This window comes from Mesocricetus auratus, unplaced genomic scaffold, assembly GCF_017639785.1.
Source record: "Mesocricetus auratus isolate SY011 unplaced genomic scaffold, BCM_Maur_2.0 Super-Scaffold_100676, whole genome shotgun sequence".
NCBI lineage: Eukaryota > Metazoa > Chordata > Mammalia > Rodentia > Cricetidae > Mesocricetus > Mesocricetus auratus.
This window is the reverse complement of record NW_024429266.1, coordinates 13,429,099-13,495,233: the sequence shown is the minus strand read 5'-3', so window position 1 is coordinate 13,495,233 and position 66,135 is coordinate 13,429,099. Positions and strand designations below refer to the sequence as shown.

The 66,135-nt window shown below is 50.3% G+C and overlaps 1 protein-coding gene across 2 annotated transcripts; it reads right to left on the bottom strand.

Annotated features, from left to right (window-relative positions):
* Window positions 1-5,660: 5,660 nt before the first annotated feature.
* Stum (stum, mechanosensory transduction mediator homolog) lies at window positions 5,661-46,768 on the bottom strand. 2 transcript variants are annotated; one of them, XM_005078139.4, is made up of 4 exons: window positions 46,409-46,762; window positions 11,177-11,356; window positions 7,967-7,975; window positions 5,661-6,932 (listed from the first exon to the last, which is right to left on the bottom strand). In XM_005078139.4, exons 1-4 carry the CDS (start codon window positions 46,608-46,610, stop codon window positions 6,898-6,900), a joined length of 426 nt encoding a protein of 141 aa, XP_005078196.1. In that variant the 5' UTR covers window positions 46,611-46,762; the 3' UTR covers window positions 5,661-6,897. The 2 variants fall into 2 exon arrangements, with proteins under 2 accessions (XP_005078196.1, XP_021087582.1); XM_021231923.2 differs by lacking the exon at window positions 7,967-7,975 and having other exon boundaries at window positions 46,409-46,768.
* Window positions 46,769-66,135: the final 19,367 nt, after the last annotated feature.

Below are 66,135 nucleotides of genomic sequence, written 5' to 3'. Positions count from 1 at the left end.
TGTCAGATTCTAGAACACCTTTTACATTCTCCTATGTTCATCTGTAATGTATGTATCCCCTTCATCAGTAAGTGTAATACGTTCCCTAGGTTTTCACGCGTCAGCCAATGAAGATACTGGCCAGGCTGTAGACGGCACTCTGCCATCCTCTCCCTGTCTCAGGTGGGGACAGCGGCTGGCAGCCAGCATTAAGTTCAGACTGTGCACACCCAGATGCTCGTGTACAGAAGACATCGTCTCAACGTGTATCTCACACTTCCCTCGCCAGCCAATCCAGCCATCAAGAATGGAAATGGGCTCCCACCGCGCACCACTGGGTCCCAGTGCTTTGTGGAGAGGACACATCCCTGGCTCCAAGGGACTTTGGATCAGTCCCCCGGGAGAGGGAAAGGTGGCCTTCAGAATGTAAAGATCGGCAGCTGAGGTTGTAGGGAGAGGGATGGAAGCGTGGAGAGCAGCTGGAGGTCTGTCTGGTTACAGACATGGAAGACATGGGAACTCAGAAGCCACCAGAAAGGTCGCATGAGTGTTTATTATACAGAAAAGAGGAAAAGGAAGAGGAAGAAAAGGGTCCCAAAACCGCATTTCCAAGCATTAAAAAAGCACACACAGATTAGATTGGCAAAGAAACGCCATGCTTTGTGCATTTATAACAGGATCTCGCGTATATGTACACATATGTATATGTACACATATGTATATGTACACATATGTATATGGAGATATGTACACGGGCTTTGTTGCTGTGGATGGTTCTCTGTCACATGTGCAGCAGCACTGCTGGAAGGAACCGTTCAAAGCTGGCGGGAGACTGGAGAAGAAGGAGCCCCACTCTGCTCCTGTGGGGCCCTGCCGACCCTGGGCCAAGGCTGGCGGGGCAGGGGGGGGGCAAGTCTAGAATCTTCCCTAGGGCTGAGATATTCCAAGCAGTCTCCAATCTTTGGAATGGGCTGGCAATGCCCCCTGGCTGGACTGGGGTATGTGGGCTCCTTGTGAGTAGGAGTGAGAAGAGAAAGCCCTGGGCATCATCAGGGAACATGAAAGTTATACAGCACTAGTGTCACAGAGAAAGAGACCCAAATGAAGCCAACAGCAATTCGCCACACAGCCCATGATTCAGCGACACGGCAGGCTCTTCCTTCTATGTGTTGCTGAGAACTGGAGCAGACGGTGTCGACAGTGTCCGACTGCGCCTGAGGAAGGCCAGGCACGGCTGCACAGAAGCCCCCAGAAGTTTGTCACAGAACCCACCATCCCTTCTCTCTGCTCAAAACCACCCCCTCTTCTGCTGCTTGCTGGCTGCTGGGCTGGGGCAGGCAGTGGTGAGAAGTCCTGTGTGAGGTCCCAGGAAGAGGTCACCGCTGGTCCCTGCTCCTCCCACATCTGACCACTCTGGGGGGCTTCAGTGCAGGGTGGATACTGAACCCACAGACCCCGAAGAGAGGGGAACTGGTGCGCATAGGGGATGAGTTGGGGAAGGGTGACTTACTGGGGTGAGGACAGCAGCCATACAGCTTTTTGAGTTGTCACCCATGCTGGGGTGGGGCTTTACTGGGACATAGCTTACCAAGAGTCACCGTGCTCCAGGAAGTAACCCCATATACTCACTGGGTCCCTTTGGTGGAGTCATTTAGACCTATGATGACCTATCTGGGGCAAAGCGGCACTTCTCTGTGTCTCCCCAGGAAAGGTCACTCCCCCTGGAGGGGTTGTGACATGCTAGACCAGTGTTTGTTTTGCTGGGAAGAATCTGGACTCTCCCAGCTCTGGGGCCGACAGCTTTTGTGAGTAGTGAGGTCAAACATGTCTCCCCGCTGTGTGGCCTGGGTTCTCTAAACCCTTGGCTCTGGCAGGATTGGGGGAAACGAAGGACTGACTTTATTCCTATGCTGTAGATGACAAGGCAGCTGGAGGGACATGGGTGAGGTTAGACCATAGTCACCCCAGGACGCACGTGGAGGGTACTCGGGGGTCATGCTCTGAGTGGAATCACACCCGGCTTTTGTGAACCCAGTCACATTCAGGAGATCTCAAAAGCTAACAGGAAGAGGAAGACTGTAGGCTCCGAGCCTCTCCCACTCAGACGGCCTCTTCACCACACTGTCACTGCCCAAGATGACCTCCATGCCCCCTACAACCTAGGCACAGAACTCTCCGGAAGGATATAGAGCATCTGGTCTTTGACCTTGCTGTCACTGATGGAAGCTGGATCTGTGGGGGTGTGGGGTGAAGGGTATCTTCCATCTGAGCTCTGAAGGAACGATTACTAACTGTAGAACCCATAACTGAGCCAGTGGGCCCCACCCCCAGGCCCACAGATGGTGTCCTGGCTCCCTGCTTCCACTAGGGGGAGACCTTGATCTGTAACTGGGTGCACTTCTGCCCTGGAGCAAGTGATGGAGTGAGTGGCTATAGTTTATTCTCTAAACCCAGAGCCTCCCAAACTACAGAGGAGACCAGTCAGTCTCTGGGAAGCCATGACTAGTGAGATTGGGGATTTCCCAAAGCTCCCCTCTGATCCCTACAACAGAGCTAGAATATGACCCAGAAAGCATGAGAAAGACCTTACCACTACCATTTCCACTAACAGAGCACTGTCTTTCTGGGTCTCCAGCAGGCTATACATGACCCCAGCTTTCCTCATGCAGGTCTTCAACAATGATGCACACCGCTCAGGACTGGATGGCCTACTCCCACTGCTCACAAGCTGGAGGTGTATGTTAAGTTTGCCCCCACCACGCCCTCCCCCCACACCCTCCCTCCCCACCCAGCCAGGAAGAGAGCAGCTGCAGAGGACTTAGAGAAAGATGGCTGTGTTTTGCATCTTAAGGTAAAAGGGCCACTGCCATTGAGCTCCACTTTCCCCCTTTAGGAACCTTAGACCTCTGGGGGGATTTTTCTGGTCTCCAGGTTTCAGCCACAGTGTGCTGGCCTTAGACCCAGCGTTTGAGATGTATAGATGCCCTCCTCTTTTACACATCTTGATCCTTTTCTGTCTGGGGGACATGCTGACCATGTGGCCCATTTTCTGTGGGTCCTTTAACTTATTTGTCATCTCTGCTCCCCAGCCCTCAGCATTCTACACCCCACAATTTTATCATTCATCAACGCAGCCTTGGTCCTGTGAGGGAATGCGGGACCTGGATCCCATGAGCCAGGCACCAACTGTCCCCAGCTGCCATCTGCTCCCTCCCTCCACACGGGACCTGCAGAAGCCAGGGGCATGGCTTTGACAGCAGATGAGGTCAAGGATCCAGGGATGCAGTGGGGGAAACACTTCCTTCAGAAGACATTCGTTATCCCTCTCTGGGACTCCTGAGGGGTGTGTGTCTGGGGGAGATGCCTCTGCTTTCCCTCGCTGTGAGAAAGCTTAGCTGAGCCTCTGCCCACACGTGGCTCACCGAGCAGTGGGATAAGAAGTGCTCTGGGGCCGGGCGTTGGTGGTGCACGCCTTTAATCCCAGCACTGGGGAGGCAGAGGCAGGCGGATCTCTGTGAGTTCGAGGCCAGCCTGGTCTACAAAGTGAGTTCCAGGACAGCTTCCAAAGCTACAGAGAAACCCTGTCTCAAAAAACAAAAAAACAAAAACAAAAACAAAAACAAAACAAACAAAAAAAAAAGAAGTGCTCTGGGCAGCACCTGGGTCAAATTGCTGTGGAGGCTGATTGCTGGGGCAGGTCTAGGCACTGGAGGCAGAGAGCCGACCACGCCCTTGTCATTTCCTTCTCTCCATAGCAGCTGAAGACTTGAACCAGGCAAGGACAGCAGATTGGCCGGTCTGAGGCTGGGGGTAGGTAACGCCACAGTGGTCACAGTCCAGGGGTCCCAGTGTTCTCCACAGCACACTACACACTACTGCTTAGTTTTACTTGACAAAACCTAGAATCACCTGGGAAATGTCTTAATGAGGAATTATTTAGATCAGAATGGCCTGTGGGCATGTCTGTGGAGGATTATCTTAATTGTTAATTGTTAATTGAACAATCCACCCTGAATGTGGGTGGCACCATTTCATGGATCCGGACTTTGTAAGCTTACATAAAACTAGCTAAAGTGCAAAAAGAGCAGCCGGCATGGGCACATCCTCTTCTCTCTGCTGCTGCCTGTGGGTGAGTGACTAGCTGCTTCAAGTTCCTGCATCATGACTCCTTGGCTATGATAAACTATGTCACCTGGATTAGAAGCAAAAAAAGAAAACAAAAACAGCAATAACTAGAACCCCTTTCCTCTTGCATGTTGCTTTTTTGTCAGCATATTTTGTCACGGTGACGGAAATGAGACTAGGACACTCAGCCCACCTGGTGCCTCATTCTTGCTCCAGGGTCCCACTGTGGTGGGAAAAAATGACCACTCTGACCATGATGCCACATTGGCTCCTGGCAGTGTCTCATTCACCAGGACGCTGTCTGTGTGCCTGTGACTTCTGCCCCTGGCACTCATAGCAGAGAATACTCTTCCAAATTCTTCCCCAGGGTTGGGACAGCGCCCCTGAGCTATGCCATCTAGGCAGCTTTGTCACTAGAGGACCCCGTAGCCACTAAGCACTTTATGGTTCCATGGCCCTGACTTCTAGATAGCTGGTGTCCAGTAAATGAACTCTGGTCACCCAAATCCAATGGCCAGCTTGGAGTGTGTGGAGTGAATTAGTCACTGTCCACTGTCCGAGAATGGTCATGCTAAAGTTATGCCTCACCCAGGGGCTGCTGTTTGCAGCTAATGGTAACCCTCAGACTCACTATTCTGGGAGCTCCTAAGTCTACCCACATCAGCCACCTGGAGTTTGGGGGGAGGTGGCAGGGAGACAACTTTCCAAGGCTGCGAACCCCTGTATTAAACCATCCCACACTCATGGTGACACTTGTCACTCAGAAAAGTCCCACTCGAGTCTGGCTCACGTCACTAAACAAGCAATACAAATTGCTATCTCCGTTCAACTCCCCCAGTAGCCACCCCCAGTCCAAACCAGGCAAGTAGACTTCTCTGTCACTCTGGGGGCTGCTCTTGCCAACGCCTGTCATCACTGGCTCTGTGGGGTAACGGGCTGTGGGTTGGCAGCAGGAGAGGTCACATTGACCTGTCGTTCCCCTGCGCCGTGGCTATCCGGTACAGTTTTTGGGGCCTGATGTAGCTTCCTTGAGAGCAGTGATCTGCCAGAGTGGTGGCCTAAGACAGGGGCTGTGACCACAGAAGCAACAGAAAGAGACACAGGGAGATACAGGACCCTGGCCGGCATTCAAAGGTGCAACTCGATCTACACAGCCCTGAAAGAAACTAATGGGTAGACACAGGGTAGGATGGGAAAACTAGTCTAGAATCAGAGCCAAGGGTGAGTAGTCACAGGTCTACATCTCTTCATGATGTCAGGGGCTGTCCAGTCTTGGGAGGGGTCTGCTCCCAAAGACTGCAATTAAGAAGCCTGATAGGGGCTAGAACCCCAGAGAAATGGGAGCTGCTTCCCAGGAGCCTCCATCCACCAAGGCAGAAAGTGGACAGCTCCTTTCTATGACCTGGCCACGCTGTGACAGAGCCTCTGCTACAGAAGAGAGTCTCCAAGTGGGACCCGCTGATGGCTCCAGGCCAGTGCGGCTGGGAACTGAGCTCTGGGCCTGTCCCACACGTTAGCGCCTCCTACGTTAGAAGGAGAATGAGGAGAGATGCAAATAGCCACACCATCACTGTAATTTTGGATCGCCTTTCTCTTCATTTCAGACTGGTGCCCGCAAACCTTCTGTTGGTTTCTCCCTCTAGTAAGGATCTAGCTCTGGACTGGTGCATCACTCCTAGGTTTGCTTCTGGAAGAGGCACAAAGGTCCACACGTCATGCCAACAGCTTCAGCCTCACAACACATCTTCTTGCAGCATGTATGAATTCCAGGTTGGATACAGTCCCCCTCACGATGTTACTCTTTCCACACTTCAAATACAGATGAGTCTCCGATGTCCCCTGGGACTTGCTCAGGAGACCTGAACAGGCCAGGGTATTTACCTTTCATGGGTCCCAAGGCATCTGCCTATTCGCAGGACTCTCTAGAGATATCCACATGCTTGGTGGTGGGTGGGAAGCCCAGACTCAGCTCTGGTGTTAGGAAATAGCAATGAATGGATGCCATCACCTTCCTCAAACCAAACCATCTGGATTCAGAAACATGTGGACGTCAGAAGGAGAGGGGACCAGAAACAGTAGTAAATGCATCCAAGAAGGCTGCTGGTCTGCAGTCACTCACAACTCAGTCTGGCCATTTTGCATACAGGCATCTGAAATTCTAGCAATATCATCCCAGCGCAGGAGCTGGTGCTACCCCAGCCTCTGGGAAGCAGAGATCACACACAGCCATTAACTGAAAGGCTGGGGTGTCATCAGACACCTGTGGGGACCCAAGGACCTTCCCACGCTAGGCTACCACCTGGCCACCTTGTAACCTCTGCCCTAATACTGCCCCCTGGGAGACCACAGAGCAGATGCAGGGGACCACATGGCTGAGCAAAGGGATGAGGACCCAGCGGAAGTGTTCCATGAAGTCCTAATGCCTGGGAGAGTGCCCAATCATCTGCACAGTGCCCACTGCAGCCCATCCTGACAGGCCTGGGTGCCTGTGCAGTGTGCAGTTGGATTAGCATTGCCCAGCACTCTGGTGCTTGGTCAATATCCGGCCTCTAGCCCAGTCCTCAAGTTTTGGCCCTGTTCCTCCCATGCACTTCTGGGGCAGGGAGAGAAGTTGGCCTCAGACCCTGCTGAGAAAAGCAGGTGTGTTCTTCAAAGTAAATAATATTTTTGAAATACTCCCTTTCCACCCCAATCTGAGAAATGGCAGAAGGGAACACGTGAAGGTCTTTGTGCCCAAAGCCACCTGGTGCAACCCTCACAGGACCTTGAACTTCTCCGGGAGGTCCTGGAGGCTCACAGCTGCTGTGGGATACCTTGATCCTTGTACCCTGTAAGGAAGGAGGAGAGGTGGTTAGGGGACCCTCCCCTTAGGGGTGTCCAACATGGCCCCAGACCAGGATATGCAGGACCTTGTTTACGCTATGAAGACCTTATTTTTACAGTGAACAGTAAAGATCTATTTACAGGCAAGGCTGGGAGGAAAGAGGGAGGGATGGATGAAGGAAGGAAGGAAGGAAGGTAGGAAGGAAGAGAGGTAGGAAGGGAGGGGGAGGGAAGGGAGGGAGGGAGGGAGGGGAGGGAAGGAAGGGAGGGAGGGAGGGAGGGAGGGGAGGGAAGGAAGGATGAGGTTGGGAGGGAGGGAGGGAGGGAGGAAGGGAGGGGGAGGGAAGGAAGGATGAGGTTGGGAGGGAGGGAAGGAGGTAGGAAGGGAGGGGGAGGGAAGGAAGGGAGGGAGGGAGGGAGGGAGGGAGGGAGGGAGGAAGGGAGGGGGAGGGAAGGAAGGATGAGGTTGGCCGCCCGAGAACGGAACAGCTGTGTGACATGTGTTCCACCAGCTGGGTAGCTGGGACAGGAGCGGGGCTGGAGCACACCAACTCTTCAGAGCATCATTGCTGATACTGCAGTTTTTGTTTTCCAGTGTCAGAGATGAAGCCCAGGCCCTCATATGCACTGACGAGTGCTTCATGCCCCCCCATTGGACCATTGACGGGGTGAGGGAATTGTTGCTAATCTGATTGGGTGAGATTACAGAGCTGAGATGGCAGGGAAGGGTGGACTAAACTGGGCCTCTGCCAGTTATCTTGGTCTATGGAGGAAGGACAGGAGCCCCAGCCGGGTCCCTTGCTATGTAGGGGGTCACCTGCCAATCTTGGGTGCCAACAAACCAGTGATGGTCAGGGGCCTAGGAGCAACGGAAGTAATGAGAGTGGCATGAGTAGCCAAAGATGGCAGAGACATTAGGGACCTGCTATGCTAGGCACTCTCCTTTCCAGAGGAAAGCTCAAAACGCAGTCACCCACTAGCCAATCGAGGGTGGAGTACCTGTGCAGGAGACAGGGCATACATCTACTAACAGACTCACCTTGGGAGACTGCAGCAGCAGAGATGCAAGGCGGCAGAAGGAAGAGGAGAGAGAAAGAGAAACGGTCTCAACACAGAAGCCGAAGAGCTGGGAACCTCAGGTGGGGGGGGGCTGCTACCAAAGGTCCTGCAGAGGCAGGGCTTCAGCCAAGGTGGGCCTAGTCCTCCCGGTGAGCAGTCCCTGTGGCCGGCAGCCAGTCCCACTGTCCTGGCCCCGTCTGCCCAGTGCCCCCCTCAACCACGCCCACACCCCTGCTCACCTCCTGTCTTCACTCCCGCTCCCAGCCCATGCTCTCAGGGTGTGTCCTGGATGATTTAGAGGGTACAGAGGGGACAGGTATGACTGAGGAACTAAAGACACTGCAGTGACCGGCCCTGGTTCCAGCCCAGCTCTGTCCGAGCTACATGATTAGTAGTTTCTATGGACTGGACCCACATTTATAAAGCCTGCTGCTTTGGGAAAGACCTGAGGATGGAAAACGTCCCGCAGACATCTTAGGTCAATCGGCAATGGCTGCCCGGAGCCTTGTGCTGAGACAAATGTCAAAAATGATTATCAGTGTCTGCTGCTGGTGTAGCAATAGAAAGAACAGTCAGGAGAGCCACCAGGCAAGTACTGACCAGTGATCAAGACAAGCTGCTATGTGCTGCTCATTATCATTACATAGATGGAGCGTCTATGTTCAGACAACTCTTGGATCCTTCTCAGAAGTTTTTATTTGATGCTGTGTTTGCTGGTGGCCACGGTGCCATGTGCAACCCAACCTGTGCTTTGTTTTGTTTTTTTCTTTATGTGAGTGATGTCAGAGGAACAACCCTCTACCCAACTGTTCCTGGGACAAAGTCAGTTGCAGCTGTTCCCTTCTAAAGGGCCACCCAGAGACACCTCCGCAAACATGGCTGCTCAGTGCAGCCCTAGCCCATCTCATGAGAAGAGGGCATCCGTCTTTTGGGGGTCAGCGCAACTTTTAGAATAAGTGAAAAGGCAACAGCTGTTGAGATGGATGGGTGTGTATCTGGCAGTCCGGGAAGAGGAGGCAGGGACTGCTTTTCTTCTGCAGCCCCCTCAAAAATCATGGCAAAAATTTGGTACCAAGCCAGAACCCCTGGATACAGGGGCTGACAAACACACAAGGGAGCCTAGAGGGCGAGAGGGAAGAGCTGGGCTGGAGACCCTGACATCAGTATATCCTACATCAGATTATAGCTCCTACACCAGCCCACGGAGTTCCGGTCAAGTCAGTAGCCTGGAAGACAGGCAGGGAGGGACGGCATGGGCCCCCGTCTGCACGTCTTGGGATCTGTGTTGTCTCATCTAGGGCTAGCAGGAATGTTCTTAAACTTATGACTTTGGTCTAGACCCCTGTTCCTGGGGATTAAGGAGGACCAAAGACAAGCACAGATTGATGGCTTACAGTGCTTCAACTCACGACATTGCAAGTTTAAGACGTGTTACGTGGGGTCCTGAGCTCATTTTTGACACGGTAGTCCTGGCATGTTATGAGTTCAGTGAGCCAAAGAGCACCTAGATTCAGGAAGCTGTGGGAATCAGATCTGGCATCAACACACATTTATTGAGGCCTTAGTTTGGCACATTCTTTGCTGTCCGGAATGTTCCCTGAAGGCCCATGTGTAAGGGTTGACCCCCTAATGGGAAGTCTTTTGGCTTAGTTGTTGCATTTGGTACGTTGGTCCCATTAGTCCCGGGTGTTAGTTACAATAACAGAGAGATGACTAACTCTCTTGTTAGAGTCCCAACACCGCTGACTCCCAATGCTTGCTTACAGAGCCAAGAAATCAGGAGTGTGAGGCTGGTATAGCCTTCCCGGGCCTTCTAAAGAGGCCGCACCTCCTAGGATCTAACTGGGAATGGGACCTGGGGCCCCGCATATGACCCATACATCCCTGGGGAAGTGGCTTAGTGGTTCCTGGGAATCCAACAGTGGGAGTGAGGTCCAGTGAAGGGGTCATCAGATGTGGGGTGAGCTGTACGGTTCACCTTGACCTGAGGCTCTTCCCAGCAGAAAGGGGTATTCCCCAACTGCCACCTGGTGCTCCCTCCCACCCTGTCTACCTATGGGACATCCTGAAAGTCCAGCCCACTGACTTCCTGTCTGAATTCTGTGAAGACCTGCTGTCAAGTCTGGCACCCTGGCCATCCACACCGAGTCCCACCAGCTCTAGCACTTTAACTTTCTCTGTGGGGGTGATTTGTTTAGTCACTGACTCTGGTCCTAGCATTGTGTGTGCCTGAGTTTCCTGCATCTTCCAAGGAACCCCAGTTGAGGCTGAGTAAGTTCTAGATCATTCTAAACTGTTATAGGTCATCCTGTGGCCTCTGTATCTTGGCTTCTCCTGCCTCTCGGGTTCTCACCTGGCACAGCCTCCCTATACACTGGCAATTCAGCCTGAGAACCCAGTGAGGGGCAGCATGTTGGGACGGGCACAAACAACAAAGTGACTGAGAAGATGTGGCCCCAGTTACTGAGGCCACCCCCCAGTGCGGGAGGAACAGGAAAGGGGGTACAGGGAAACAGCTGTTCCAGACAGGTGCTGTCTGATTGACGATTCTGCCAGGTTATTTTTAAATGATCATCCGTCTTTGGTAAATTTGATTTTGTCACTTTAGATACTTCCACAAAACACTTTTGTGCCTAAGCTGATTCTGCATTAACATTAGATGATTCATTGACACCTTCAAAGACAGTGAGAGCTTGTAAGACTTCGGCACCAACCAACCAAAGAGTGTGGTTTAACCCAGTGAGGAGTCGTTCAGGTCTAAAACCACAACTACATGGTTTCCTGCAGGTGAAGACAGTGTGTGGCCTTGCTCTTCCTCTAGAAACTGTGATGCTGACACACAACCATGGGCCAAGAAAGAGGTCGACCTCATTCTGAGTACACCAGCTCACCCAGGTTCAGTGGGAGAGCCGCTTCCTCCACAAGTGTGGAAAGTGGTGTCTTTGCTGGGGAGGGCCCTCCTTTGGAGACCCACGCTGCAGGCCTGGCATGGCAGAGAGAGGGCTCTGCGACAGGTGGCCGTGGCAACAGGGACAGGCATGCCCTTGGAGGCTGTGTCCAAGGACACGGGTGTCTTTGGGGTGAGAGGTCCTACAAGTGCAGGCCTCCTGTTCCTAGGCTCCTCCACAGCTCTGGCACCCTGACCAGACCCCACCCCTCTCTGCCCTCAGCCACACCAGCCATTACTCACTGGCAAGGATGACCATGTCCATGCCCCAAAAGATGCTCATGATCCAGCCCACCATGACGATGGCCGTGAGCACCTGAATTAGGGCCGCAGCGATATTCAGCCAGAAGACGCAGCACACGTGCCTGTCTGGGAGGTCAGTGCGGGCCCCACACAGCACAGTGAAGGCGGAGACGAACGTACCTGTGGGAGGCCAGAGGGGACAGCTTCAGGGGAGGCTACAAGGCTGCAGTCCACCACTGCTCGGCCTCCAGTGCTCAGAGAGAAGCGGGGAGGTCCTGCACCCTGTCCTCGGGGCTCTGTCCTGCTCAGGTCCTAACCTCAGTGTGTCTCCAAACTGAAGAGATTAGGACACCACCTGGAGGAGGTTTGACACGGGGCCCGATAGGACCCAAGCCTGTGGCTTCTGGAAAACAGGAGTCATTGGGTGACCCAAAAGTCAGCCTCAGAGGTTGAATTCCAGAGATGGGGGAAGAGAGCCAGGAGGTAATCTCAGCTCATGTGCTGATGGCTAGAAGACAGGACTGGGACCTGGGGCCCGTGGACCGAGTGCCGGATGGCAGCCAGACAGTCTTAGAGCATCCCTGATGTTCCCACAACCGTTCCAACCCCAGGGGAGGGGTGTAGGAAGGAGAGCTACCTGGGGGGTTTTCCCTTCCTTTCCCTCTTCCCAGTCCCTTCCCTTTCCTCCCTCTCCTCGCCCCTCCCCTCCCTCCCTTCCACCTCTGTCTTACCCCTGTTGAAGATGCTGTTGTTTACTGAACCATGCTTGGCTATAGCTCTTCTCTGATGTGAGCTTTGAGGTTCCCACCCCAAGAATGGCTCTGCCTGTTCTCCCTGTGACTGCTCCCTGGGGGCTCTCACAGCAGTTACCATAAGCTTAGTGGCTTCCACCACGCAAATGCACCCTTCCTCTGCTTTGGAGGTCAGGGAAGTCTGAATGAGGTTCCTGGGCTAGTGTGGGGGTACCACTTCCTGTCGCCCCAGCTTCCGGTAGTTGCCTGTGGTCTTAATTCATGGCTCTTTGCTCAGTGGCCGAGTCAGCAGCATAGCACCCTGTCCTTGCTGTCCTCTCCTCCCTGAACCCGGTCCTCCGGCCTGCCTTATGGGAGGACACGCTCGGGTAAGCCCATCCCTGAACGTTGGGGCTCCTGCCTGTCTCATCTCTCAAGATCCCCTGATTCATCATGTCTCAGGGTCCCTTGCATCACGTAAGTTCACGTAGCACAGGTGTAGGGGTTAGGACACAACCACTTTGGGGGCAGGTGTTCGGCCTTCCACTTTATCGTACATATAGAGACTTGGGAATTAAGTATGTTGCTCAAGGTCACAATAATGGGCTGACCCTACTCTGACCCCAAGGGTCGAGGACCTGTCAAAAGCAGGCCGGGATCTAAATTGAGACATTTGGGAAGTTGGCCCATGGACTGTGACCATTCTCATGACCCCAGTTCTCTCTGTTCCCGCCGTCGAGGACACTGAGGCTGTCCATTCACTTCCCACTGAACTTAGTTTCTCGCCTACCCCACCCCTTTCCCTTGCTAGCTCCTACTCGATTCAGAACACAGGTTCTACTCCGGCCTGCCCTAACGCCTAAGCTCAAGGCTGAGGGAAACTGAGTCCTGCTGCTGATTTCTCACCCTGACCCTCATGCTCCTCCCCACGCTCCTCCCCATCTGAACGGCTGCCCCCAATGAAGGCCCTCCCCCATCTCCCCATCTCCTTTCCTTTTAGGTCTCCAATAAGGACACAGTTCCTCTCCCACAGCCAGTGGGCTGTGGAGGACACAGAAGAAATCTTGCACTGCGTATTGTCAGATGCCATAGCACCTCCTGTAGCATTGTCACAGACACAGTGCCCAGGCTCTCCAACACCCCAGCATGCCTCAAGTGCCCAGGAGTCTGCGCGTCTCCAAGCAGCCCTGTCATCCTGAGGAACGATGAAGCCCCTCCAGCCTGACAACCAGGAAGCTGCCCTGGCACCAACCACACAGACCTAGCACAGAGCATGGCCGTCCTGTGGGAGCTGTAAAGCCGCCACGCTCTTGTCTTCACAGAATGGACAGTCCAGCGGGGGCACACGGTGCCTGAGGGCTCTCCTTTCTGGGTGACGAGGCAAGGCCACCCTTTGCAAGTCTGTGTTAGCTGCGTCAGGCACTAGCACAGTCCTGTCCTTGCAGCCTGCAGTGCCACAGGCGCTCCCACTCCACTGGGAAGATTCGAGGCCTGTTCAGAGTTAGGGAAGGGGAGATGAGTGACCTGGGAGGAGAGACCCGCCGTATCCAGTGGGGAGAGGGAGGTGAGTTTAGGCAGCAGTGGTGGCATGAACGTGGCTGACGTGAGGACGAGGACCAGCTGGGTCACTGGAGGACTCTGGATGCTGGGATGTGGTTCCGCCTAAGCTGCAGAAAGCAGAGCCCTGGGGATGCGATGGGAAAGGAGCCTCTGGGAAGTGAGGCTGACAGCAGGTGTTAGCGGGGGGGGGGTCCTGCACATCACTAGAAGGAGACCACGACCTCTGAGAGGTGACAGGGACACTGGGGACTTAAGAAGCACATGGCACCATCCTCTGCTGCTGCTGGTGGTGCGTCATGTGTGGGGAACAGGCTGACAGCGTTGCACAAGAGAAGCCTGCAGATGTAAAAAGATGGTGGGAGAGGAAATGGAATGCGTGGGAGAAAATATTAAGTGAAAATAACACAGATGCGGTTACTGCAGAGCTAGTGCGCTCAGCGCACGCCACCCTCTCTACCTACGCTGCTTTTGTTTAAACATTTATTTAGTAGGAGACACACATGCCACTGCATTTGTATAGAGACCAGAGGACAACGTGCAAGAATCGATTCTCTCATTCCACCATGGAAATTCTGGGAATGAAACTCAGGCCTGCAGGCTTCATGGCTGGTGCCTCCACAAACATGGCAAACATGTATGTGTACACACGCAACTCCCTGACACAGACAAAGCGGGGATACTTTTCTTTAAGACAGAATCGCACGTAGCCAGGCTGCCCTTGAAACCCTGACCCCCCCGTCTCTACCCTGCAAGCGCTGGAACTACAGGTGTGTGTCACCACGTCCAGCTAGTCATCCATAATGATACTCATATATCCACGAGTCACCCCACCCATTGCTACTCACTGTGGCCTATGACCCTCTCTCTGCTCCTGGTGCTATGGCCTCCCTTCTCTCTTCCTGCCTAGAAAAACATCTCTAAAAGAGGGATTCTTCCCCCCACAGAGTATATTATATAGCCTATGCTACCAATTTGAAATCTCCACCTCTGTATCCCAAATGTTGGGATTACACGAAGTCCCATCATGCCCAGCTCAAGTTAGGCATCAATAGAGGCTAATCAAAGCTGCCAAGCTGACAGACACAGGTCTCTGGGTATGCCTGTAGGGTATTTTCATATTTTTGGTTTTTTTCTGAGACAGGGTTTCTCTATATTTCTGTGGAGGCTGTCCTGGAACTCGCTCTGTAGACCGGGCTGGCCTCGAACTCACAGAGATCTGCCTGCATCTGCCTCCCGAGTGCTGGGATAAAAGGTGTGCGCCACCAACACCCGGCCGGGGTATTTTCTTGATTGTGTTAGCTGATGTAGGAAGATTCTTTGTAATTGTGGGTGGGACCATTCTCCAAGCGTAAGGTCCTGGACTGATAAAATGGAGCCAGAGAGATGGGCAGTGGTCGAGTATCCATTCATCACTCTGCTTTTAGACTGCACATGCAAGGCTGACCCACTGCCTCAAGCTCCTGGAACCTGACTCCACCGCCACAATGAACAGTCCCGTGGAGTGTCAGCTAAAATAAGTCCTTTCTCCCTTGGGTTGCTCTGGTCAAGGTATTCTATCACAGTGACAGAAAAAGAAACGGAGGCAGAATCCAAAGTAGTTTTCACATGAAAATGTGGAGTCTAGAGTTCCAACGCCAGTCTTCAAAGGCACAAGGACGACTTTGGGAATTACTTATCTGAACCCACAGAACAGAGGCTGGGGTACAGCTCACTCTGGTGCCTGAAGCCCTGGGTCCCATCCGCAGCACCAAACATACACAGAAAACAATCATCCCCCAGCTGACAGGGATGGGCAGCTAGGCTTGAGAGTGCACACTCAGGAGTGCAGAGATTTGCCCCACAGATGCAGAGCACTGCCCCACCAGAGTGTGGAGATGGCTCAGTGGGTAAGAGCATTTGCTGTGCAAGCGAGAGGACCTCCGCTTGAATCCCCAGCATCCACAAGAGTTTGTGGGGGAAAAGGGACAGGAGGAGTGACCAGGATGAAGACAGGCAGATCCCAGGAGCTCTCCAGTCAGCCAGCCTAGACTCAATGAGTTTCAAGTTCAGTGAGAAGCCCAGTTTCAAAAACCAAGGTGGAGAACAACAGGGAATGCCTATCATCTTCTTCTGGCCTCCATACACACAAGCACCTGCACATATATCTGTGTATATACCCAAACACACACACACACACACACACACACACACACGCACACGCACACACACATACACACACATTTGCTGCTAAGTCTGCTGACGTGAGTCCGCAGGTCAGCACAGGGTGGAAGGAGAGAACAAGCTATGTACACACACACACACACACACACACACACACACACACACACACACACACACCAAAAAGGAAGAGAGACTCGACTGTATCAATAACTCATGTCCATGGTTTTGTCCTTGGGATCAGTGTAGTAGCTTCTCCATGGTGCAGGGCAGCGCGGCTCTGGGGCCTGGGGCCTGGGCATGCTATTCCTGGAGGCGACCACAGCACCAACCGGCACAGAGAAAGGATGATAGCACACTACCATCAAACACTGGACTCTGTGCTACATAGCACCGGGCATGCAGGCATGGGAGTGTGGAACACACATCTTACCATGGCTGTGACAGAGCTTGGCAGGCAGGAGCAGCCCGAGGAAGGCCTTTCCCACAGCGTCACAGAGAACACAATGCCAATTTGCCGCCACAGTCCCTCTGGCCATGACACGATTCTACCTGCTGAGGTGTCTGTGCGCAGCTTCCCCAAGGAACTCGGGATGAGGTCTGAGGTAGGCAGTGGGAGGAGAAAGAGCCCTGTACTCCCCTCTCCCACCCCAAGGAAGTCCCCAGAGGGCTTGCCTGGGGTGGAACACTGGGCAGAGTTCCCAGAACTTGCCTCCGTTCCCTCCCCCATTTCTGTCAGAAATAAAAAGTAAGCATAGCGTGACCCCTCGAGGAGGGGGGGCTCTGCTTACAAGAATAGAGCCCGGGAGCTGGAAAAGTCCACCTTTTGTACTCTCGTGGGGTTCAGCATCTCATGGCTGTTACATGGGAGCAGTAGAAGGTGATGGGTTTGGGTCAGGAAAGATCTTACAGACTCTTGGAGCTTGGAGAAGGGCAGGATTGCCCCTCTGCCCTCAGTGAAGCTGCTACAGTAAAACTGCCCCGGGCACTCGAGACGTGCCCACAGCTGACTCTGCAGTCGTTAAGTTGTATTGGTCATGATAAAGGACAGCTAAATATCTCCATCACTTGGTTGAATACAGCTATCCATCTTCAGGGCCTGGCTGGAAATAAGCTTTGGGGAACAGGAAGACAGTGGCAAGGGAGCCCCAATCCTATGGCACAGCCATTTGGAAGTTCAAGCCACACCCCTAGAAACAGGCCCCTTTGAGGACAGTCTGGTTCAGGGCAGAATGAAGCAAAGAGGGATTTCCTTAGGGACAAATTCAACCCTGGGAAGCTCCAGCCCTCAAGTGAAGCCACAAACACTTCTGGATGAAAAGCCTAGGGACAACGTTTAGTGCAGCAAATAGGTTCACTCTCTCTGGCCACAGCCTGTTAGCTTGTCAGCACCGTCACCCTTGAGCAAAGTCTGAGAGGAAGAAAACTACGCTAGAGACAGATCTGGAGAGCCCAGTGGAATGCCCTCTTAGCAAGGTCAAGACCCTGGCTTCCAAGACCAGCACCAGCCTGGAGGACAGCTGTGTCTTCCTGTGGAACTGTGCTGAGCCGTTCATCCAGGGAGCATCCAGGGTCCACAGTTTCACACCCTGGCTGGCAAGGGACTGGTAAGACCATGTCACAGTCAGTGTGTATGTCGTGAGGAAAGCCCGAGTGGGTCTCACGTTCCATCACCTTGACACCCTCAAAGTTCTTCAAAGCAGTTCACCTGAACATTTGATAGCTGCACTCTGGACCAGTGGTAGGAAGGGTCAATGAACAACTCTGCAAAAAGCTCAGATGTCTTCATAAAGACACCACACCATTTATGGGGACACCAGCATGCCACTGACACCATTCATCTCTGTACCTAACGGAGCTCTCCCTCAGTCAGCGGCTCCTACTGACCTTCCTCCTGAGGATGAGGACCGGGAAATGAGAGCAGCCCTACCCCCCGCCCTTCTCAATGCCTCACCTTGACTTGAGGTTGATTGTGCCGCTGGAGGCCGTCAGCTGGAACCGGCCATTCATTTTAATGGCACTGGGCATTGCATCAGCTGCCCTGGGCTTGTTAGCCGATCTCTGCTCTCTGCTACCCCTTCCTCCTCCATCTCTGGACCTGGAGGGACTGTGGAGACGTGGGGAGCTGCAGAGCAGAGACAGACACCTGAGGTGTCCCTGAGGGTCTCCCCGGGATGCTAGTCATGAGCAGAAGTTTAACCTCAAAGGATGCTCTGAGTCTCATTACAGAGCCTGGGCTTCAGTCCCACAGGACACACCTAGGACAGGGCATGGGGTGTGGGCAGGAGGCCCAGAGCAGTGTGAAGGCCCTAAAACCCTCTGCTTTGTTCTTTGTGCCTCACTGAGGACAGTCGGGTAGGTGACAGAGTGGGGGATGGGTCAGCAGTGACATTTGCTGAAGAGAACGAGGCAGCCTCCATTGCCTAAGGATTTACAACCTGGCCAGATGACATTTCCACGGATGGAGAGGCACTGAGATTAAAAGCAGAGAGAGGCCCTACCCAAGCTGGCAGCTGCCAGGAGCCTTTCTGTGATCAAGGACTCGGAGGATGCTGATAAAGCCCAGAGGCGTTCTCTCAGGGACACTATAGATGCTGAGAAAGGAGCCTAGGTCTGCACTTTTCCTTAACCATGTCACTGACACCAGGTTAGGCTGGGATACCTGGGCTCCTGGCCCAGCCCCATTCACTCATCTAGTGAGTAACTGATGAGATGCCTACTATGTGTCATCACCCTTTGCTTATCGAGTCTAGGGAGAGCAGGGGTCCTGGGTCCCCACCACCCAAGTGCAAGTGTGTGGGAGCCAAGGTTGTCAAACAGTCACCAGGAGTTCTAGAAGGAGCTGCCTTCAGGGTCCGAAATCATGGTCACACGCTACAAGAAGAAAGAAGACCAGTGTGCCCTGTAGCCTTCCCTTTGGTCACAGGGGAGGCCCCAGAGGACTGTTGATGCACATGATGTGTCACAGCAGAACATCTCAGACCTGCAAGCTGCACTCCCGGGTGTGAAGTTGCTTCCCATGGATGAGCCCTTGGCACGTGTCGCCAAGTTCACGTGCTGAGACCTTATCCCCAACAGGACGGTGCTATCAGCATACGGAGCCTTTAGGGGATGATTGGGCCGAGGTACTGGGTTTGGTGCCCATGAAGGAACCAGGCCCTCTCAGGGGGCAGAGAGACCCACACAAGCTCCCAGTGTCCTCTGTGAACAGAGGCAGGAAGGGTTCCCCATGAGCTCTGACCACTCCCGCTGGCTGCTCTCTGACTTCCAGCAACCAGAGCTGTGGGAGACAGTGTTGATAGTTTACAGCTGGCCAAAGTAGGACTGCCCCTTCCTAAAAGACATACTCAGTTCATCCAGCCCCCACATGGATCCAGCCAGTGTTTATACAGCACCTTCTGGGGGCCAAGAGAAGGGCAAAGCTATGGATGCCATCACAGAAGGCCAGCGTCCGCACTCCCAAGAGTCTCCCGGGTACCAAGAGAGGCAGCCCGCGGAATGCAAATGCTGCAGAGCCTGTCACTGGAGAGGAGGAGGCAGGGATAGCAGGACATCACTGTGAGCACAGCAGGACCCCATGCCAGGGTCCAAATCCCTCAGATGGGCTGTAAGACGTCGTTTCCTCATCTACAGGTAACGCTCAGGGTCTGCGGCACAGACAGTAAGGTAAGAGAATGTGTGACATGTTCAGAATGCAAACTAATAAGGACTGATGAGTGAGGGCCATTGAAAGGGACTGATGGGGGACAGTCCTCCTTAGTAGTCTGGACGAGAGCAGAATCTTGGCAAGTGAGCTTATTAACTCTGAATATGAAAGAGAAATCAGAGAAGCCTGGAGTTATAATCACAGTGGCCAATGACACTGTTATTCTTTTTTTTTTTTCTGAGACAGAATTTCTCTGTGTAGCTTTAGAGACTGTATTGGAACTTGCTCTGTAGACCGGGCTGGCCTCGAACTCACAGAGATCCTCCTGCCTCTGCCTTCCGAGTGCTGGGTTTAAAGGTGTGCACTACCACTGCCCAGCTCATTCTATTTTTAAAAAAGTACGTGTTGCATGGTGTGTGCCTGTGTAACACGATGGGGTGTACTCACGTGTTTGTGCATGTGTATGGCCGGAGGATGACTTTGAGTGTCTCCCTCTATCACTCAGCCTCTTATCTTTTGAGGCAGGGTCTCCAACTAAATCTGGATCTCAGCATCTCATCCAGACTGGTCAGCTAGTAACCCCCAGAATCTATCTGGCTCTGCCCAGCACTAGGGTGGAAGGCGTGGGCTGCTGCACTTGGCTTTCCTGTAGTGTGATATCGAGGAGACAAACACAGGTTCCCACGCTTGCACAACAAGCACTTTACCCAGGAGCCATCTTCCCAGACTTTTACCCCTTAAAAATGACACAGTAACTGCTAAGGTCACCATGTCAGCTTCATGTCCAAGTTTTATGCAGCCAGGAAACGTCTGGTAGTGGTTACACAAAGAGATGGGAAGGTTCTTTAATGCGAGATTACAAAAACAGTCTGCACGCTCTGTGGGGAGATTATTTAAAAATATTTACGAATGTGGACAAAGACAGGCACACATTGGACAAAATGAAAAATTGTCTTTGCCTTGGCTGAACTGCTGGTGGCTTCTTCTCTTTTTTCAAAAAACAAATACTCTTTTCAGTTAAAATAAATAAATAAAGCGTCACAAGCACCTGCTGAGATCCCATTTTACAAGGACGTCCCCTGGTGGCATCTCTGGCTACAGAAAAGGTGATGTAACAGTCAAGCATGTGAGGGGACAGATGACACACAGACATCAGACAGACAATGGCTGGTGCCGTGCAACTGGCCCAGAGTGGCCATTGAGAACTTTGAACTTCCAGGAGCATCCCTGGCCCGGGGGCACCCAGTGCTGGAAAAGAAAGACCTGGGGGTTCTGAGGAGTCCATTCCCGAGAGATCTTGAGGAGCCATCTTGGGTTATTCAGGTGGCCACTTAACAACGGAAGGCTGGCCCAACTGAGCCCGCTCCCCAGCCTCCCGAGGACCCAAGCGGTGCAGAATGTGGCCTGGGCTCAGGTGTTCTTTGTCTGGCTGATGGCTCCCCACAGGCCTATCATGCGCCTACCAGGCACCACACCCCACAGGGTAGCACATGAGCCTGTGTGTAAACGCCCAGTACCAAGGGTAGCTTCCTGCCAGACACAGGCCTCATAGGACAGCCTTGTGGATGGCTTCCTCCTCACCAGCCTGGCAATACTGCTCACAACACTGGAGCAGTCCACACTCAGGGAAGGCTTCCTTACTGGGACCCTGATTTTGAACATAACCAACTGAAATGGGCTTAATTTTCCAGTGAGTTGCAGGAAGAGCCCACAAAGGCAGAGCAGGGCGGTGGTCATGAGTGTTGGCTAACGGGTCAGCCTGCTGAGTTTTACTGCTGACTTCAGGGTTCACTGGGTGTGTGAGCCTAGGCAAGCCCTGCATTTGCTGGCCTCACTCTGTAAAATCTTAAAGGGCCAGTTTCCTCCCTGGAATTATGTGGGATGGAATAATATCCAAGTACACATAGCAAGGAACTTAATAGGGATTACACATGTAAAGTTCCTGGAGCAAGCTAAGGTCTTAGTAATGGTTTTATTGTTGTTGTTAATAGTCATTCAGGGTTGGTTTGATTTCTTGGCCCAATAATGCATTATAAACCCAGTGTTTTCTATCTCCCTGCTCTATGTCCCACAATAGGAGTTTTTCACAAGGCCAGCATCCCTCACGGTGACAAAACAACTGCAGCGTTCCAGTTTTCATACCCAAATACCTCAGTGCGGAGAAGAAAGAGCATTCTGCCCTACCATTCCAACCGGCATCCTGAGATTCACCCAGACTGGACTTCGTAAGTCACACATATGCTGAATCAACCATTAGCGCAGACAGAGTGTGAGTATTGTTTTAAGTAAAGAAGCCTGTCCTGGCTCAGCATTACCCACAAAGGAAGCCTGGGTCCCTGGGGAAAACATTTGTCGCCCTGGGATGTAGGAAGAGGTTAAATGATGCTGGCATTGTTATCTTAAGACATGGTCCCAGATTCGTTGACACTTCTTATCGATAGTCAGTCTCGGCCAGACAGGTTATTAGCCATGACCTGGGACACTCTTCTTAGACCTGCCCTCTGACTGACAGGAACAGAAAGGGACGGAGACGATGGGGCTGTTTCCTAGAGAGGGTTATTTTGGTTCATGGCTTCAGAGGTTTGAGTCCACGGTTGCATGGCCTCTGCCAAACACACACACACACACACACACACACACACACACACACACACACACACACACACACACACACACACACACCACACACACACCACACACACACACACACACCACACACACACACCACACACACACCACACACACATACACACACACACACATACACACACACACCACACACACACACACCACACACACCACACACACACACACCACACACACCACACACACACACATACACACACATACACACACACACACACACATTATCTATCCATGAACAATTCTTGGTATGTACCTGTCTGTATATGTGTGTGCCTATGTGTAAATGCATGTGTGTGTGTTAACACTGGTAATATGGAGCTGAAGGCTAGAGGAGAACATTCCTGACCATGAGATTTCTTTCATGCAACATTTACAGTCCATACAAGAGCCTCGATCAATTGAAATTCATGTCGGTGCAACCTTCAGCACACAGGAAGTCTTTTCCTGATGCGAATGACAAGCTGATTACGTAGGCCCAGCCCCTGAGAAGGGGTTACATGGACACCAAAACCAGGGCTGCCAGCCTGCTACACATCTCCAGAATTCTTGTGCCAGCTGTGTCCCACAAACTCCTGGGGTTTCTGGCCAGCACCTCCACGGACTGCCATCACCTCTCTTCTGAGACCCAGAGTTAAGACACCCATCAGTCCTGCTGAGAAATCCCCGGGAGAACAGTATGCCCCTGCCCACTGAGCTACTGAAAGTATCACCAGGCAGAGGGGGCAGCTCGGCCACTGACACTGTCCCAGAGCAGAACTTACTAGGAGGAGGCAACACAAAGGGACTCCATGAGCCAGGCCAGGGGTTCTCTTTCCAGCAGTCTAAACAAGCAGAGAGGGAATGGAGGAAGCAACCCAGATCGAGTCAGGACAGCCAGATGCCAAATCAGGCCCTGGGGGGAACTCGCTGCGATGTTTCCTATTAGGGCAAGAAGCCGCAGATGAGAGGGCGGGGCATGGACCCAGCACAGTTGCCCTCAACATTTCAGTCTAAGGAGCCACTAGGACTCCAGTGATGCTAAAAAGGTCTGGAACACAAGAGGCTGGCACGGCACGCAGTTGCCGTAGAAATGTCTGATGCCTTGTTTTGTGGCTTTAAAATTCTCTCTCTCCCCCCCTCTCTCTCTTTCTCTCTCTCTCTCTCACTCCCTCCCTCACACACTCTCTCTCTCCTCTCCCCCCTCTCTCTCTCTCTCTTTCTCTCCCTCCCTCTCTCCTCTCCCTCTCTCCCTCTCTCACTCCCTCTCTCCCTCTACTCTCTCTCTCTCTCTGTCTCTCCCTCTCTCCCCCTCTCTCTCTCTCTTCCTCTCTCTCTCTTTCTCTCCCTCCCTCTCTCTCTCTCCCTCCCTCTCTCTCTCCTTTCTCTCTCCTCTCTCTCTCTCACTCTCTCTCACTCTCTCTTTCTCTCCCTCCCTCCCTCTCTCCTCTCCCTCTCTTTCTCTCTCTCTCTCTCTCTTTCTCTCTCTCTCTCACACACTCTCTCCCTCTTCCCCCCTCTCTCCTGGAAACAGCACTATGGGGAATCTGGTCCTCTCACTGACACAAAAGGCTCTCATGTCCCCTGGCAGGCACTGTGGAAGGAAGCAAGGGCTGGCTGGCTGCCAGTTCTCTCACCCTCTCTGTCCAAACTCTTTATGGCCACTCAACCACCTCATCCTGCTGTCACCACCCAGCCATCAGCCGGGAGTTGTCCGCCTAGAGACTGGCGTGTGTCTCCTGCCTGCACTGTCTGCTTCAACCGCTCCGAGTGCTCCAATGGCGTGGGGGTGGACAGCCACCCGGTGCAACCTCCACTCAGGTCAACCTGTCTTTCTGGAACCCTTGCCTCCAGCTCCAGGTGGTCCCCAACTCTCCTGCACGACTGTGTCCCCGTCTCATCTGATGATGGAGTGACAGGGTACCACGGCAACACTCATCTTCACTAGGGGCCGTTCTGTGCTGGTCCGCTCCATGCAGGCCTGTGAGGTCCTGTGAGGTCCGTGCGATTCGCAAGGGAGGCGGGATTGGACAGAAATCAAGGGCCCGCTCCTAGTGCCAGGCTCCTGGGTTTCCCGTGGTCACGCCCTGGAATCCCCTCCTGCCAGGTAGGATAACAGTCCCCTCTGAGGTCTTTGCTCAGAGATTGGGATAGCTTCTCTGAGACCAAGCAGTTAGACGACCTGGGTCCCAGGAAGACAGTCCCTAGGCAGCTCAGATCTCTGGAAACCTGAGATTCCTCACCTCCTAAAAGGAGCCTGGACAAACCATGAGCATCCCCAGCCCAGATGGTGAAATGTAACAGCTGCACTCCCCCACCTTAGAGTCCCTGGGGTCCCGAAGTGCAGCTTCCTGAGGATATCCCTGTAGACCCCAGATGCAGTAGCGCACCTTCTGCATCTTAGGCACGTAATACCTGCCTATCAAAACTGTTAATAAATGAGGTAGATTTGAGGGGGAAACAGACTGGAAAATGTCCCAAGAATACCCAAGAGCTCTCTTTGCACGTTCAAATGACTTTCCAGTGGCCTTGACCCGAGAAGACCTGTGGTGTGAATTCTGCCTTCTGAGGAAAGGTAACGCCGCCGGCTGACAGAATGGCATAGCGACAAGTTCTTACCGCAGCTGAAATCGCTGTTTTCATTCTTGTGTCTGTCTTGCTGCTCCTGTCTGTCTGTACGCTCCGGTGCACACAGCCAGGATCTACACCACGACACTGAAAACAAAATCGCGTCTCAAGTTTCTCTGACCCTGCCTTGATTTAAGCATCTTTTCCTTGTGGTGCAGACACTGAACTGGGCTCTTTCCCGGACACACGTGGACACACGTTTACGCGCTGCTATGCGTCAGTGAAGCCACGCTCTCAAACCACCCTGCACGCCACCACTTCAAGGTTCCAGTTGTCAGTACTTGGGGGCTTTGTGTTTAACCTTATCACACATAACACTTCCGCAGATCCGCAGACAACGGTTTGCCGATACCACCGGGGCGTTTTGGGAAGTCAGCCTATTACATACATTTTTAAAATGTATTTTAAAACAACGGTGTTATTCTGAGGAGTCAAGACTGTAAAGGGGTCTGATGGCACAAAAACGGGGCTAAGAAACTCTGAGTCTCTGTTTCCCCTCTGTGTCACCCCATTTTTCAGGCTAGCAGGCTCGCCTTTTGACTGGATGTTGGGTCTCCAGGGCTGGGAAGGATGGAGACCAGAGGAGGGGCAGGCTTATGAAATTCACAGGGAAGGAAGTGCTTGTAGGAGAGAGGGAAGGAGGGAGAGAGGGAGGGAGGGAGGGAGGGAGAGAGGGAGGGAGGGAGGGAGGGAGGGAAAGAAATTCTTGTGAGAGGGAGGGAGGGAAGGAGGGAGGGAGGGGAAGGGAGGGAAGGAAGAAGGGAAGGAGGGAGAGAGGGAGGGAAGAAGGGAGGGAGGGAGGGAGAGAGGGAGGGAGGGAGGGAGGGAGGGAGGGAGGGAGGGAGGGAGGGAGGGAGGGAGGGAGGGAGGGAGAGCAAAGTGTGGTCTGGCCCTGGTACCCACCTTTGCTCTAGACTCACCCCAGAGCATCTCCATCTGTCTGTGGTTCTGACTTTTTCCACCTGTTGGAGGAGTTATGCTCAGCTCCTGGCTCCCACTTAGTACATTTTTATTTTATTTTACACGGTGCTTGCGGGCATCCAGCATTGTCGGGTGTTCTGACACTGCCAGCATGCTTTGGATGAGCCCTGTTGCTAAGAAACAAATCCCAGATGTATCTTTAAACACTGCTCTAGAAAAGCACATTACTCCTCACTCAACTCCACGGTGTCGTTTCTTGGACCCTGTTTAGTTTATGTGAACAGCTGCTCGCCAAAGGCCACATTTTGAACCTCAAGGAAAACCCGATGAATGCTCCCTTTACATGGAGGAGTCACTTCCAGAGTGTGGAGAAGAAGATTCACCACAGCCATGGTCACCTGCAAACACTAGGAAGGGCTCGGGAAGGCGGACCTTCAAGGAGGAGGCATGAGCAGGGCGGCCCAGCCCAGCCGGAAGCTCTAGTGCAGTCTTACTGGGCAGACTCTGAAGGACCAGGAAGCCACGGCTCTGTCTGCCAGTAGCTTCTTGCATTTCTAAGATGCCCAACCTTACCACTCTTTGCCAAGCAGTTGGACGTTCCCTTTGATTTAAACCACATGCACTTACGCCCCAAATCGTTGTCCCCCAGGCTCGGATCTTCCAGGTTGACTGTACCAGGCGCAAGGGCTCCCTCGTGAGTCCCCACTCACCCGTACTTTCCCGGATGCAGGCATAAATAGGCACTACAAAGAAAAGCTGCTCTCAGAAACAACCGCTGTGGGACTTCCTTTCCCCAAGCCCAGGGGTCACCTTCCACCGAGGCCTCCCACAGCCCACTCCACTCCTGCGCTGGCTACACCGGCCTCTTTGAAGGTGGAAACTTTGCCAGTCTTCCCAAGGGGTTCTGATGTCCCTCAGGCCACGGGCCAGCAGTATAGGATTACCCATCAGCTGTATCCCTCCAAATTAACTAAGCATGTGTCTCAAGCCAGGCAGGGGACCAAACTCAGAGACACGGTCTGAATGAGAACCTCTCCTCCGCTGGACCAGCCCATGGTCTAGTGGCCCTACTGAGTCACGCAGCATTGGGCCCCTGTGGAGCTAGACCAGAGAGGCTGAGGTGACTTTACCACAGTGACATTTAGTGGGCAATGACACTTAATTTCCACTGTGTGCAAAGTTCATTCTAGGGCTGTATATATTAGCTCTCTTTAAGAGAGTCAGAAGATATAGGAACTATTCTCCCGATCAAGAAACTGAGGCACACATAGAAACAAGTGTAAAGCCTAAAACTATTAAACTTCTAGAAGACTCAGGAGACAAACTTTGTAACCTGGAGGCAGGAAAGATTACTAAAGTAGAAAAAGTTTAAAAGGAAAAGAAACTGAAATGCAAAAGAGGTAGGTTACTTGACCACACACAGCTACCACGTGGAAGAGCGCAAGTCAGTGAGCACTCAGCTATAAACAAACAAACAAACAGGTAAATAAATAAATCCAGAAAAACGTCATCAGGATATGGGGAAGGACATACATAACTTTTTGCACACAACAGACACCCCCCCCACTACCTCAGTGAGCTGGGCTCCTGACTGATGACCGTCAGGTACGCCCTCCCTGGGGAGCTAGCTAAGGATGCCGCCCAGCAGACACTCCTCTGGGGAGCAGTTGGATGGGTTTGTCACTGCTTCTTGCCTGTCAGAGACTGAACCGGCTGGCTTTCTTCCCCAAGGACCTTGAAGTTCAGACTCCTGCTCACAGCTCAGCCCCAACAGTGGGCATCAGAGGGGACGCCGGCAGCAAGGCCCTGTGCAGGATGCTGCCTTCCCCACTCAGCAGGACCCTCTCCTCCCGGCCACCCACCAGTCCCTGCAAACTGCCAGCTATGGATGCTTTAAACATTTTCAATTGAATGTGTTGTGGGAAGAGCCTGGAGCTGTGTGGCAGGCGATGTACCGGTTCCCACTCCCACCCTGGACGGGGTGGTGAGCCACGTTCCTGCAGCTGTCCCTGCCAAATTACTCTGGGCTATTTTAGAGCACATCCAAAATGCCTGGGAAGTCCCCTTAAGCATCCCTGGCAGGCCCTGGACGGTCATGGCCAGAACTGACAGCTGGACAGGAGAGGAAGCCATCTCTCCCAGAGCTTAGTGTGACCCACAGTCCAGAGCACCCCAGACATAAGCCCTGTCCTGGTCTCACTCACTGTTACGGAAGCACAGGATCCTACCTGACACCGCTCATTCATCATTCTCGTTTTAAAAGAGGAAAAAAAACCTCAGCAGATCACATGTCACCAGCGGTCTGCACAGGGGACAGCTGCAGGCCTTTCCCACAGGTGTGAAGGGTGAGGTGATGCATCTTTCTAACAGGGAACAAACTTCCCAACACACACTTGTCCTAACCGCAATATGTGCTCACACCTGCACACATCTGGAACACACACCTTCTGTTGGGCCAGACACAATGCCGTGTGCCTTCTCTTCTGGGTGGCCCTCTTTGGTGCTTCTGCACTACATAAATAATAACAGTCAACACAATGGCTTTCTAGTAATTCATAATTCCTTATGAGTCATAGTTTTGGATGATTCAAACCCCTCAGCTATCCCAGGTGCTCAGTCTGGCGGTGCTGAGTCAAATCCTGACCCATCCTCTTGAGAGTCCCGATACCACACGGCCACTTTCAGTTCCTACGGTCTTTCAAACCCTTTCTCGTTTGTCCCACCCCTCCCTCCACCCGTCTGTATAGTCCACTCATGGGGACACAGTTCCTCCGTGAGTCAGCACTGATGGCTCACCTATTGATAAAAGATGATGCCCATTGGTATAGCTGGAGGAGTTTCTAGAGGAAAAAGACTCAACAGGCAGGCTGGGTTTCACCACCCATTCCAGTATGCCAATTAAAGACACAAACATGAAACAAGCAAACCAGAGAGAGGAGATTTAACTCAATGTGGCCACACTGAGAGTAGGGACAGCAAGAGTCACATAATGAAGCAGCCCTGGTCAAGGAGTGGTCCTGCCATCACTCCTTGGGCGCAAGTCCCCAAGGCAGTCTCAGGAGAAGATTGCCACTGCTCTGAAGTGCAGCCTCACCGCTGTAGATAACATCCTGGAATGAGGTGGGAGCCTTTGCTCCTCCTGGAATCCAAAGTAGAGACCAGGCACTCTTTGAGGGACCACCATGTCAAGCAGGGGTCTGGGCCATAATAATGAAGGCGGGGGAGTCAGGCTCCCACCCGGCTTCCAGTTACCCTGGGCCCAAAAGTGAGGGCTCGGTGCTTTTTAGCACGAGCAACTTTGGAGGCTGTCTCACTGAGGCCATCTAACTTAAACCTTGGCATTGCTGGGTGAGAAGCTGTTTCTTAGTCGATGTTGTTTTGGTTGTTTAACAGCTCAGCCTCCCCCCATCTTCATTTGTAAGTCTTTGCACTTTAGCAGTTTGGTGCATTCTATGGATGCTTGGGAAAACATGACTAAAGAGAAGAAGAGCCCTCACTCCTGCCGTGGCTCCAAGCCCAAAGGCTTTTTGATACCTAGTGGTTTGGGGAAAGGCCTTGGGTCATTCTGACCTGGACAGGTTAACTGGCCAGCAAAAAAGCCTGCGACCTTTCATCCTGTTTTTCTAAGCTTCCTAGGTCCTCGAGGTGTCTGTGTGTTTATGGAGACCCAGGGCCCTGCTGTGGCATGGATTCTTGGAATGTATTTGCTGCCAAATTCACCACCTACTTCCCCCCCCAACACTGCACATCAACCTCATCCTTCAATGTGCAAAACTCCCCACAAAAATCATGTTTATGGAAATTATATCACCATGGCAACAGTAAAGGTCTCACAAGTATTTTTAAAATAGCAAATTAACAAAAACCCACTTATAAAAAAAATCTAAAATCTGTTCCTTTATGGGCATTAACGAATGCAGGGCTTTGAACAAAACACACCATGTGTTTGATGGCAAAAGTCAGCCGAAGGGGCTCTTGACTCTGATTAATTGGGAGCAGAGGGCTGGCTCCATGAAAGCAAGTTTGGCTTCTCTAATCAGAGGTTGCTCTTCGGACTGATTCTGGAAAATGACACCAAACTCTTCTGGTGCGGAAGGAATGTGGCTAAGAGACTCAAATTGCTGAAATACTCATTTCTGACTTTCTATTTTCACGTCACTGATATTATTACCTTCCCCACTCTGCAAGACTATTCCATTTTTAACTCATAGGTTTTTAGCATAAGCCTCCGCCACTGTGATTTAGCCTGACTGACTCTGTTATAAAACCTGTTCACTCAGAGGTCTGCACACAGATCACACGGGAAGGTTGGAGGGAGCCAGATTCACAAGGACCTCTTTGCTTTTTAAGTATGCAACTGATGTGGCTGGGAAAGGGGGGTGCTTTTAAATAGAAGATGCACTAATTTTTGGCGTCTTTTGTAAGATTTAAAGCACAATAGGCGTGTTGTGATGACTTGGCTCATAACAAGGGATTCCTGCGAGCTAGAACAATGCAAACACTGGAGGCTTTTTTCTGTGAGCACAGAGAGGAAAATCAAACCTTGCAATGGTTTCTGTTCCTCACTGGATCTCCGGCTCCACAGGGGGAACTGGGAGCAGGGCAAGCAAGATGGTGAGTCCTCAGAGTGGAAGCACGCTGCTGGCAGTGAGGATTCGCTTCCCTCGGCTTCCCTTGCCGCTGGAAAAGGGAAGAGCAACAGCCTTGCAGCACCGCCACAGGCGGGGCAGATGCGGCACTTTCCAAAATGACGGCTCCAGGCAGAGGGTTGGCATGCCCCGGGAGATCCAACAGACCCCTGAATCCTGTCGCTGGGGGCGCTCAAGTCAAGAGCAGATGGCACAGAGCTCCGAAAGCTGAGCAACCAAGGCCCAGGACTGTCCGGGGACGAGACAGGCTGGGGAATCCTGTTCTGCACCCTCCAAAACTGCCTGCCACGCCCCTAAAGTCAGTCTCTTCCCAGCCCACCTGGGATCATGGTATCCCACCCCCCAGCACCGAGCACTGAGAGCCATCTGGAAGCCCACCACCCACGCTTTTCAGACAGCAGGATGCTCAGGCTCTAGAGCCGGCTGTTCCTGCAGCTTCCAGGAGGAAGAAAGTAGAAACCAACTTCTTCATGAAAAGCAGAGGGGGGAGGGGTGCCGTGTGAGCCAGGGCTGGCAGCCCAGGGTTCCATGGTCCAGTTGGGGCAGGTGAGACGCAAACTCTAAATTGGAGATGCTTGGAACAGAAAACAAAAGCTTGCATACCTCGGCCTGAAGGGGTGGCCAGAAGGCTGCCAAAGCCATAGCCCGAGCCAGAAGGAACAGAGGAGCCCCAGCCCCAACCTGTCCTCTCTTCTCCTCCACCTTGCCAGAACCTTCCTTGGAAGACACAGGACCAAGGAGTGGCAATGAAGCCCCAGAAGACAACCTCAGGTACAGAGCAGATCATAAAAGGGTAGAAATAGGTGAGGGACTGAGGGAGCCCGTTCCAGTCTGCTCCTCCCTGTGAGGGTAGAACTTCTTAAGCATTAAGAAGCTGAAAGCACGAGAGAGGTCATGATGGAGAGCCGGGCTCCCACAGGGCTGGCACAGAGCGAGCCACCCAGCACCTGCTTTTATTTCCGTAACTATCTCATCACAAGCAAGAAAGCAAGACTAACAGCCATCCCTACCCTCAAATGGGGACAAAGCGGGGCCAGGCAGGAGCAGTGGCTCCATCACGGCAAGAGTACAGTTATTGTAGAGTTCAAACAGGAAGCCAGGAATGCAGGCCTCAGTCCCAAAGGCGCATTGCCCAGCCCATCACGTCAACAGGAATGGCTGGAATTCTACTTGGGGCTCTGCCCTGGGCCACAGCTGGAGGAGACACACGGAAGGTGCAAAAAGACCAGACTACCCATATGACACATTAGAATACCCCGAGCTAGAGTGGCGAGCAGACCAGACAAGGGTGGATTCCTGGTTTCAATACAGACTGGGTTCTACCACCATCTTCAGTGAATTGCCCTTCACACTGGTGGCAGTCCCCAGAAGCCCCCTAGGAACCAAAATGAGGAACCAGAAACAATCCCAGGGAGATGGACCATTCACCCCTCCCTTCCCTGGGTCTACCTCCCCAGAAGACCTCCATCCTGAGTCTTTTCTCAGGCCTGAGCAGAACCCACCAAAGAGCTCTAGAACAGCCTGTCGTATGAACTACAGGGAAAATAAAGCACACAGTGGCCCAGCCCACCACAGGCCTAAGCAAGTCAGTATCAATACATGACAAACCCATGACTCTCCTGTGTCACCTTACCTGCTAGCCCATGCCAGTCTCCAAGCTCTAAAGCCCCTTAGGACCTTTAGGACTCAATCTAGCCATGGGCAGCAGACCGAAGACCACAGAGGCCAAACCTCTGAGCTCGGCATGAGGCCACCACCCTTTCTGTAGAAGAGTCCAGAAGCCTAGCAGTTTGGTCCTAAGATGGTCATGTTTACTCCTTCTCTTCTGAGTCAGGCCACAGGGTGATTCCCGGACTAATTCCTCTTGAGCGCTCAACCCACATCACCTCTCTAAGCAGCCAAGGCCCGTGATGCCTGAACTTGGCTGGCACAGGCATTGACTACTGGTTTGAGTTGGTTACTGTGAGGCTCATGAATGATTCCTGGACTCCAAATGAGATGGAGAATAACCAAGAAAAGAAAGACATCCCAACGATATTGTGCCTGGGACATCTGGTCCAGTTCTGGCTGAAGCATTCAGATTCCTGATTGGTCCCAAAGGGCCAAGGGGAATCTGGCCTTGTGCACTGCCTTTGAATGATGGGGAAACTTGCCAGACTGACAAGCCCTTGCTGATGGGCCAAGAGGCACCTCAAACTTCCAGTGTCAACCAACGTCTTGTGCCCTTAGAGTTTTAATGGTAGACACCCTAGTGAATCTCCTCAGGAACCTGGGTAAATGCTTCCTATGTCACACCACAAACATGCTAAGAAAAGAAGGTGTGACCTCCTTAGGCATGCTATTTGTAATTTAGGTGTAATTTCTTTGTTGGAACTACTTGGCTATATCTGGCCTTTAGCTATGTAACTTATTTTGTTTGTTGGTTGGTTTTTGTTGTTGGTTTTTTGTTTGTTTGTTTGTTTTTTGAGACAATGTTTCTCTGTATTGCTTTGGAGCCTGTCCTGGAACTCATTCTAGAGACCAGACTGGCTTCAAACTCACTCGCCTGCCTCTGCCTCCCAAGTGCTGGGATTAAAGGAGTGCTCCACCAATGCCTGGCTGCTATGTAACTTTTTTTAACTTTTTGCTTTAAAATACTTTCAAACAAGCAAAAAAATCAACGATTTTCCAGAGAACCTCAGTCTACTCTATCAGATTACCAGTATCCAGTACTTCTCTGTGTTTGCACAGTCTTTCTCCCTTCTTCCTCCTTCTTCCTTTGCCCTCCTCCTCCTCCTTTCTTCTTTTTTCTGGGAAGTCTTGAGAGCCGAGGATACACTTGAACCCCATTCCTCCTGTCTCCACCTTCTGAGTGTTGGCATTACAGGTATTTGCTACCACAATGGTTTTAGGTTTTAGGTTTTAGGTGGTGTTGGGGATCAAACCCAGGGACTGGAGCGGGTGAGGTGAGAACTCTACCAACTGAGTCACATTCCTAGCCCATTATTTTTTTTTAACCATTGTGAATAGGCTGCTAACTTTATGGTGTGCCTTCATATACTGGCATGAGTTTCCAGAGAACGGAGATAATCTTTTACATATTTATAGCACAGTTATCACACTTAGAATGCTTAATATTAATAGACTGTCTTGTCAAATCTACAGCCATGGCCCTGTTTTGTCAGCTGTCTCAGTGTCCATGCTGGTATCCTTTTCTTCTTTAGCACAGGATCTAGTCCAAGGCCATGCTTGCCTACCACTGTGTAGACCAGGCTAGCCTCAGCAAAGAATCTAGTTCAAGGCCATGTTTTCCTACCACTGTGTAGACCAGGCTAGCCTCAGCACAAGTCTAGTCCAAGGCCATGATTGCCTATCACTGTGGAGACAAGGCTAGCTTCAGCACAGGATCTAGTCCAAGGCCATGCTTGCAATCACTGTGTAGACCAGGATATCCTCAAACTTGCAGCAATCCTCCTGTCTGCCTCCTGAGTGCTAGGATTACACATATGTCCCATCTCACCTGGCTAATTGTCTGTCTTTAATTTCTTTAGTGGTGGTTTGAAAGAAAATGGCCACCAAAGGGAACAGAACTAAAGGGAGGTGTGGCCTTGTTGGAGGAAGTGTGTCACTGTGGGGGTGGGCTTTGAGGTCTCATTTATGCTCAAGCCACACTGTGTCTCAGACCACTTCCAAGATGTAGGACTCTCAGATACTTCTCTAACACCATGTCTTCCTGCAAGCTGCCATGTCCCACCATGATGATAATGGACCGAACCTGTGAACTGCAAGCGAGCCACCACAATTAAATTTTTTCCTTTTAAGAGTCACTATGTTCATGGTGTCTCTTCACAGCAATAGAAACCCTAACTAAGACAACTTTCATGACAATTTTCATGATTCAACTTGAGTTTTTCTGATGTTTTCTCATGAATTAATTTAGGTTACTCGAAACTTACATTCCTGAGAGGTCATTTCAAGAGGTAAAGGATCTCTACATGCCCTTACTTGGTGACATTAACCTTTAAGCAGCTTTAGTTATCTTTCATATACTATAAAACTGATCTGTTTAAAAATTCAGCAGTTTTTAGTATACCGTTACCACTATCATTTTCAGAATACTGAGGTCATTACATTACCGTTATGCTTGCTAGCTTTATTAAGACTGATCAGCTCAGGGCTGGAAAGATGATTCAGTGGTTAAGAACATTTGTTGTTCTTGTAGAGGACCCGGGTGTTATTCCCAGCACCCATGTGGCAGCTCACAATAACCGGTTAACTCCATTTCCAGGGGACTCAACACCCTCTTCTGACCTCTGCAAGCACCAGGAAAAATGACATGGTACACAGACATACATATATTCAGGTGGAATACCTATACACATAATCATAGTAGTAGTAATAGTAGTAAATTTTTAAAAGGATTGATCAACTCCTTCACTTCCTAAACACTTATCAGTAGTTAGAAATACAACTTCAAAGGGCAGGGTTGATGATGGGTAGTGAGTAGCATTCCAGTGAATACCCCACAGATCAAGTCACACGGACCTTAGTTCTGCATTCCTCTTTTGATACTTAGACTCCCGAGGCTCATTAGAGATGCACGTGCTGTCCCACGCCACTCCCCCTGTCACCCTTATCCTACTCAGAGCCTTGAGAATGCCAACATGCCTGCCGCTAGCTCAGGGAGACTGCGGAGTGGAAACTTGTGTCTCCTGGGTAAGGATGTCCTAGGATCAAAGAGCTAGGATCCTGTTTTTTGGCAGCTTCCCACTACTACAATGAAACACCTGTGAAATGGACTCAAAGGAAGGAGGGTTTTCTTGGCTCATGGTTTCAGAGGCTCCTGCTCATGGTTGTTTGGCTCTGCCTGTTGCTCTTAGGCCTGTGGCGTGGCACATAGCGCTGGGAGCCTGAGGTAACTGAAAGCTGCTTACCCCTTAGCAGCCAGAAAACAAAGAAACAGGAAGTGGTTGGGATCCCAGCGGCTCCTTCAAGGGCGTGCCCCCAATAGTTTAACTTCCTCCCACTAAGTCCCGCCTCTTAAAGATTCCATGACCTCCTGAAATTGTCACAGGTTGGGGACCAAGCCTCTGACCTTTGAGGGGGTACTTATCCCAAACTACAGCAGGCCATCTCCATCCACTGTACAGTCAGAATGTAAATGTTTCTCCACTCCAGCAGACACCCCTTGGACTAGCTCAGGAGGTAGAAGATGAGGAGAGTGTTCCTACCCTCAGGGATATGATTTCACAGGAGAGAGCCAGAGTTTGAGGCAGAGAATGGCTTGAGTGGATTGACCCATTGGAGGAAAACAGAGCCAACCTCACTGGAGTGGTGAAGTCATCTTTCAGAGGGGGCTGATTGAGGTGGGACTTGGAGGCAAGGACTAGACAGTGAGGCAGAGTCAGAAAACACAGCTGCAGCTCACTAGACCTTTGAGATCCAACACGGACTGTCAACTTAGTTCAGTGAATGACAGGACATTACTGAGGATTCAGAGAGGAAGACGCAATGACCAGAGCTGAGACATGGGCAGACGGGTGCTTAACCTGCAGCACCGGAAGTCTACTGGAATAGTAAGGTAATACCACAGACACACTCAGACCCAGACTGGGAAGTCCTAAGCTGCTGTTGGTTCTGCCTCCATCAGCTTGGCCTCATGGTGCCATTCTGTGTGACTATGCTATCCATCTGACTAGCGCCAAGGGCAGGGTCAGAGACAGCAGATCACTTGTCATGTTCATGCCTTGTGTTCAATGTGTGCCAATGCCCGTGTCATTCTGCTCCATTGAGAAAAGGTCCCGCTTGGAAACATGCTTCTTTTGCCAAAAAAACATGCCCAGACAATGGCCCTTAGCCTCTAAGGTGGTGCTAAGGTAACTTGGCTCTCTGACAAGTGTCCTTGCCTGTCTCTTAGACAAGGCATAGGACTCTTACGCGTTGCTCTGACACAAGGGCAACTGAACAAAACATTTCTTGGCACACACACAAAGCTTCCAGACTTTCAACAGCAGACTTGTATGGCATTGTGTAGTAACACACATGAGCATCTACGTTGATGCACTAAATACAGCAACTAAGTGAACTGAGTACAGCGATAGGGGGTGCTGGGAGCTCTGGCTTCACCATCCTCTGTTGGTCCAATGGCTGTGTGGCTGTCCACAGTAATTCTCATATATCCCCCTAATTTAACACATGTTTCGTGACCCAAGCAGGAAAAGCATGAGGCTGCTGTGGTGGATGGTAAAATGGGGTGAGTGTTGGTGAGCCCCTTTTCTCATCTGTAAATGGAAGAGGTTGGAAGGCCCTCTAGTCCCATCGTCCTAGAGAGGCTGGGCTGTTTTATCTGTGGGAGTTTCAGGGATGCTCTCCACTCAAACCAAACTCATCTTTGCTTCATGATCAAACTTCTTAGTCCACAAAGCTGATGGAATACTCAGCTCAAGAGAGGACTGTAGGGGTGAGCCCACAATACTGTCCATGCCCCAAAGGGGATCACCCTGGCCATGGCTCCCACCCATTCATGTTCAAGGATCATCCTGGTCTTGTGTATTTTGAGTCTTTTCAAGAGAAGTTGCTTCTTCTGTATAATTCATGATCTTTCATAAAACAAATGCATAATTAATCCATATGTTAAGCCTCTAATTAGGAAAACATTGTCCCCATCCCATTTGAGAAAAAGTCCTCCATCCAAGCCAGGTGACGCCAGCATTCCTTTCTCACAGGGTAGGGATTTTCCCATGCTGAAGATCCACCTACCACCCACCCAACCCCAACTGAAGCTTCAAGACACTAAGTCGCCAGCCACCATACGTGCCCCAGAGATGTATTAACAAACTGGTCTTAGAAGCCTGGAAGTTTTAAGCACAAGCAGGAACTTCCTGTTTCCATACCACTGCAGCCGACTATATCAGATAGGGTACAGCACCTCTGTACCTACTGGCCTTCCTACTGTACCTATCTGCTGTATCTTTGTATTCTAGTTCCAAAGCAGAGCTGTCCCACAGTAGGTATGCAGCACAGGTCTGTCAAAAGGCAGTTGAAAATCAACTGCTTTAGTCGGTGGGTTACCTGCTCATTACTGAAATGCCCCTAACACACACACACACACACACACACACACACACACACACACACACACACACAGTGTCTGCTCTTGGCTGCAGCTAGTTTCCAAGTCATACCTCAGAAGAAACGCTAGTGTAGCTCACACAATAATCACACTCAAAACATATGCTGGATTTTATCAGGTTTTGAAAGCTTGTTACACACCAAAAGAAACACCAAAGTCTAATTGATAATTTGTATTGGTTATACACTGAAACAATAATACCTTGGAGATACATACATACATACATATATATATATATAGTTAGATTAGTTTTCCCTGTATCTTTTTTTAACTTTGTAATTTAGGTTCCAGAAATTGTTGAAGTCCTATAAGATTCCTATATGACCTTTATAATGTCCCACTGAAAAAAATCTGACTAGCATTGTATAAACCATAACAAGACTCCAGATTTTCCTGAATGCTGTGGGAGCTATTTGAGAGGGGTTGGTTTGGTTTAGCTTTTTGTTGTTATTTTGTTTTGTTTTTGAGAGTTTAAAACAAGAGTGAAATGCCCTAACTTAGACACATTTTAAAAAGATTGATCTAGCTGACATGTTGAGAACAGACGATAAAAGACACCGGTAAAGGGCATACAGTGACGGCAGGGAGGCCATTTAAGAACCATCACAGAGCTGGAGAGATGACTCAGCAGCTAAGAGCACCGGTTGCTCTTCCAGAGGACCCAGGCTTGATTCTCAGCACCCACTTGGAGGCTCAAACCATCCGTAACTTCAGTCCCAGGTGCTCTAATGCGCTCTTCTGACTCTACAGGCACTGTATGCATGGTGCAGGCATGTACAGCATGCAGGCAAAACATCCATACACACAAAATGAAGGAAATTATTTAAAAAGAAGCTATCATAGCTGAGTGTTGTGACTCAGGAAGCCTGCCAGAGCTACAGAGTGAGACCCTATCTCAGAATCGAACATGTCAGAAAGATGGCTCAGTGGGTAAAAACACTTGCTGTACAAGAGTTTGAATACCCAGAACTCATGTAAAATCCAACAGCACAGTGGAGTTTGCATGAGACCTGCAACCCAGGACTCCCATGGGGAGGTGAGAGGTGGAGACAGGAGAATTCCTAGAAGCTTGGGATCCACTTTGCCTGGTGTCTGCAGCAGAAAAAAACAACAGAGACCTTGTTTCAAATAAGCTGGAGGTGAGGATGGATGCCTGTGTGGTTCTCTAACTTCCACGTGCCTGCTGTGGTGTGTGTACCCTCCATTATACACAAGTTTGTGCACCTGGACACAGACTGTATACACACACACACACACACACATGAGGCACCCCCCACATCATACACATATATGTGTGTGCACATGGACACAGACTGTATACACACACACACACACACTCACACACACGAGGCACCCCCACATCATACACATATATGTGTGTGCACATGGACACAGACTGTATACACACACACACACACTCACACACACGAGGCACCCCCACATCATACACATATATGTGTGTGCACATGGACACAGACTGTATACACACACACACACACACTCACACACACGAGGCACCCCCACATCATACACATATATGTGTGTGCACATGGACATAGACTCTATACACACACACACACACTCACACACACGAGGCACCCCCACATCATACACATATATGTGTGTGCACATGGACATAGACTCTATACACACACACACTCACACACACACGAGGCACCCCCACATCATACACATATATGTGTGTGCACATGGACATAGACTGTATACACACATACACATAAACATACACACAGCACCCCCACATCATGACACTAACATAGACTGTATACACACACGGGCACACACAGTCACACAGACTGTATACACACATACACATAGCACTCCCACATCATACACACATACGTATGTGTGCACACAAACAGATTGTATAGAGGACATACACAAACAGCATCCCCATATCATGCACACAGATGTGTGTGTACACAAACAGACTGTACACACACACACACACACACACACACAGCTATCGTAGTAATAATTTGAAGAAAGGTAGAGGTTTAAGCTAGAGAGTGGCAAGAAGCTGTCAGGTACTGGGTAGTTTGGCAGCAGAGGCAGGAGTATTTCTCAGGGATGTGTGTGAATGAAGATGAGTCAAGGGTGAGTCCCAGTCCAGCCAGGGACATTCACTGAGCTGGAGAAAGGTAAGAGAAAGGCAGGTCTGGGGGAAAGCAGGCATTTACTTCCAGAAAGGCCGAGTCCAGGATACCTTGTGGTTGGGGAGGGAGGTGCTGGGTTGAGGCTCTAGAGTTTGAGACAGGGACAGATCTAAGGATCTGACTTGGGAGTCATCCTCATGAAGCTGTGATTTAAAGCCTAGGCAGCAAGTGTAGGCAGAAGAGAAAAGATCAAAGTAAGATTGAGGCCCTGGGGAACTCCCACGTCTAGAGGCTACAGAGAGAAGCAAAGGAAATGAAGGCGCCATGGGGGACGAGGAACATGGAGCCAAATGAAGAAACATTTCAAGGAGAAGGGAATAAGCACCAGTCCAGGAAGGAGGAGGGGACTGCCCCTGGATCTAGCAACCCGGAGGAGGTGGTGACCCTGACAAGTGCAAGTTAGGTGAGTGACTAAGGGAAAACTTTAGAAAGGGAACGTGCTGGAGACCACAAATCCAGACAAGGACACTGCCAGAGGCAGTTTTATTATAAAAGGAGAGCACAAAACTGTAAAATGGCCAGAGGCAGACGAATGGTCAAGAGAGGCTGTCTTTAGGACCAGGTATGGTGTCGCACACCTTTAATCCCAGCACCCAAAGGCAGAGGCAGGCTGAACTCTGAACTTGAGGCCAGCCTGGTCTACAAAGTGCGTTCCAGGACAGCCAGGACTACACAGAGAAACCCTGTCTTAGAGAGAGAGAGAGAGAGAGAGAGAGAGAGAGAGAGAGAGAGAGAGAGAGAGAGAGAGAGAGAGAGAGAGAGAGAGAGAGAGTGTTTCTGCATGTAAATACGCTACGGGGATGAACCACCAGACAGGGGAAAAGATGCCAACTTTTCATTCTCCTAATCTTCAAAGAGCATGTGTGTATCACTGTCTCCTGATTTATCACCTTTTGATGCCATTTATAGACTTTCTGCTCTATGAAATATCAAAATCAGCTTAGTACACCAACCCTCATCTCCCTTTACTCTCGTTCTGACTTCTTCCCATCAGGCCACTGCTGTTCCATTGTCCCAATAACCATCAACCAGTTTATCTACTGGTCACCCTGGCACCCTCTATTCACCTATCAACTATAAAAAGCATCTCTTCACTCCCCATCTTGTGTAATCCGGATATTAACACCTCTACCTGCGAGTTAGCGTTGGAGCATACTCCAGGACAATAGTAATGAAAACTAACAAACTCTTAATTCCAACTTAGGTCTCACACGGCATGTCATACCCTGCTTCCAATATGCCAGGATCCAGGCTCTGCTACCGGGAGAGGGCAGAACCTCACAAGACCTCTTACAGGGTCTGTTCAGCATCAATCGTATGCCGGGCCTGAGGTCAGAGGGCAAAGGAGGAAGTTTCTCCTCCCTGAGCAGTGGATGAACCGCATGGCATCAGCGGGGGTGCGCTTCCTCCTTCACGAAGGATAAAGAAGAATTGGGACAACGGCTTAGTCCCTCGCCATTCCTCTATTTCCCCTTGTGTTGTCTGCCTTCGATAGGCTGCTTTTCGTTTTATGCTGTAAAGGTCTTTACACGTTCCTCAAGTGGTCTGCAGTGCTTTGTTGATTTTAGAAGGTGAAGCCCCCAAGACAGCATTTACGTCATTGTAACTAAGCAAATACTCCCAAGGCAGAGCCAAAGAGCCCATATCCTGTACCACTGCACCAAGGACACACACCACACAGACTTCAAAGATTCTTTCTCACATTCTGCCCCTTACATTACTCAGAATTGGGCCACACTTTAGATGGCCTCGTATTTGGGCTCCTGTATGCCACTCATGAAACTGTGTTTGCTTTGTTAACATGGAGTTTCTAACTGCCTGTATTTTTTTCTTGTTGATGTGCGAAACATACCTTATATGACACATCCCACAATAATGGCCTCAAAATTCTTTCCCAGCCATGGTTTGAAATCTCCCCCTTCTTCCTTTTGAAGTCTAATGACTTATTTTCTAATTGGGCCGCTTCGCACTTGGATCTTAATGCTCTTGCATGGCCTTTTTATCAACTACAGTCACTGATTTTTTTTCTCTTCCTTCCTTTTCTGTTTAATATAGTCTTATTTGCTAATATGGCTCAGTCTTAAATTTGGAATTCTCCTTCCCCAGCCTCCTGAGTGTAGGGATTGAAGGTATAAACCACCAAGGCAAGCACACTCATTACCTTCTGTTTTTCTTGTTTGCATTCTTTTTCCCATTAAAATCTTAATTTCTTGTGCTCTCCCAGTAACACTCTCCACTGTGTGGAATGTCCTGGTTTCATGACACCCTCAGAGACCTCTTTAACAGAGACCTCCACCCCGCCTACTCTAATGAAGACTGGCTGCCTTCTAGGCTGCTGAGTAAGTTCATCTCTCGGCTGCTTTCCCTGGCGGGACTAAGTAGCGCCGCCAGTCAGCTGGATGGCATTTTTACTCTACCCAGGTAGAAACTGTGAGTAGTCAGGAGAAATTCCTCAACCCTGGCCACTGGCGGCTTCTGTTTCCCGGCTCAGTGTCTGGCAGCAGGTAACCACAGATAGCATCTTTCCATTAGAGTTTTCCTTCAGGCCTCCAGTACCAGATCCTTAGCCCGCAAGTGCTACGGCCCTTGTGTAGGCCTAGGGGTTTAGGGTTCCTCAGGCCTTGGTAGTGTTACCGTTTTGTTGCTGTTGTTGCTTTAGACCTAGGAAGCCGGGATTTTTAGCCTTTAACAGCAGCCAGTACTGGTGCTCTTGGCTCAGGGCCTGAGACCTTTGTTCCTAAAGACTTCAGAACTCCCCGGAAGCCTTCTGCAGCAGCGTGCAATGCCCCTTCTCTGGCCCTTTGTAGCCCTCTACCCTTCTTTGGCCTCAGCTTGCTGCTGCCCCTCGCCTTCGCTGGCTGCCTTCTTTCGAGACTCTCTCCTCTTCAGCTGTCAAGCAGACAGCTTCCTTACCAGGAAAACCAATTGTGATCTTAACAGACTTACAGCTGTGCTTAACACCAGCCCAGCGGCCAAGGGAGAGACAGGCCCCTCCCTTCTCCTGTCTTAGTCAGGCCGTTATTGCCTGTAGCTAATGTAATGGTTTGTCAGATACTCCCTTACTCTGCCGAAGAGGCATTTTCAAGTAACTGCCTTAAGAGGTCTGAGTAGAAGTTAACCCCCCTGGTTCTCCCATCCTGGGGCCTATTTTGTGTATGTATTAAATAAAGGTGCCGGGCCAGGTGCTCTCTCATGTCTATTCCAAGAGTGTAATGTTGTCAATATGTGTCCTTTTATAGCTTCTGAGCGCTAGAAGAAAATTTTAAATAGTTACTACTCTCGAGGGATTTGCAGTTTCTTTGGCTGAACACATATAAGCTCTCAAACTAGTAACAGAAAGTCATCAATACAAAAGACACTGCAAGGTAGGGGCTGATTGGTTATCGATTTCAGCCTTGGGCTAAAGGAAAGAACTAGAAGCTGAGCCAGCCAGAGGTGTCCCTGCTGGAAGGAAGACCTCTGTCCTGTTAGAGGATAAGCAGTGAGTTAGGGGAGGGATAAATATTTATGTGACAGGCAGCAGTAGATTGGCCAACATTAGGCCTGATGGAATAGCTAATGGTCAGATGAGGCCTCCCTGTTACCTGCTCTGTCTTTCTGAGTCACTGACAGTTATATTTCACCAAATCACACCAGGTAATAATCTTTAAATATGGCAGTATAGCCATACCCTTCATTAACAGACACCTTTCAGACCATTATAGGGCACAACAGTTAACTATCATTACACACACACACACACACACACACATTTCTTGAAACATGAAGGACTTGGCAATCATTTTATCTGGATTGGGATAAAATGTCTCTCCTCACCACCATATCACCATTTAACAAGATTATTTTTCAGCCCAGATGTGTAGCTCAGTGGTAGAGTACTTGTCTAGCCTGTGCAGAGACCTGGATTTGATCCCAACACCACAAAAATAAATGGAATAAATATTAAATGGAATAAATATTTTAACTGTGGCAATAGGAAGTTGTTATAAATTACCTCTCCTTCCCATGCATGCCTCAGGCAGGGAGCATCACTCTTATTGCTAGACCTTATTATCCAAGGAACATCATTGCATGGATGGAGAAGAGCCTGGAATGTTTAAAGGATATGGCTCCTCCAGGGCAGGTCCCATAGACTGACGTGCCTGAGTAACCAGCAACATGGGATGGTTGGTAGTTTTCATTTAGCCAATGCCAGCTCCCCTCTTTGTTGCAAATAAAAGAAAGAAAGAAAGAACTTGTAAGAAAGGAAATTTCCAGAAGAAAGAATCTTTGTGTCAATGGTCTGAGCAGTTTCTAGAATGGAGTATGTGGGGCCACAGGATGAGTTTCCCTACAGCTGCCTCTTCTGGAAAGCATCCTCTAACAGCTCCCCCCACTCCTAGGAGGGAGCTGCTACCCTCCTAACATGGAGCCAATTCGAAGTTTATATTAATTCTCCTGCACAGGCTTTGGTCTTGGCTGTTTCATTCCTCCTCACATCCCAACCCCCAGGGCCTGACATATGGTGATGCTTGAGTTGGCCCAATGAAGGGATAGATGGATTAGAAGAAGTTGCATTTCATCAAAAAGTAGAAGCAGCAGCCTGAAAACTCAGTTGTCTCTGGAGCTTTGAGCAAGCCAGGGGGGTTAGCAGAAGTAGACCTGAGCCAAGAGGAGGACTTCCAAGAGCTGAGACCATCCGGCTCCCCAACCAGGGCAGTGGGGGGAGCAGGAAGCGGGGATGCCTCGGAGGTCTGTGGCCTGTGGTTCAGGACACCTTGCAGGTGCAGAGAGAAGCAGAAAGATGAGAAGCGCTCAGAAGCAGGGCTGCCACCGTAGCAGCTGCCCCACCCAGAGATGAGGCAGCCAGGGGCAAAGCGACATGTGGCGGTGTGCAAGCCAGTAATAACCCCAGCAATGGACATCTGAGGCAGAAGGATTGCTTTGAGCTTGTGGCCAACCTGGGCTGCCTAGCAAGTACCAGGACAGCCAGGAATATATGGCAAGACCTTATCTGAAAAAGAAAAAAAGGAGAGAGAGTGCTCACAGGACACATGGACCCACCATATCTAGAGTAGTAAGCCTTGGGTTTTAACCACTCACATTTCATCAGTCCAGTCTCCTAGAGAACCAGGCATCCCCCTTCCCCCCAAAATGCCTGGGCTAACTTGCTGAAAATACAAGTCTATATACCACATTTCGCCTGTTATTTCTTTTGTAGTTTGCTTATTTCTTTTTATCCAAGTTTCTTAGAAAGCTGTGTGTGTGTGTGTGTGTGTGTGTGTGTGTGTGTGTGTGTGTGTGTGTGTGTGTAAAATCCCTCAAGATTCTAGTCTTACAAAGGGAAATGTAAAGGAGAGCAGCATCCCTGGCGTAAGGTTTTAGAAGTGAGTGGCGCTAACACAGCAGAAGGGCTTAGGTAGCAAGACACCTAGTGCTTCACACCCAGACGGGTGCGGGTGCATCGTGAGCAGAAGGCCCCTGTTTCCCCCCAGGGCAGGTTCCCCGCAAGCCTGGGTCCCTCTCCAGCAACATTCAGTGCAGCCCTGCCCACCTGATTCCATAGCATTTTTCTCAAAAGCCTACGATATGTTCATTTCAACACTTAGGAAACACATTCTATGAAGATGCACCTTGCCTTGTGATCTTGGTGTCCTGGGGGGTGTAGGTGGACATTTTTGACCATGGAAATTAAAACCAACTTGGCTCCTGGCAGTATCAGTTAGAGTTGGCCTGATGACATTAAACTTGGGCAGGCCGCCAAAGGCATCTTTCAAGGGGGAAGCCCAGCTAAAGGCTCTGACTTTCTACTTAGACAGGACTCCTAGCCACAGCATCCCTCCGGGACAGAAAGACTTAAGCGCCAGGCAAAAGCCAACAGGTTCCGTTGAGTGGGTGTGGCCTTCGAAACCACCACAGAAGAGGTCCCTGCTGAGCGGGCTAGGAGCAAGGCCGTGAGAAAGGCCAGAGTGAAACAGAAGGCCACTTCCAGCTGACCTCTGCTTTTGGGAACTTGCAGCCATGCGCAGGCAACGAGCTGCCTGGCAAAGGCAGTCTCTCTGGAGAATGTGTAAGATGCCTGCTTCGCCAGCCCGCTGCTGAGAAGGGTCCACCCGTGGCAAGCAATCAAGTCGGGGTGGGGGAGGGGCGTGCAGTCGGAGATTTGGGGCTGGCGAGAGGAGATCGGGAAAGCTCTCATTCTCTACCTCGTATCACCCTTAGTCACTGTTTTGGGACAGCGATCTCACTAAGGTGTGTCCAAACAGCCAGAGCCCCACACAGACTTACTGGGGAGCGTTCTCCGCCTTCTAACCGGCTCACTTCTGACCACATGCAGTCCAAATCCACATGCGTGTAAACTATAAAATAAAATCGCCCTTCCCTTTCCTCGGTGTACAGTGGTGGGGGGGGGGGGTTCTGGCAAAAATGCAGGCACCAGGAAAAGAGGTTCTGGCTGAAAAGCTGTGATCCCCCCCCCCCCGCAAGGCTCCACTCCATGTGAAAGTATGACCTGGTACAGTGTGTCTCCAAAATCTGTGTGTCCCCGCTTCCCCCGGCTCAATCGACTTCTCAGACTCCCTGGCGCTTGGTCACCCTCCCCACCACCACCACCACTTCAGCCTGAGTTCCTGCGTTCTGCCTCCTCCCTTCCCGAAGTAGTGGGATCACAGAAAGATGCGCTGGGTAGGGAAGAAGTGTCAAGGTTCCACTCGCTTGGACAGTAGCCTCGCCTGGAGCCAGGGAGCCGTGGGGTCCCTGCCTGGGGCTCTAAGATTCTCCGCCGAGTTTATAGCTCTTCTCTACCTGGCCACCTCGCTTGCGGGGGGTCAGAGACCCCAGCGTGGCACCTCTCCCTCACCTGCCCACTCCGGAGGTTTCAGCCACCTGCCAGAAGACCAGTCGTGGGGGCACAGTCTGAGGCCGGCGGGCACACCCACGGGTCTCAACCACTGCCCAGTCCCTGCCCTGCCCACTCCCCAGCAGGCAGCCCAGGTCACAGGGGCTAAAGGGGCTAAAGGGGTCACAAGGGTCCCGTCCCCCCACTTCTTACCCAATCCCGGCACGAAAGTGTTGAGGAAGAGACAGATGACAGCCACCGGGAAGGGCATGTAGGGGATGGCGGCGCGCAGGGGGCCCTTCTTCTCTCGAACCTGCACGACCACCCCGCTGGACGACGACGCCCCCCGAGGATCTGCTGCCGCCACCGCCGCCGCCGCCGCAGCAGTCTCGGCGTCTTTATGCAAAGGCTCCATGGCTGGACACGCTCTCCAGGAACACGACAGCCGCCCAGGACACGAGGGCAGGCGACGGCCGGCTGCCGGCTCTGGGCTGCGTGCTCCGCGCCCTGCTCAGGAGGCCAGCGCGCTCCGGGTGCTGCGAGGCTGGCAGTGAAGCCCGCCCTCCCGCGCTCCACGCCCCCACCCCGGGCGGAGGGCGGGAGGGGCAGCGTGACACTCGGTGACTGTGCTCCCTCGCCCCTCCCCTCCGGGCCCCTTCCCCGCCCCCTCCACACCTCTCCGCTAAGCCCATCATTTACCAGCAATGGAGACAGGCGAGGAAGAAAGTGCCAGGAGAGCGCAAGGATGCTTGTGGTCCAGGTACCTGGACCCTCCCACCACTGGTGAACTGAGAACCTCACTCAAGGTCCCCGAGAGCTGGGCGTGCACTAGACTAATCCAGTTGGAAAAGCCTCAAGGTTGTGTCTCTGTTCTGAGTGTGCATTTAATGCTAGGGACATGGGGGCTAGGGACACGGGGAGTCTGAAATCTAGGAAGTCTTCAGCTCACTCTGCGTTTCGAGTTACTGAGAAAAAGCAACCGGTTTCAAGTCACAGATGATGTTAGGACTGGAAGCGAGAAATGTCGCTTGCAGCTTTATAAACCCGTGCATGTCTGCAAAAGATGTTCCCTGCACACGCCTACACACACACACACAGAGAGAGAGAGAGAGAGAGAGAGAGAGAGAGAGAGAGAGAGAGAGAGAGAGAGAGAGAGCTCACAGAGATGTGAAAAATGGAAAGGAATGCTCTTGTGCTCTTGAGGGAACAGGTAAAGGGAACCATGCCCTGACCAGTGTTGTGGGCCATCTGAACCACTTATGACTGACTACTTGGTGGTTAAAAACCAATGCCACCACAGCGCCTCCTGCTGTTGACAACGCACCAGTGGGAATAAGCAAAAGGAACGATTTGGCGAGTTCAAGTAAACCACCAGGAGTAGAATCGGGCTTCTCGGTAAGACTGTCTTCATCTACCCTTGAATAAGTGAATGGATGGAAGTAACCTCCTTTAACCGGGCATGGTGTTTCACGGCTGCAATCCTAGTCCCTGAGAGGTGGAGGCAGAAGGCGCTCTTCCTATCAACTTCAAGACCAGGCTGAGCAAGACCAGGCATGTAAATAGGTGAATAATTTGAAAGTGTACTAGGTGAACCACAGGATTGCAGCGACTGATAGCACCGTAGCACCAGTGACAAACATGAGGTGGGATATGCTGAAGGTGCTGTGACTGAGGCCTTCCTGTGTAGCCAGCTGCAGGGGAGCTATCAGTTACTAAGGCCTCTCCCGGAAAGGGGCACATGTCAAGATTTAATGACTAAAGGATACTACTTGCAGGCATGTTTTATTGTAAACATTTATTACAATATCATCTGCTGGGCACCATCCTAAAGTCTTAGCCACATTTAATGCTTGCCCTAACTCTAGGAAGTATTACACATTACCCTGTTTTATAAGTGGTTTTACACGTTACCCCATTTTATAGGTGGTATTACATGTTACCCTGTCTTATAGGTGGCATTACACGTTACCCCATTTTATAGGTGGTATTACATGTTACCCCGTCTTATAGGTGGTATTACACATTACCCCATTTTATAGGTGGCATTACACGTTACCCCATTTTATAGGTGGTATTACACGTTACCCCATTTTATAGGTGGTATTACATGTTACCCTGTCTTATAGGTGGTATTACATGTTACCCCATTTTATAGGTGGTATTACACATTACTCTGTTTTATAGGTGAAGCAGCTGAAGCATCAAGAGGTTACATAAATCCGCACCGATATGAAAGCCGGTGATCTCAATCCAAAACCCATGGTGCAAGTGTTATTTCATCTAAAGATCTGGAAACTAACCTCCATCCTATGAACACTCCTTCACAGGATCCCTGGACCCGCTTTTAGGTCCCTCTGTCATTATTAGTCCTGAGGAAAAGGAAGCCAGAGAGGGAAGAGATTTCCATTCCCATAGTCTCCAGGCAGAGCCATTGTGGGTGCCAACACATGGGAGCCTAGGAAAGCAGGGAGAATCCAGACATGCAGTAAGGTTGGGGGCCTGGGGCTGCTGAGGAGGACAGGAAGCTGGCTAACCCTGAAGGCCAGAGGAACTGGGACTTTATTCTGTTGTCTGGGCATCGCTGACATTTTAAGTAGGCATAGGGCATCATTTGAGTTCTTTTTATTCCTACTCTGCAACAAGCGACCCTCAAAGTGACATGGCTATTTTTTAAATGATTGTACTCTACCATGAGATCACAGCGGAGGCAGCTCCCCACTCCTTTTATCCCCCAGCCACTGTGTCCAGATCTGTGGCTGGGAAACTCAAACGGCTAATGGCTGTAACTGCTGGGACCACACCATCCACTTCTAAGCATCTTCTCAGGTCAGTGACTTCAGTGAGAGATCTTGAGAGCTGGATCCTCCGGGGTGGTCCTTCAGGTCACCTCCATTCAGGGTCCCTATGACCTAGACTTTTTACAATAAAATATGGTTGCCAGTCTCTAAAGAGGAACGTGTGAGGGAATCCTCCTGAGAATGGAGACTGCAGAGCCAAAAGAAGTACAACCTCTTCACTTCCAGAAGTCACACCCTTCCTCAGCAGGAGCTGTTAGGAACTCAGCCACCCACCTAGACTTAAATACAGGGCGGCCCACCTCTTAACGGAAGAATGAGGGCCCAGGCTTTATGACTGACATTATGACAGCTGGGAAGAGCATTCTGCCAGCAGTAAAGAGGATGGCTGGAGAGGACGGGTCTGGGCCACAGGCCCACGAGGACTGAGGGTAGAGGAGAAGGACAGAGAATTGGAGAGACAGTTCCCAAATGATGACTGGACAGGATTAGCCAACAGAAAGAGGCTGCAGCATTTGAGGGGCACATGCTCACTCGCCTCACCGCCATGATCAAATACCTGATGGGAAGCAACTACAGGGAGGAAGGTCATATTCTGACTTACAGTTTGAGAAGACACCACCTACACTCCATCGTGGCAAAGGGGAGGCATGGCAGGAGATCACGAAGCAGCTCGGTGCCCAGTTTAGCTCCTAACACTTGCTGGTAAACGATTCCCCCAAAGCCTGTTCCTTGGGACCACGGAGTTCCGCTGGCTCATTTCCCTCCGCACACCCCAACCTCTTCCCCACTCTCCTTGGAGTCTCTCCCCGGCACCCCTTGACCCGTGTTCTCCCTAGTGCTTGGCTCTTGCTCCTTTTCTATAACCAGTGAGCCTTACTTAGCCAATTACTTGCTGGCCCACTTAGCTCCTAATAAATCCATTAAGCTGTAATCAACCCTCTGTGCATCCTGAAGATCAACTCTCTTGATTAAAGCTGGCGGTGATTAAGGCTGAGGGTCTCTGTAATCACTGCTGAAAACCTGAACAATAAGTCAATTTGATTGGCAATAAGAAATTTTTAAAAAACCCAAGGGTATCTATAATTACCGCTGAAGATCGTCAATTTGATTGGCAGAAGGAAGGGGGAAAAAGTTCATCTAGTCAGGTCCTGACCATGCAACTGCCTGCCATCCTTCTCCTCCACCCCGAAGACTGAGGACCAAGATCCCAATAGCCTCAGAGGAAGCAGTCTTTGAGGTGGGCAAGAAGCCTGCAGAAGTCTAACCTCCTCACTGGTGAGAGCATCCTTCCTCCAGATTTCACATCATCAGCTTCTCTCTATCCATTCCCTACATCTCTTCCCTACCACACTCACACTAGGGCAGTGCTTCCTGGGAGATGTCCATCTCTGAACTGGTCTGGAAACTCCTTATGATGCGGCTCTCCTCCTGTCAGTAGCAGAAGGGGACTACAGGCTCCGGTGACCTGACCAGAGGGGGCATGTGTGGAGAGGGGTTGCCAGGAAACACAGATGATGAGTATACCCCAGAAACTACAAGTCAGGCTCGTTCTCCTCCCACTCTCAACAAAGCACCCAGTAGAGAGGGAACAAGGACACTTTTTGGAGATAGAGACACCAACTGTCCATCTCTCTCTCCTCTCAGCATCCTTAGGATCAAGCCTGGCTTTTACAGTTGTACCACCTGGAGCCCCAACTTCCTAACCTGTAGCTAGCAGAGGCTGACCCATCCCAGACATCATCAGTACGGACTGGATTTTCTCACTCACCCAGGTGCCAACCAATACAATGCGCTGATGCCCCACAAATTCTCTGACATCGTCTCAGAAGTGGTAGGAACCCCAGAACTGAAGATGTTCTCAAAACTGAGAAAAGAAGAGGAAATCAGGAGGGAGAGAGGAGGGGGCTCTGGGGGCAGTAAGAAAGGACACAAAGATAGAGAGTGCTTGCCTTTAACCCTGAAGTCATCTCCACACCCCAACGACTGTGTGCTGGTCAGTTTCTATCACTGTAACAAAACACCTGAGATAATAAGTTTGCAAACAGATTTCTGTTAGCCCAGTCCATGATCAGTCGGCCCTATTCCACCTTGCGGTGGGAGCCTTGGTGGGGCAGCCAGGCTAAAGAGAACCAAGGATGGAGTCTCACTGTCCTCTCTGAGAACATAGTCCCAGTAACCTAACAGCTCCTACCAGAATCTTCCTCCTAAAGGTCCACCACCTCCCCGCAGTGCCAAGCTAGGAACCAAGCATTTGGCACATGGGCATTTAGGGAAGACTCTGAATCCAACAGACAGTGAGCTGTGTGCAATCATACTCACCACCATGGCATTTAACTAAGCAAGCAATACCCTACAAAGCAAAGCAAGGAAGAGCCAGGGATAGCTCAGCTGGCAGAGCGCTTGCCTGCCGTGCGTAAAGTCGAGGAGTTGACCCCAGTACCACATAAACAGAGCATGGTAGCATAGACCTGTCATCCCAGCCTTTGGGAGGTTGAGGGAGGAGGATGGGGAGTTCAAGATCATCTCCAGTGTAGAGGGTTTGAGGCTTGCCTGGGATACCTGAGATTCTGTCTGGGAAAAAAAAGAGGAAATTAAGAAAAGAAAGCAACAACAAAACCAACTGAGACAACAGGGGCTGTACTCTTCATCATCTGCAAGTCACCAAGCATGGGTCAGCGGAACTGGCGTCCTCTTAGTGAGCTCCCTTTAAGTCTGTCGGGACAGCCCTCTGGGAGGTGCGGCCTTTCAGCCCCTAACCAGCATCCCTGGCTGGCAGCTTGAGCTGCCCAGCTCTCCTGCCTCACGAGGCAGCTCACTGGCCCCAGCTGCTTTGGCACGGGTTGCGTGGTCCCCTGCTTCCTGTGATGACACATGGGGACACACAGCTCTGTTATTCTGGCAGGCGCCACAGACTGGTCCCTCTCGGCATCTAGTTCCTGGCGTAGGTTGATTTGTTTCTTTCTTAACCACCCGGCATGTATGTCAGTACCTCTGAGGCTTGGCGAGGTGGGGGAAGGGTGCTGCTCTGCAGCAAAGATCTTCCTGCCCTGTCCCCAGGACCCTTAGGATACTTGGCACAGCCTCAGGAATCCCAGCCATGGCTAGACCCAACCACAGCTATGTCCTGGACATGCACGGGGCACATGAGACCTACAGCTGATGACAGGATGGATGAGCTTATGTGTGTCATCACACAGGCTTGGTGTCTGACAGTCCAGGGAGGAGAACCTACCTCTGTCGCTTTATAATCTTAGGGCCCAAGCTTAGACTCTCAGAGAATTAGTTTCTATATTTCTTTTTTTCTTTTTGTTTTTTTGTTTTGTTTTGTTTTACAAGACAGGGTTTCTCTGTATTGTTTTGGAGGCTGTCGGTCCAGCCCAGCCTCGAAATCACAGCGATCCGCCTGCCTCTGCCTCCCGAGTGCTGGGATTAAAGGCGTGCGCCACCACAGCCCAGCTAGTTTCTATATTTCTAAAACAGGGCAATAGTAGTACCTGCCCCCTAAAGCACACTGGAGGACTTCATCAAAGCTGAGCACCACACTGGCCTCTAGGCAGCTCAGCTAGCAGGCCTACTACCATAATCATCATTGCTAACCCTCTACAGAGGAGACAGGCCAACTCCCTTAGTACCAGACATCCGCGAAACACCATCATACAAGTGCTGGTGATTTGTCAGGCCAGTTGACAGACAATCCTAAGACAATACAAGAGATGGCCCTATGGGCAAAGCAGATGTTCTAAAGCGAGTGTTTGAGAGTGGCCTTCCTGACACCCAAATGCACCATTGATTGGACTAATTATGGCTGTCCTTTTCCACCACAGTCACTTCTTCCGGATTAGGCCCCCAATGGTACAACACACTGGCCCCTTGAGGCGATTCAACTCTTACTCCAGTTACTCCAGTGGGTTTAGTCTCCAGTTGAAACAGCAAAAGCAAGAATCCTGGTGTCCAGCTGCTCAGATATGAGCTCAGTCTCAGCTGGAGGAGGCTTGGAAGCAGCCTGTTCCAAAACAGGACTACAGTAGCTGCTAACCCTCAGTGGCAACCCAGGAAACACCAAAAGGGATCGAGTAAAAACCTAAGAGAGCCCCAGACACCAAGTTCAGGCTCTGGGCCTACAAAGCCAGCCATAGGACAATCTGTGTCATTTTCAGTGGCTGAATCGATGGCAATAAGAACTGATGTGTAGGCTGGAGAGATGGCTCAGCAGTTAAGAGCACTGGCTGCTCTTCCAGAGGTACTGAGTTCAATTCCCAGCAACCACATGGTAGCTCACAACCATCCGTAATGAGATCTGGTGCCCTCTTCTGTCCTGCAGACATACATGCAAGGAGAACACAGTATATATAATAAATAAATCTTTAAAAGAAAAAGGACAGATATGGGACATCCTGGGTACAGAAGACAAGTGTACCTTAACTTGTGACTTCTCACTGAGAGGTGCTACTCCCACGCACTGACCACTGGCCCTCTGTTTCATCACCAGGTGGAAAGGGCTGGGTGTGCTGCCCTAGGTAACCACTTGCCTGAACCTGAGACCAGACAGAGTTCTTCCCGATTCTCACTGTGAAGCACCCAAGAACAATGGGGCTCTGGGGCAGACAGACCAGTCTGCTCATATAGACAGAGGCTGGCTGCTGGCATGAGACTACAGATCCTCCGGTCAGATCTACTGTAGGACCTCACTCATCTTCACTCAGATTCCCAAGGAAGAGCCATCCCAGTGTCAGTCTGCAGGCCTTCAACACCTTGATCTGGATGAAACCCAGGGCCGAACACACCAAGTTCTACCCCAGCCATGTCCCAACTTCTTCCACTACCTCAGGCCACTGGCACCCTGGACAGGAGACACCACACTCCCCAAGACCATATACCAAGCCAAAGCGCAGCCTGTGCCGAACTGACTCAGGACCCATCCTACCTGCCTCTGCTTACCTCAGCCGCCTTCCCCAAACACCAGAGGTGTATGGAGCTGCGTCCCTAACCCCTGTGTCCTCACATACAGCAGTAGGCATGAGGACTGGCAGTATTTTTCAGGGTGGAATCTCTAGGTGACTTCTAAGTCATTGATAGTCAGCCTGAAAATAGTAGTATACACCAAAGCTCGTGTCATCAAAAACTCATGTTATCCCAAGAACCCAAGAGTGGAACTCTGTCAGACTAGACCTCTCAGGGAGGGATGGATGCTAGGGCTACTTCTGCTTCCTAACTAGTGATGGCCCCTTTAGGGACTCGGTGGGGCCTGCCTGTTTGTTGCAAGTTGGGACATCCCTGTTCAAGGCCAAAAACGCCTTGCTTTTTGTCAAGACAGGAAGTCCCACCTTCTCACTTTAATGTAGCTGTTAGTCAATAAGAGCTCAAAGCTGACTCCCAACCCAAGGAAGCTATTACTAAGACTCTAAGTCCTCCTCTCTGAGATATTTCCCACCTGGAAGACTACAATCCTATGCTCAGGCCCTGGCAAGTGGTCTAACATGTGAATTTGCTATCTGTGAGACAAATATTCTTGGCCTGCCAGGGAGGCCTAAAATAGACTTAGAGTTGAAAGGAAGCTTATCCATTATTTAGTTCAGCTCCCTTTGCAATCGCAAATCCTCTGCACCCTCAAGAGGTGGTCTTTAAAGCAAATAAAAAGAATCTTTTCCAAGGAGTGAGGGGATTTATTCATATTTCACTTTATTTCTTGAGTCAGAGTCTTGCTATGTAACAGCCCAAGCTGATCTTGAGAACTCACAATCCTCCTGCCTCAACTTCTCGAGTGATGAGATTGACACCATGCCTGGAAAGAGGCGGTCTTTGAACACTCCGCACATTGGAGAACTCACCACCTCACAAAGCAGGTGTTTCCCTATCGGGCAGCTGTCATTGTCATCCTCCCCTTCCTCCCTATGGCCCTCACCCACAAGCTCTGCCTCTGTGGCTTAAAACTAGGAAGGTATGCTGAGAAGCTCTGCTCCTCCCTTGCTTAGCTCTGAAGTGAAGGGAGTTGTATATGTGGCCCAAGAGTCCATATCTTTTGTTATCCACGACCATCTCCTGGACTCTCAGGCTGGTCCTGTGACTCACTTTGACCAACATAATACTAGTAAGCCTTAGGGTTTTTTTTATTTTTGCAGTGGTTTCCTGAGTTTTGTTTGGGTTTGCGGTGGCTGTTATTCGTTTGTCCGTTCATTTGTTTGTTGAGACAGTATCTCATTGCATATTCTAACTGTCCTGAAACTTGCTGTGTAGACCAAGCTGGCCTCCAACTCACAGAGATCTGCCGCCTCTGCCTCCTGAGTACTGGGATTAACGACATGTGCCACTATGCCCACCCAACCTAAGCATTAGGTTTTAGACACACTTACAAATTAGGGTTTGCCTGCTTAGAAACTCCTACAGTATTCAATTGTTAACCCAATAACCTTTGCATAGACCCCCCCCCAAGTGATTCAAGACAAAGAGGAAAGAGGCCTTGGAGAGGACAGCTAGAGGTGTGACGATGTGAGCTTAGTGGGGGCAGCAAAAGCCTGAACCAGGTCAAACGTATTAAATTCAGGAGTCTGTGATGACTAAAGGCAGCTCACTGGGATTTACTGAGGATGCTAACAAGATAATTCATTGTTTTGACAACTAGCATATAAAAGAGAAAAATTAAACAAGCCATAAAAACAGAAAGAAACCGCTTTGGTCTAGAGTGAAAACAACCAGCAAACCCTAGAAGACTTTGGTGGAAAGAAAAGCAGGGCTGTCCTCTGATGCTCTGGGGGTGGGGTGTGCGCCATCACTCTGAGCATGGTTACAGCAGGAGGGTCCTAGGATCAAATCCTCCTGAGAAAATGTTCTGCTACAAAACACAAGCAGAAAAACACCCAGTGATTTACGGTGGGAGAGCAGGCCAGAATGTTCCAGAAGGCCTCAGAGGCATTTTCTCAGAGTTCAGTAAAGCAGCTTACACCCTGCAGGTGGAGAGTGGGGTTGACATAGGAGGGCTGGAAAAGAGGAAGTCAGGGCTGGCTGCTGAGAAACTGAAGGATCTGCCAAGGCAGGGAAGCCGAAGCCACGGCCCTGGCTCCCAGAGGGGAACAAACAAAAGAAAACAAGAGGAGAAAGCAGAGAAAGGAGAGTCTGGCCCTGACATGTCTTTGGGAGGGGGAGGGGGAAGGTAAATACTCTTAGTCTGAAAATTTCAAATACCTCAAAATCTAAAATGTTTTGAGTGCCATCATGACACTACGTGTGAAAAATTCCGTGTCTGACTGAAAGTGAAGAGCCAGTCAAAACAGGTGTGTGTGCGTGTGTGTATGTGTAGTGTAGAGTACTTGAGACATGGTTACATTTGGGTTCCAAGCTATCTCATTATGTGTCCCAGAATAAAACAACAACAAAAACCCAAAACAAACAAAATAAAACCCACAAAAAACTCGAATCTGCAACACTCTTGCATTTGGAAGAGGAATGTTCTACCTGTGCCCGTGAAATCCTGCAGCGCTTAAAGGCATCGATTCCAGAGTCAGGACACATCTGTCTACATCCCAGTCGGTGGCTGCACCATGGTGGTCCAAGTGATGTAAGTTCCTGGTGTCTCTGCTTCTTGTCTGGAATAATATAAAGAGGGAAAGGCAGCTGTGAATCCTGAGAATAACAGCTGTCCACAGAAGAGACGCCAGGCCTCCCCTGTCCTGCGGGGTGTCTACTCGGGCTGCAGAGCTCCTAAGACTCAGAAGCTTCAGAGAGAGAGTGTCCGTAGCTATGTCATCACCGGACACTTGTCTCCTGGAGAATAAACGTAATCCGTTGGTCCTCAGATAGGCTTTATGCTAGACGCCTGCTTTGTCATCCGGACAACCTGTGAAAGAGAGTGCATTTGTCATAGGCCACCCAGAGCAAGAGCCAGCAGATGAAGGCCCCCTGGCCCAGTGGGCCCCAGGGCCCCTCATCTCTCCACTGTCCGCCAGGCAAAATAGTCTCCCAGGGGTAGCCTCCCAGTTGCCTTGCAAACCTACCATGAGGGAGCAGGGTAACCTGAAGACTGGGGAAAGGGGCCCCTTCCTTTAAGTTCAAACCTCCCATACAGAGAACACCAAACAGTGCCACCAGCTGCCCTGAGTGTGGGGCTCAATCTGTTAGCCCTCAGCTGGTGGTTGTGACAGGCTTGACCCCCTTGTCTTACCGTCGTCTTCTGTGTGAGGCTCCCAGCCCACCCATCCTGGGATTGTCTCTGGAGTTAACAGCTAGCTTGACAGGAAATCACAGGAGAGGCCAGGCAGGGGTGGGGGAGTCCTGCACAGCAGAACTGATGAGGGGCTCAGCGACCACCCAGACAACCTGCTCCATGGTGGACAGCCATGCCATGTCCTCACCCAGACAACCTGCTCCATGGTGGACAGCCATGCCATGTCCTAGCCTGAACCATGGACCACCTTTTTGTCCTGGCTGGGCCTTCATTCAAGGAGAGCCCTTGACAGCATCCAGAGGCCCAAGAGAAAGGAGAGAGATTCCCAGGGGACATTCCAAAGAGACTGGAGGCAAGAGGGCAGTATGGTCTAGGCTGGACCACCAGAAGCCGCGTGGGTACAGGTGAGAGAGCGAGGAAGGCCTGAGGAGAAAAGGAGAGGGCGGAGAAGGCGTGGGAGGGACGAGTCATGGGAGAGGGTTAACTGGGGGAGGGGTGATATGGAGATACACAAGCAAACACCCTGTTTGGAACAGCTTCCTCGTGCTGGGTGAGCCCCAATTCAGGTGAGGACAGTGACTGAGAAAAGCCTGCTCTTGGTTACCACGCTGAGCTCTGTCTCAGAGGGCTGACAGGGAAGAAACATGCAAAACTATCCCAGCTGAACTCTCAGAGACTTCTCTCAGAAGAGACAGGCTGCAACAGCTGCCCTAGAGCTCAAGCGACTTCGAAAGCGGATGGGTGTCTCAGTGTGAGGAGACAGGCCTGCAACACTGGGACTCCCCTGTCCTCCACCCAGCCCCTCCCCTCTACAGAAACGCACGATGCCAGGCACTGGGGTGGGAGGGACGGGAAGCCCTGTCGCTCTGGTAATGGGAGGGAATATGGAGAAGGTGTCTCATGTGTGGTCTGTGGGGCAGATTGGACCTGGCCCTGAGAGTCAGGCTGCCTCACCTTGGGCACGGTCACCATGGAAACCTTACTGTAAAGGACCAAATGACCTCAGATTTTGCCTTTCATCTACCAGAATGGGTTTTGAAATACAGACGGTACCTGCAGGACTCTTTCAGCGGCAACTGAGCAGCACATGGGTCCTGAGGGTTGTGCTGGAGCGCCACAGGCTCACCCAAGGCATCTCTCTGAGCTGCCATTCACCCCTGGTTGGCCACATAGGTTTAGCTGTGAAGGGGGTTCAGAGGACCAGGCCAAGTAACCCCTGAAGTAGTTCTACAGGCCGATATTTAGAACTGCGGCTTTTTCTCCAGCAGGGCTCAACTAGGAAGGCACTAGTGGGGTTGAGCCCCAACCCTAACACTGTCTGCTGTGTGCTCTTGAATGCCTTGCTCAACCCCTCTAAGCCTATTTTTTGTAAGGGAAGTGTGGTTTGAACGAGAATGGCCCCATAGGCTCATATATGTACATGCTAAGCCTCCAGTTGGTGAACTGTTTGAGAAGGAATAGAAGGATTAGGAAGTGTGGCCTTGATGGAGGGGGTAGGCTTGAGGTTTCACAAGTCCTTGTCAGAGCCCCACCACCACCGCCTGCCTGTAGACCAGGATGTAGCTTTCATCTGCTTCTCCTGCTGTATGCCGCCAAGTTCCACCATGATGATAATGGACTAATGCTCTGAAACTGTAAGCCAGGCCCCATTTAATGTTTTCTTTTATAAGAGTTGACTTGGTCATGGTTGTTTCTTCATAGCAATGAAATAGTAAGACAAGAGGACCAAGCTCTAGGGTGTTACTTCTTATCCTTATATACTTGTATCCTTATCCTTATATAAGGATAGGTACCCCTATCCTTAATGTTACAAAGCCCACAACCCTTACAGTCTATCTATAAACCATGTGGCCAAATGATGGTGAATCCCTGTGACCACTTTAGGCCAATCTTAGATCAGCTGGCCACTATCTGCCTAGACACAAGTGTTATCTATATGTGGGCAACTATCCTGTTGGTTAGGGGGTTGTTTTTGTTTGTTTGTTTTGTTTGGTTTTTATTGTCAAGGAAATTGTCTTTGGGCCTAATGTTAAAAATTATATTAGTGTAACTTTATTCAAACTCATCAGTGATACATTATATCTATTGAGATAATGAGGTGGTTTTTCTATTTTAGACTCCTAATATTATAAGTGCATTTGCAGTTTTCTAGTATTAGAGTTTCCAAAATATCCAAGATAAGTGTAATTTAAATGCATGAAATTGTTTTAGAATCATTTTGGTATTTTATTTGCTGGTGTTTTAATGTTTATGCATCTGTGTCTGTGAGTGGAAAGACTTATACTTTTCCTTTTTCAAAAAGTCCCTGTTTTCTATTAAAAAGTGGGCTGCAGAACTAAATAGAGAGTTTTCAATAGAGGAGTCTAAAATGGCTGAGAGGCACTTGAGAAAGTGCTCAACATCCTTAGCCATCCGGGAAATGCAAATCAAAACAACTCTCAGATACCATCTCACCCCTGTCAGAATGGCTAAAATCAAAAACACCAATGACAATTTATGCTGGAGAGGATGTGGTGAAAGGGGGACACTCCTCCATTGCTGGTGGGAGTGCCAACTGGTTCAGCCACTTTGGAAATCAGTGTGGAGATTCCTCAGAAAAATGGGAATAAACCTACCACAAGACCCAGCAACTCCACTCTTAGGCATATATCCAAAAGATGCCCATTCATACAACAAAGAGGTCTGTTCCACTATGTTCATAGCAGCTTTATCTGTAATTGCCAGAACGTGGAAGCAACCTAGATGTCCCTCACCTGAAGAGTGGATAGAGAAATTGTGGTACATCTACACAATGGAGTACTATTCAGCAGAAAAAATAATGGAATCATGAGATTCGCAGGCAAATGGATGACACTAGAAGAAACCATCCTGAGTGAGGTTACCCAGTCACAAAAAGAGAAACATGGCATGTACTCTCTCATATATGGATTTTAGACATAGATCTGGGGAGTGCCAGCCTACAATCCTATGGCCAGAGAGTCTGGCAAACAGAAACTTCATTTAGTGGCTGATCGAAGAAGAGGCAGACTCCCTTGGTTAAGTACTGAGCTGAACTCAAGAAAGCCAGTAACAGAGAGGGAGGACTGATGATCAAAGGGATTAAGACTGGGCTGGTTTAACCCCCAGAAACAGCTGACCAGACAAAGGTTAACTCTTGAATCCCAGGCATTAGCCTGGGAAGCCAGCATGGGACTGATCAAGACCCCCTGAATCTGGGTGTCAGTGAAGAGGCCTAGGGAATCTATTGAGCCTTGGGCAGCAGATCAGTACCCATCCCAAGTATACACACGGACTTTGGACTCCAATAGAACAATGTGAGGTGCACTCTCACCCAGAACTCTTGGGAAAGGGTCTAGGCCCTGCCCTATATGAAATGACACACTATGGACACCCCCATGGAGGGCCTCACCCTCCCTGGAGAAATGAGAGGATAACGGGGGGGGAGGGCACGGGAGGAAGGGAGGGAATGGGAGAGGGACCTGGAACTGACTTGTGAAGCAACCTTGATTCTTATCTAAATTTAAACTGGAAAATAAAATTTAAAAAAAATTAAAAAAAAATAAATTACAAAAAAAAAAGTCCCTGTTTTGGTATCAATTTTGGGAAAAGAAGATGCTATAACACAACTCAAATACTCTGTTTTGCACAGAAATCCCTGGGGCTCATTTTTAATAAGCAATCGATGACACTCCTGAGGGCTGCCTTTTTCTTAAGTATTTAAAAATTAATAATTTTCATAACCTCTTCATGTAAGTTGACATTATGTTCTCAGAGGGTAGATGATAAGATCTTTCTTTGTTGTTGAAGAGCTGGGTAGGTTTAGCCAGTTCTAGTTTTGCTTGCTGTAATTCCCTGAAACTTTCTGCATGTGTTTACACACATGCACACCCCTTCACAACCTAGGGTTCTAAGCAGGGACAAATGGCCGAGGTGCCTATTAAACATATCAAAGCAGACCTGGTAGCCAGGCTCTCCCAGCACCCCTCAGTCCCTACCTGTTAAGGGTCCTCCTGGCTGGCATATCCCACCCTCTGCCCTGAAGTCTCCAGGCCAGGCTGCCCTTCCCCCACTGTCCTTCCCTAGCCGTTTTGGATTGTGGTCCTTTTTACCATCTTGCCCTTTGACCTCTTGGTCTCCCGGCTCTCCTCTCATCTTTGTCCTCCTCCCACGTGGCCCAGCTCAGTCTGCCGATCATGTCCACTCTGGACTCTCCCAGAAGTCTCTGCCCCCTTTCTATGCCCTCCCTCAAATCTACCATAAATCGTCTCCTGCCCCATACCTAGGAGCAGCCATGTTCTCCTTTTTCTTTCTTTTTTCACAAGAAATTCAAGAAATGTCTGCACACAGAATGTGGAAGTCTGAATATCTTAAGAAGAAAAGTTTACAAGTGGTTAAGAGCAATGGCTGCTCTTCCAGAAGACCCTGGTTCGGTTCCCAGCCCCCACATGGCAGCTCACAGCTGTCTGTCACTCCAGTACCAGAAGTTCTGCTGCCCTCTTCTGGCCTCTAAGGAAACTGCACACAAATGGTGCACATAATGTGCATGCAAGTAAAACATACACACACATAAAATAAAAATAAGTCTTTCTAAAAAACAGCTTATACCGAAGGCGTCGTTAGTTGCAGGCCTCTTAGTAAAGGTGTGATCGTAACCATTATGATAGAACTTTGGGGCTGGGGACACGGCTTAGGTGGTAGAATGGTTGCCTAGCACACTGTTATTGTCGGGCTCTATTGTTAGAACTACGGGAACTAGATGTGGTGGCGCAGACCTGTAATCCCAGCACTGGGGAGGTAGGGATACGACGAGTAGAAGATCAAGACTGGGGCTGGAGAAATAGCTCGGCAGCAAGAGCACTTGCAGCACTTGAAAGGGACTCACCATCCACACAGGGGCTCACAACCACCTGTAACTCCAGTTCCAGGGGATCTGACACCATCTTCTGACCTCCACAGGCTTCTGAACACACATGGTACACATGCAGATACTCAATCATACACATGATTCACATACAGATACTCAAGCATACACACATGGTACACATACAGATACTCAAGCATACATACACGGTACACAAAAATACACCATGTGGGACAAACACAATAAAGAAAGGCTCATGACACCCCCTACCTCCTGCAAAATAAAAATTTAGGTTTGCTTCTAGGTGGCTGAGCCAGCATGAGAGCCTTTGGCTGCTACACAGTGCCACTCAGGAACAGGTACTATTGCCAGTGCCCTTGGAGTGTCTTATGAACAGATTCCCCATCTAGTATGGCTTTGCTGCCATCAGCATCCCTTTCACCCTCCCTTGGCCCTATTCTGAGTACTGGCTCCAGGAGCCCTAGAGTCTGCAGTGTCCAGCTGTGGCTCTCAATAGCCGGGAGCCACCTGTGCCCAGCACCTCCCAGCATGGCACTGCTGGTCTCCTTCCTTTCATCTTCTGCCTTCTGGGGCTTGAGCCAAGCAGGCTGCCTAATCACCAGCTAGGACTCCCTGCTTCCTCCTGAGCAGCTAACTAGCAAGGCTCTTTCTACTGTCAAAGCCAAGCCAGTCTCCCCTTTGAAAAAATATGGTGACTGTCTACTGGACCCAAGGAATTTCTGAGGGTTGATCTGATGTTCATGAGATAATGTTGTTAGTTACATAAAGGAGAAAGAGTTAGGTATTTCCTTTTCCTGACTCTTCTTTTCCCCATTGTGATGGTCATTTTATGTGTCAACTAGGGTGAACCATGGGATGTTATAGTGGTTTAAGTAGGAATGGTACCCATAGGGAGTAGCACTATTAGGAGATGTGGCCTTGTTGGGGTGGGTGTGGCCTTGTTGGAGGAAGTGTGTCACTGTGGAGGGAGGCTTTAAGGTCTCATATATGCTCAAGCCACACCCAGTGTGACAGTGCACTTCCTGTTGCCTGCTGATCAAGATGCAGAACCTTCTCCGCCTGCATGCTGCCTTGCTTCTTGACATGCCAGTTATGGACTCTACATCTGAAACCATGAGGCAGCCCCAGTGACATGTTCTCCTTTGTAAGAGTTGCCATGATGCGCTGTCTCTTCACAGCAGTAGAAACCCTAACTAAAACAGACGCCCACATCTGTGGCTGGCATTACTTTGGGTGTGTCAAATAGACTGGGCCCATCCATCGCAGTCCCAGCCAGGCGGGATGCAAAGGCTGGGTGAGAGAGAGCTCACTCTGTCTTCAAGCTGTGATGTCAGCCTTCCGCCTTTGGTCTTGGCCTTGGCTCATGGAATCTCTCAGTTTCCATAACCACATGAGCTATTTCCTGTATAATGCATGTTTCTCTGTTCACCCATCTATCTCGCTCAGATTCACTAGGTGAGGCACATGAGAACTCCAGGCATCCCCAAGGGTGGGATACAAGCTGACCACGCTAGGTTGAAAGCAGTACCATTGACAGTAAAGTGGAACTCTCCCCCTGCTTGGCAGGGACTGCTGGAAGACACCGAAAAGCAGGACATCCTGTGTCCTTGTCTGTGGCTATACGTGAAGTGCCTTCCGTCTCTAGCTGGACTAGTTCCTTTGATAGAAGTTCTGCCATGGGAGTGACTTCCTGTCTGGGTACCCATCTCACCAGCAACCCTCACCTGCAGTTTGTTGCACCTTCTATGAGTCCATTTCCTGCCCTGCAAGTGTTGACCTCCTTAACCAGACTTTATCAAGCCCAAATAATAGGGAGGGAAGGGGACCCAGGCTAGCCCGAAACAGTCTGTGTGGCTTGTCCTCTCATTATGAAAGAAATATGTATACTCAGAAAGTGAAAGCACAGGCAAGTACTGAAGTTTTAGAAATGACAAATTCCTAATAGCTTGTTGTAGACCCAGCCAATGTTAATAGTCTGGCCAACACCATGTCCTAGTCAATGCCCTGTAACTTTACCCATTTTAATAAGATACAGGTAAAAGCCTATTGAGCAAAACAGCCATCATAATCTAGAGGTGAGTGAGTGAGTGAGTGAGTGAGTGAGTGAGTGAGATGTTCTCTAAAATCATTCTCTTGAATCGATATAATAGAGGGAGAGGTTCTCTTTCTCTCTCTTTTTTTTGGGGGGGGGTTTCTCTGTGTTAACAGCCCTAACTGCCTTGGAATTCACTTTGTAGGCCAGGCTAGCCTCAAACTCATAGAGATTCCACCTGTCTCTGCCTCCTGGGTGTTGGGGTTAAAGGCATACGCCACATTGTTCTTCTCATTTAATTAATTTTTGGGGGGTCTTGGGGAAGGTGCACATTAAGTGCACTTGTGAAGGTCGGAGAACAAATTACAGGACTTGGTTCTTTCCTCCTTGTTGTCAGGCTTGGAGGCAAGCCCTTAACCACTCGTCTCTCTGGCCCACCTGCTCACTCTTCTTAAGCTTTCTAAATCGAGTTTTACTATTTGGATTCTTATCCACCTCATTCTTATTACTTTGGAGCCCGTTTTATAAGATTAAAAGCATATGCTCCAGCATCACCAACAGAACTTATGTGTGGGCACACATCCTACACACGGTCATGCAAACTGGAGGTAATCACAAGTGTACATGAGACCCAAAATTCATATGTACAGTCTACAAACCACCAGCACTTCAGAATATGGCTGAATTTGGAGACACAGATTTTTTTAAGGGATGATCCATTTTTAAAAACTAATTTATTTAACTCTATTTTATGTGCATTGGTGTGAAGGTGTCAGATCCCCTGGAACTGGAGTTACAGACAATTGTGAGCTGCCATGTGTGTGCTGGGAATTGAACCTGGGTCTTCTGGAAGAGCATTCAGTGCTCTTAAGCACTGAGCCAGAGACAAAGATTTTAGCAAGATGATTAAATTAAGTATGGCTTCTGGGAAGGGCCCTAATCCAATTACCGGCATCCTTGTAAGGAGACTCCGTGGGTATGTGTGCACAAGGGGTTGGTCATTCGAGAAGATAACCATGAGCAAGCAAAGAGGAGGCCTCAAAGAATTCAACACTGCTGTGACCCTGACCTCGGGCTTCTAGCTTCCAGCACTTCAAGGAAAAGAAATCCCATCATTTCAGCTAAGGTGTGAGGTACTCCACTATGCAGACCTAGCAGCCATATGCCCCAGCTGTACAGCCTGGGCAAGTGCTTCAATTTTTACCCCTCAGCTCTCCACGTATAACCTGGGTCATCACGAACTTCAGAATCGACGCATCTCAGGGAGCACTGAGCAAGATGCAGAGATGTTAACAGAGTGCCCTGTGTAAGATGCTGGCTGTCCATTCTATAGAACAAACCATCCCAAAAGTCGGCGGCTTAAAAAAGCAACAAGCATTCATCATCCCTGGTGATGGTGTGGATTGGCTGTGCAGTTCAGATTCCCACCGGGGTCCCTCATCCCCCTGTGATCAGGTAACAGGTGAAATGTCTGAGTCGCTCGGGTGCTGGGGTCCTTGGTAGCCTGGACCAGGCCTTCTACCTCCACTAACTAGCTTGACGTTTATCATTTGGCTGCTGAAATCTGAATCCCAATGGAGACTGAGGAACCAAAGAGGTCATGGGCCTAGAAACAAGATCGTGTCATTCCTCCTACACTATTGTCATGAACACAATCATAGAATCAACCCAGTTGGTGGCGCACGCCTTTAATCCCAGCACTTGGGAGGCAGAGGCAGGCGGATCTCTGTGAGTTCAAGGCCAGCCTGGTCTACAGAGTGAGTTCCAGGACAGCCTCCAAAACAATACAGAGAAACCCTGTCTCAAAAAAAAAAAAAAAAAAAAAAAAGAATCAACCCAGCTCCAAGACAGGAGAAAAAAACTTCATGTCTCACTGGGAAGAGCAACAACACCACCACCAAAGAGTGCCATCATTAATTACAGTGCAAGAGGGGAGACTATGAATATATATGCATTTGTTGTGGTTCTAAAGATTAATGGATGGAAATCAGGTACTAATAAAAGCCACCTATACAGGGAGAAGGAATAGATGAAGGAGGTAGAGATAAGAACTAGGCAACTTGGGCTGGA

Bases quoted from the DNA above. Each gene is read 5' to 3' on its own strand.
- Stum (XM_005078139.4), bottom strand. From the start codon at position 46,610: ATGGAGCCTTTGCATAAAGACGCCGAGACTGCTGCGGCGGCGGCGGCG. The intron at 11,357-46,408 runs GTAAGAAGTGGG...GGCCTCCCACAG, and splicing joins CACTTTCGTGCCGGGATTGG to GTACGTTCGTCTCCGCCTTC.